At 38.6% G+C, this 72089-nt stretch overlaps 2 protein-coding genes across 5 annotated transcripts; one reads left to right on the forward strand and one right to left on the reverse strand.

The window, feature by feature from the left end:
* Positions 1-4738: 4738 nt before the first annotated feature.
* LOC127232297 (UDP-glucuronosyltransferase 2B31) lies at positions 4739-16312 on the forward strand. The gene is made up of 6 exons (XM_051198338.1): positions 4739-5495; positions 8016-8164; positions 9554-9685; positions 12040-12127; positions 12868-13087; positions 14920-16312. Exons 1-6 carry the CDS (start codon positions 4772-4774, stop codon positions 15197-15199), a joined length of 1593 nt encoding a protein of 530 aa, XP_051054295.1. The 5' UTR covers positions 4739-4771; the 3' UTR covers positions 15200-16312.
* Positions 16313-23949: 7637 nt separating this feature from the next.
* Ythdc1 (YTH N6-methyladenosine RNA binding protein C1) lies at positions 23950-49892 on the reverse strand. Of its 4 annotated transcripts, none has more exons than XM_051198419.1 (17): positions 49517-49892; positions 43177-43278; positions 42072-42400; positions 41534-41957; positions 38406-38495; positions 37885-37938; positions 37222-37316; positions 36087-36195; positions 35881-35998; positions 33405-33489; positions 32107-32273; positions 29583-29665; positions 28518-28554; positions 28382-28421; positions 28215-28277; positions 26781-26915; positions 23950-24915 (listed from the first exon to the last, which is right to left on the reverse strand). In XM_051198419.1, the coding sequence occupies exons 1-17, from the start codon at positions 49542-49544 to the stop codon at positions 24697-24699; spliced, it is 2178 nt and encodes a 725-aa protein (XP_051054376.1). In that variant the 5' UTR covers positions 49545-49892; the 3' UTR covers positions 23950-24696. The 4 variants fall into 4 exon arrangements, with proteins under 4 accessions (XP_051054376.1, XP_051054375.1, XP_051054378.1 ...); XM_051198418.1 differs by having other exon boundaries at positions 28382-28445; XM_051198421.1 differs by lacking the exon at positions 37885-37938.
* Between the last annotated feature and the right edge of the window lie 22197 nt (positions 49893-72089).

The following is a 72089-nucleotide window of genomic DNA, read 5'->3' on the forward strand; positions in this document are numbered from 1 at the left end:
GTAGAATGGTGAAGAGATAACTTAGGAATAAAAATAAGAAATCTGGAAGGTCAAGAAAAGCATGCACAAGCTTTGGCAAGGAACTGAAAGGAAAAGACAAAGGGCAGAAAACAGAAAAGCTACACTTTTCTCAGTAAGGACCTGAGGAGGCCAGCAGGCATAGGACATGGTTGCTGCTGGACTGCACAAACAGCATGAAATCTGGGAAGGAAATGTTTACATTAAAGGGATAATTACTCCTCCCAACACTTGAACTTGGTTTATGATGAACTGGCCTTCCTAAGGGGTAGGTTCTTAGCCAGGTGACTGAGCAACCCAACTGGATCAATTCTTAAGGGAGGAGATGATGGCCTGTCCATACTCAGAGGTAGATTCCACTCTTTAAACCAGAGGGAAATAACTTGCCCTTAATGGGATTCCATCCCCCTCTGACACCCAACACTGAGGGTTCAGGCACATGGGCACACTCCCAGAATTCCTATGGGTGTTGAAGATCAAATTCCAGACCCAAGTGTTTTCTTTCTTAACAAACACTCAGCCTTTGAGTTTTGCTAGCTCCAAGATCCATAAATTTTGTTTCTCTGGATTGCAAAGTAATGTAGTGGCACTTCCCTATATATTGTTTGTATTTTATCAAAATGAAAAAAATGCTCTAATTTGGAATGTACTCATTTGCAAATAATAAACACTTCTGACTCCCTCCATTTACCTTAGCAAAAATGAAGTATCATTTCATAAAACACATAACTTTATTTCAGAATGTTTTTCAAATATAAAGAAATAAAGACTGTCTAGCATTTGTCTTTTTAACATTTATCAACAGCTTTTTTTATTAATGGGTGAGTCTTTTTATTATTTCTTATGCTTTATTATGTTTTGTGTGAAATTGCTAAAATTATAGAGAATTTTTTCTTTAATTTGGTTGCTATTTGACAAAGTTCACAAAACTGTCCATGGAAAAGTTGCAGGATTTGTCTTTATTTGTTTGTTTTGGTTTTTTGAAAAGACGTGATATTTTAATTTGTGACTTCTTTTTAAAACCAACATAAACATTATTTCAACATTTAGAAACATATCAGGTAGAATATTGGATATCATTCGAAATTTTTAATATCTAATTACAAAAATATTGAGGAAACATAAACAATGAAAGAAATGTTAGTTATGTGGGAACTCCAGTACTAGAGGTATTAGAGATGATTGTCACCCAGCAGTTTGGAAGTCTACATAAATATGCTCTCAGAGAAATCAAAGAGATAATTCCTGTTAGGAATGAGCTACAAGTACCTGGATACAGCCCTGATCTTCTGATGTAATGTCTATTTAAAATTTATTTTGCTTATGTGCCAAAATTATTTTTGGCATATACAATTAAAATGAATATGCAGGTTCAAATTTAAGTATTGTAATTATATATAGTACTAAGTCCATACTATTTTATCAGTTAGGGTATTCTAAATATCGTAAAACCAACTAAAATGATGACATCTTTGGGAATATTAAATGCTACATAAACCTTGAAAATCCTATACATAGATTTTGTTAAAGATTTCCTTTCTAAGCAGTTTCCAAAACATATATAAATTATTATCTTGATATATAATGGGTAACATAAAATTCATGTGGCATTTTCAAAATGTTTGTTTTGTTTTAATCAAGTGCTGCTAAGAACACTATTGGCATGAAAAATTAAAAATGAACTCAAACTCTTACCACTTACAAATAAACTTTTAAAATGCTCTAAGAAGTAAATGTAACAATTATAAATATGTTGATAAAAGTGTGCAAATATATTTTTAAATGAACATGAAATCTGTTTATCCTCAAAAGCAGAAAGAAGTAGCTAAGCTGAACTTCATTAATTGGAATCATAAAAATGAAATCTTCCCTGCATTAAATAAAAAAAAAAATCATTGGACAGGCATGGTGTCGCACACATTTAATCCCAGCACTTGGGAGGAAGTGGCAGCCAGAGCTCCGTGAGTTCGAGGCCTGCCTAGTCTACAGAGTAAGTTCCAGGACAGGCTCCAAAGCCACAGAGAAACCCTGTCTTGGAAACAAACAAACAAAACAAAAAACATCATTGATAGTACCGGAAAAAAAAAAAAAAAAAAAAAAACTCACAAACCTGGAGAAAGCATTTGAAAACATACACACACACACACACACACACACACACACACACACACACCGACTTAAGCACTGTATACAGAAAAGTTGTAACTCCATAATGTGTAAGGGAAAACAGATGACATGACTCCATATTAAAAACAAAACAAACCTGACCTGAGGCCACAATGTATTCAGACATAAAATATGGACAGAGGATCTGAATGGACATTTCTTTCCATGAAAGAGTTACAGCATCCAAGCTCAGCTCAAAACAGTTGAAAACCACAGTGAGACAGGGCTTCCTCCTCTTACCTGGTTATAACCTAGACAGACAGACACAATAGAGAACAAGAAGAGACCTCAGGACACTGCTGTACCCTGCTGTGTATAGCAGCCTGAGCAGCTCCTTGGAAACAGTCTGTCACTTCCTCAGACTATAAAAATCCTGATCAGTAGGACATGTAGATACACATCAGACACACAAGAACCGCTCACAGGGAAGTGGGACAAGGACTCAGGAGCAGGAAGGGTGGGTCCCTATCTCCCCAGGTTCCGCCCAAAGCCAGTTAAACTCCCGGGCCTCCAGCGCGAAGTCTCCGCCCACTCTTCCTGCCGGCCCAGCTCCTGGGATCCCTGCTGCACCCCACTTCCGTGCTCTCCCCAAGGACTGGCCAGGAATTCCACCGGATGTATGTGTCTATCTTCGCTGCCCACCAGGAACAGTTCTGCCCTCATGCTATGTAGGATTCCCATTCCGGACACAGGTCAGGATAAACTCACTTCTACCCAAGAGCATGATGGTCTTTCCATCCGATTTCCTCTTTTCCTCTCCCAGCTTGCACAGTCCTCTTACCTTGTGGGACTTACACAGAACTTATGGATTGCTTGGTGCTGTGTGTAGGACACCACAGGAACTTAAGCAGGGAGGCACCCTGATCTTTTTTCTAATCATATTTTGCCTCAACCAGGGAATAATGAAAATAAGGAATTATTTCTTGGTGATGTCTGCCAAAAATACATGGACATAGGAAAGGGTTGAGACCAAAAAGTAGAACAGGACAAAAATATGGCACATGAATATTAATAAAAAATAATAGTAGTCAAAAATTGGGGAAAACTAATGTGAAATTAGAAATGAGAAATTTCTGTTACAAAATAGATTTAACATAGAACAAAACTGTCTATGTCCTGTAATATGACAGTACTTTAAAACCTTATACACATCAAAGCTAGTCACATAGCACCACCCATTTTATACCACCCTCACAAAAAAGTCCACAATAAGGAAACAAGGGTGTTTCATGACTAAGGGGTCACATAGCCTGTGTCCCAGTAAGCCAGGTTACACACACACACACACACACACACACACACACACACACACACACACAAATAAGCCAATCAAAGGAGCCAAATTAATTGTGAAATGCAGAAAAAAAAAGGAGCAAATGTATTCATTGTGATCACTTTAGGAAGAGAACCAGAGAAAGCCAGTAGCCAGTAGTCACCCCCTCAACTCCATCTTTGGGATTCTGACAAGCCATGTGCATAGCTAAGCAGTCCACCATAGTGTAGTCCCTTGCCCATCATTATTGTAGCTCCTAGGCTCTTTAGAAAACTTTATCTACAATAGCTTGCAAATGGCCCTCTGACCGATTCCTCCTGGGTGCCCCCAAGCATCAGACATTTCTTCTAATTTCTTGGGGTCCATTCTTTCAATAGTCTGGTAGTCAAGGAGGGGAGAAGGGTCACATTAGAATATACTCACTCCTGCAGGCTGACTAGTGACAGGAAAGCAGAGTCCTGGTTGTACAGAGCTGGACCCAGTGGAAAGGCTAAGGGAACAGGGCTTCTATCTAGGATAAAACGGCTGACCCAGACCCCCTGAATGTGGGTCTCAGTTAGAAGGCCTGGGCAGTCTAAGGGACCTCTGACAGTAGAACCAGGATGTATCCCTGGTGCATGAAAGGACTTTGGGAGCACATTCCCCATGGAGGGATACTCCCTTAACCTAGAGACAGGAGGGAGGGCCTAGGCCCTACTCCAAATGACTTAACAGATTTTGATGATCCCTCCTGGAAGGTACCACCCTCCCTGTGGAGTGGGTGGAGATTGGGATGGCAGAGGGGGTCTGGAGAATGGGAGGATGGGAGAGAAAGGGAACTTGGATTGGTATGTAAAATAAGAAAAAATAATTTTAAAAATGGGCTCTAAATTTAATTGCAGTGTTTAGAATTCTGAGGTTGTACTGTTAACCTCTGAGTCATATATCTAAAATCATTAAATGGATGGTAAATTATCACTATTGCCAGGATTCATATGAAGACACACTGAACTGTGATATATATATATAAAGACGTGACTCAAGATATGTCTTTCTTTAAAAGAAGCTACATTAGAAGGTGGGGGAAGGAGAAAGAGATCTTTCCACTACTCCCCAAGCACATTATACATTCAAGGTCATTTCACTGAGAATCAGGAATCATTTCACAAGTTCACATCTGCCTTCTGATTTTTGCACTTGGAACCCAGAGGCTGTGGCTATCTCATGTATGTTTGCTTTTGTGGGTAGAAGTTACACTTTAACTAATTACTACTCTTTTCTAGCTGCAAGAGTAGAGCGATCACCATTTGAAACGCAGCTCTGAATTTAACCAAGATGTCTGTAAAAATGACAGCAGCCCTGCTCCTGCTACAGCTGAGTGGATTCTTTGGATCTGGGAGTTGTGGGAAGGTGCTGGTGTGGCCAGTGGAGTTCAGCCATTGGCTCAACTTGAAGACAATCCTAGATGAGCTTGTGAAGAAGGGTCATGAAGTGACTGTTCTGAAACCTTCAGTTTCCTTTTCTTATGAGGTTGAGGACACATCTGCTATTGAATTTGAAACATACCCTACATCATATTCCATGGCTGATATAGAGGAAATTTTCTTAGAATCCATCAATAAACACGTTTATGAGCTGCCAAAGCTATCATTTTGGAGATACTTTTTAATGCTGCAAGAACTGTTTTGGTTAGACTCAGAATTTGGTGAGAGTCTCTGCAAGGACGTCGTTTTCAACAAGGAACTCATGGCAAACCTACAAAATTCAAGCTTTGATGTCATCCTGGCAGATCCCTTCATACCCTGTGGTGACCTGCTGGCTGAGATTCTCCAGACACCACTTGTGTTCAGTCTTCGCTTCTTTCCTGGCTCTACATATGAAAAGTACAGTGGAGGACTGCCACTACCTCCTTCCTACGTGCCACCTGCTTTGTCAGAATTGAGTGATCGGATGACATTCATGGAGAGAGTGCAAAGTGTAATCTATAGGCTTTGTTTTGACTTTTGGTTCCAAACATTTAATGAGAAGAAGTGGAATCAGTTTTACAGTGAAGTGTTAGGTAAGTTCCTGTTCAGTCGGGATTGTTGCCTTCTCAATTTGCTGGGTCACTGAAAGTGAACTCAAAACAGCAGCATGGGTAGCAGAAGGATTTATCTCTCCTAAGCAAAGTGGTGAAAAGTATGTAAAATTATCTGCCAAATTCAAAGCATTGTGGAAAAGCCTCTGTGCCAGTGGCAAATTGAAAAGCCTTGGCTATGAGTTGCAGAGGACACTTCAGTATGGTACATATTCACCAAGCAATGCTTTGTGAGTTTCTCTAAGCAAGTACATAGTCATTTACTATTTTATCTCACCTTTTAGAACAGTTTTACCTGAGTGGTATTTGTCATTATCATCATCACCATCACCAACCTTGTTATTATTATGTATTTGTGCACTGATTGAGAGGCTGAGTGTTGTGATAATACACGTGGAATTCCAAGAACAATCTGTCTATCCTATTCTCTCTTTACAGTTTTACATATTCTGAGGATGGGAGTGTGTTTGACACCTTGCATGGCAAGCATTTTACCCATTGGCCCATTTGCATGACCTCTAAAATAGTTATTTTAAACTCATTCAATGTTTTCTAGAGTAACAGATACCAAGATTAAGGACTGACACGAATTTCTACCACAGTTATCTATACAGCATGGAGAACTTATCATGCTGTATAGATAACTTAAAGTTTGAATATTTTCTGGCTTCACATAATTAATTTTTTCACATACACCATCTCTGTCTTAGACACAGCAAGTTTATGAATGCAGGATTTTAGAGAATCCATATTCAGTCACTAGGTGTTTAAAATTCTTCACTTTTAAACCTTATTTAATAGTGCCTGCAAGATAAAGGCACATGCTACCAAAAACCAGAAAACTGTATGCCCATTCACAGGATGTAAGTAGTGAGAAGACAAAAATGCCTTCCTACAAATGTCCTCTGACCTGTGACCTCTACACACACACACACACACACACACACACACACACACACACACACACACAATTAAATAAATAGGTTTTAAAATCCTACAAAGCTCAAGTGTCAACATGGAAATTAATAGTTTTAGAGTTTTAAATGGTGTCTTTTTAAGGGAAAAATGTAGTAAATAAGTGTCTCTATATTCTAGAACTTATTGTCACTTATTATTTGCAAACATATTTATACATATATTCATTCATAATTTAAGAGCAGTACCAGGACAATGAGCTTAGGCATAATCAAGATTATCGGAGATCAGCCGGGAGGATATAGTGAGACCCTGTCTGAAAATGAAATCCTGAAACAGAATCCCCTCAAATGTTTACACTGGGCATGGTAGCACACACCTGTAATTCCAGCAGTTGAGATGTTTTGGAAGAGGATCTGTAGTTCAAGGTCAATTTTGACTACATAGTGGCATAGGGACCACTCTGGGATCCATCAGAAAAAAATCTCAAAACAAAACAAAGTAGTATAAAATTCTCAGTTCCCTTAGAGAAACACACATCAAGGTTCGAGCAGGGCAAACTAGATGGAGAGTTCCAAGGAAGGTGTTTCCTTTAGTGTGACAAACTCGATTTTATATAATGCCATTTCATTATACTTTAGTGGCATATCAGTATTTGTTAATAATGAATTTCCAAGGTGTGTAAGGAGTAGGGTTTTTCCGCCCGCCACCAGTCTTGTCCCGCCGCCGCGCCAGCCCCAATTAACACACGGAGACACTGTATTTGATATAATTCTGTTGGCCAGTTACTTGTTTTTTATTGGCTAGCTCTGTCTTAAGTATTAACCCATTTCTATTAATCTCCACACAGTCTTACGTAGTCTTCTTACTGGGGAAAGGGGCCAGCGTCTCGTCTGCCCAGTCTCTCCATCTTGACCCCTCCTTTCGCTTTCTCTCTTATTTATCTCCTAGTCCCTCCAATCTTTCTTTCCTATTGGCCAACAGTGCTCTATTCATTAACCAGTATGAGAAACATATTTACAGAATGACATCTCCCATCATCTCCTTTTTTCTTTCTAAAATAAAAAGAAGGGTTTTAACCTTAACATAGTAATATATATATAACACAACAGTTTTCAAGTAAGAATCTAACAATATTTAGTCCATTAACATTTAGCAAGATTAAAAGAAACTATTCTATCATCTATCCTATATTTGTATGTCTACCGAGAGTGGAGGAACAGAAGTTCTGTTCTCCCCAGTCTTTCCATCTTCACTCCTCCTTACTACTTCCTCTTACCTGCTTGTCTCCAGGTACCGCCTATCTTGCTTTCCTATTGGTCAACAGTGCTTTATTCATTAACCAGTATGAGAAACATATATACATGACATCTCCTATCAAAGGTGTGTTAAAGATATGTTGTCTTCTCACAAGTCTCTCTCTCTCTCACACATACACACACACACACACACACACACACACACAATCCCAGCCCCACAATTCTGGCTTCATTATGACAAGTGCTTTCAGAAGACTGCCTGGCATATTCATGTTCATCTGATGTTTTTCTCAACTGCTGTACCTTCACTGTCCTGATTCCTCTTCAGGAAGACCCACGACACTCCTGGAGATGATGGGGAAGGCAGATGTATGGCTCATTCGAACTTACTGGGATTTGGAATTTCCTCACCCTGTCTTACCAAATTTTGATTTTGTTGGAGGACTGCACTGCAGGCCTGCCAAGTCTCTGCCTAAGGTAGATATATTCCTGTTTCCTTGCTTCTCTTACCCTTGCATATTTGGCAGGAGTGATAAATTTCATTCCCTCGGAATGTTTGTGTCAATCTCGAGAGTGTCACAATAAATTAGATAAAGAAACTGACCAGTAGAAACAACTGTACCTATTCTATCACAAGAGTCTGAATTTCCTTTATGGAGCTCTGAGGTACATGTGAGCACAAGTCAGTTAGAGCACTACTCAGCACGTAGAAATTCTCAGTGATTCATGCAGAACATACAGACAAGTGACAGGCACCCCACAGGAAATTGCTGAGTATACAGAGAAACAAAGTGTGGACAGGCTTGCCCCAGAACACCAGCAATTCTACTTCGAAGACACACTGTGAGCAAGCAACCAAACTATGGAAACATTACAGTGAGGAATGGCCAGGAGGCCTGGCAGTGAAAGTGAAGAAGAGGGATGGAGCACAGATAGGAAGCAGGCCTGCTCAGTGAAGAAAACTCAGTGTCTCTGTGATCACTAAAAGCTGCCCTTAGTTAATGATTGCAAGTGAATTGTGTAAGCTCATAGGATGATAGCCTTCTGAAGGTTCAGAGGAATGCTTTGCGATTTTAACTATCATAACATTTCATGATGCAAGAAAAGTGAAAGTTTTTCTGCTCTAGAAAAAAAGTCTCTGGAGATTCCCCTCTTAGTTCTGCAAGGACAGCCACATACAATCTGATCTTAACCAAAAGATACTGTGCCTTTTTACAAAGCTAAGCAAGGTACATATAGTAATTAAAAAATCTAAAAGCAAAGAGATTGCTAAGTTCTGTGCAAGATAACCCTTATACAAGAGATACTTTCTTTACATTAAGGGAATGGCAATGTCAGCAGGAGAGATAGGAGGGAGTGAGACCGAAGACTTAAAGGATGTGCTGAGCCTGAGGATAAGTCTTTAAAACCTACAGTATCAGTATAGAGACGTATTGTGTGACTTTTAATGACAGTGCACAAAGTAAACTCAGCACTGAACAAGACAGAAATGAAATAAGAAGAAATTCCTATGCAAACTATCGAGACTGGTCAAAATTATAGAAACAGAAAACAGGTGCATGGTAACCAAAGGGAAGGGAGAAAGAACTTTTGTTGATAGTAAATTCAAAGTTCTAAAACTTTTTGTATGAATGTGAATATGTGTAACACACAGTGGTAACCTTCCCGATGGTTACAACTGTACATCTTATGTGTGGATGAGAATAGTTTTTTGTTTGTTTGTTTTGTTTTGAGAATAGTTTTAAAGGCCCACTCCTGTAACATTTCTAATATTGCTAGGCTTCTTCCTGGGGATGGTGGTGTCACTTTTGATGCAGGAGATTCGATGTTGCTTCTCTTTGTGATAGGTTGATATTTCATTAACAGGAAATAGAAGACTTCGTCCAGTCTTCAGGAGACCATGGCGTTGTAGTGTTTTCCCTGGGGTCCATGGTGGGTAACCTAACAGAAGAAAGGGCCAATGTGATTGCAGCAGGCCTCGCCCAGATTCCACAGAAGGTGAGATACAGAAGATGGTCACATGCTGTTCGGGTGTGACTGCAGAGACCACCTGTGTGACACTGAAGCTGTCCTGATGGCTCTAGCTCATCTCTGAAGTCAGCAGTGACACAAATACACAGGGAAGGTGCCAAATCGTGGGTGGTGATTTTGATTAATAACTTTGTTATTAACATTGTGTTTAGAAAGAAAAGCATTTAACGAGTGTTGTGCACTTGTTGTTGGGAAGGTGTTATATGCACAGAATGTACCTTGTTACTTCCTCCATTTTATTACAGGGTATTTGAGGACTTTGCACACATTACAGTATAACCACACAGCATTTAAATTATTATAAGCTGTAAGTGCACTGGCCCTGTAACAATAAGGAAGCACTCCAAATTTGGCAGTTGTGGGACTGGAAAAGTGACTCATCCTTGAAGAGCATGTGTTGCTCACCCAGAGGACCTAAACTTACTTCTGAGACCCCATGTTTATCAACTCACAACTGTCTAAAACTGCGTCTCCATGGGATCCATTGTCCTCAAACAGCCTGGCATAATTCCCACACACATGTTCCATACATATGTACAAACATACAGCAACTCTTGTAAGGGAAAACGTTTAATTGGGGCTGGATTACCATTTCAGAGATTAGTCCATTATCATCATAGGGAGTGCCATGCAGGTAGATATGGTTCTGCAGAAGGAACAGAGTTCCACATACTTATCCACAGCTAGCAGAAGGAGACTGTGTGCCACACTGGGTATAGCTTGAGCACATGAGACCTCAAAGCCTGCCCCACAGTGACATACTTCCCCTGGCAGGACCACCCTTCCAAGTAGTGCCATTCCCTATAGGCCCAGCACTGAAACACATGAGTCCATGGAGGCCATACCTATTCAAACCACCACACGTGGACACTAACATATGAAGAACACTTCCTTACACATAAATGAAAATAAATCCTTATTTTAAAAGTGGAATTTGTGATATTCTGGTTTATATTTTTATCATTTATTTTAAAACAATCTTTTCTCATTTTTTACATGCCAATCCCAGTTCCCACTCCCTCCCCTCCCCCTGCTCCCCCCACCTCCTTCCCATACCATCCCTCATCCACTACTCAGAGAGGATAAGTCTTCCCATGGGGAATCAGTGAAGTTTGACACATTAATTTGAGGCAGGTCCAAGGGTATCCCCCCTATATCTAATCTGCAAGAGAATGAGCTCCAAAAAGCCAGTACAAGCACTAGGGATAAATCCTGGTCCCAGTGCCAGAGGCCCCATTTGTTCATCCTTTATCTGATTTTATTATTACTATTTAGATACCATTTGTTTTCTGAGAAAGAGAGAAAGAGTATGGATTTCGGTGGAAATGGAGGAACTGAAAAAATATATAAACCTAAAATATTGCATGAAAAAACTCTACTCTCCATAAAGCAAAAATAAGAAAAGTAGAAAATGTAAATTTTTAAATATATGGTTTGCATAATAGTATAATATTCCTTTGTAATATTGGCCAAATGTGACCACTTACATATTAAAATGGGCATATACATGGCCATGTTTTACTTGCTATTTAAAGCAATAGGTAGGATGGACTTACCAACCCCAATCCCACCTGGGGGACTGAGCCTTTTAATGCTGAAATAAGAGGTAACACAGAGACTTTCTCTTTAACTGACCATGTCCTTAGACAGCGTTGTGCTACAAGGACCTAATCTGATAAAATGCCTATGACAGTAGCAATGATAAGTGTACTAAATCAAACATCATTGACAAAGATTTATAATGAATTTGGGAGGTAAAAACTGCTATAAATAGATAATGTAAAGAATTAAGATATATATTACTAATATTTAGTGAATGTTGAACTGGAATTATAATTATACATTTTTTATCCTTTAATGGGAATTGGCATTTGGCCTGAATGTATGATTCTGTGAAAAGGGTCAGACCCCCTGGAACAGGAATTACAGGCAGACAGTCATGAGCTGCCATGTGGGTGCTAGGAATTGAACCTGGGTCCTCTGAAAGAGTAGTCAGGGCTCTTAACCACTGAGCAATCTCTCCAGGCCTGACACACTTCTTAACTCCTGCTGACATCACTGGACCTGATGTTTGCCTAAGTTCTGTGAGTAATTGTGAAGCTGGCATGCTGAAACTTAGATGAACATGAGAACAAGCGCAGGAGAGTGGAGAGCACTTGCATCTTGCTATAGCATTCTTCATGGTTTCCACCATCCATCCATACTGCCTGGCTCTTAGAGACTGCGTATTTATCTCCATTGTTTCTTAATCTATCCAGAATTCTAGCAGGAGTAACTTGACATTTGACCAAAGGAATAAGAGGCCAGCTTCATCTTAACAGGTTCTTTGGAGATTTGAAGGCAAGAAGCCAGATACCTTGGGCTCCAACACTCGGCTGTACAAATGGATCCCCCAGAATGACCTTCTGGGTAAGCATCAGGAGAACCTGAGACATGAGGAGGATGACTGTCAACACTAATGCATTTATGGCAACTGTGATCTAGTCCTGGATAAAATGAATGAAGAACTGATAAGAATATGCTGTACATTGACAGTAGAGATGGGAGAATCTGTATCTCTGCTGTAATTATTTTCCAGATACATTTAAGCCACTTGTTCATGTTCTTGTTCACCCTTATATCTACATTTCCCCAAGGGTAGACAATTTCAGATGCCATTGAAAATGAGAATCTCACATTGATGACTCTTCATTTACTATCCTCTGCAAAACACATCATAAGGCAGTCCTATATTTGATGAAGTATTGCTTGTCCTAAGTCTCATTCCATCCATATGAGCAACCATCTCCCTACTACGTGGAGGCAACCTATCACAAGCAGTGGCTTCACTTTCTTTGGGAGAACACACTCTGCTGAATCACTGCCTGGGCTTGCACACACTGTTTGCTCCACTATGGAGGAGCTCTTCCCTTTTGTCCATTTCAGAAAATCACTCTACTTCCACACCCCACCTCCCCTATGTGGCCTTCAATAGTCCTCACAGACTTACAGGTATTCTTCCTCTGAGACAATAGAAGGATTCAGTGCACTGCCATGCTTATGATAATATTGTCAGACAATATCTGCCCTTTCTGAGCCTTTTCCCCTGACTCTCATTTTCTTTCTCAGACTTATGATTAACAGTGGCCCTTAATTTCTCCCCTTGCTAGGTCATCCTAAAACCAGAGCGTTTATAACTCATGGTGGCACCAATGGCATCTACGAGGCCATCTACCATGGGGTCCCAGTGGTTGGCATCCCTTTGTTTGGAGACCAATTTGATAACATTGTTCACATGAAGACTAAAGGAGCGGGCGTTAGACTGGACTTTCTCACAATGTCCAGTGCAGATTTGCTCAGTGCAGTGAAGACAGTCACCACTGACCCTTCGTGAGTACAGTGATTTTCAATTTGTAGTGTTCAAGGTAAATTTCCTCAACAATAACTGTTGATTTTACCCAATATTTATTCTAATTTGAAGAAATATACTGTTAACCACTGTTGAATGAAGTTTTACTGTCAAAGACTACAAACTACCCCATGCATTTACTGTACAAGAACTTTTATTTTAGTATTAGTTGACACTGGAAACCTTTTTCTCTTGCTAAATGAAAGGACACAATTTCCACAAAGATAATAAAATCAACAAATAGAATAGGGAATCTGAAAGACGGAAGCTGTATCAACTCAATGCCTGAGGTTTCTGAAACTCCTGTTGTTAAACAATTCACTTTTATTGAATATATAATATTCAATAAATTTAATTCAATAAATTCAATAAATATAATTTACAGTATGTAAAGCAAAATCAGGATACTCACATTTCCAACTCTTTAAACTTTATTATTTCATTTGTTACACTGTTGCTCTTCCACTTCTTATTAGGCATGGACATTGTGACTCATAGTCACTGCCTCTATTGTAGTGCACTGTCCTGCTATCCATGGCAGGATGTATCTGTCAGCTCACCTCTCTCTAGCCCCTTCCCTCCTTTCCTTCCCAGACTCCAGTTACCACTGTTCTACCCTCTACTTCTATGAAATCAGCTCTGGTAGTTTCCACACAGTCATGAGAACATGCAGTATTTTCCTTCAGGGTCTGGTTTGTATGACTTAATAAAATATTCTCCAATTACTTCTTGTTACTGCACATTTCCTTCTTTGCAATGGCTGAATATTATGTATTATTACATTTTATTATTTTTATAATATAATAATAAAGACTGTATTCAGTGTTTTAATACCTCTTTTTCATCCATCATCTGACGATGGCTACCTCAATCAATCCACTTAGCTGTTATGGCTGTAATGGCCATGGCTTGCAGGTGTCTATTTGATATATTACTGTTTCTTTAAATAGACTCCTAGTGGTAGTAAAGTTCAACCTGGGGCATTTCTTGTTTTCAGTATATTCAGGAATCTGTTTTTTCATAGTATCCATACAATATTACACTCTAACCAATCTCAGTAAGATTTCCACTTTCTAGCATCAACAGATGGGTGAGTGGGTAAAGTTTCTTTCCACCAGTCCTAACAGCTTGAGTTTCATCCCTGGAATTCACGTGGTGGAGGAAGTGAACACCCTTACAAGCTGTCTTCTCACTTCCACACATGTACTGTGTACATGTATGCACATGTGGACACACACACACATACCACATACAAATGTATTTTTTTAATTATAATTTTTCTGCATGCCTAGCAGGCAATGTTTGGGTTTTGTATTTGTGTGTTTCTTTGTTTGCAGTGCCAGGGGTTAAATTCACACTGTTGGGTATTTTAGGCAAGCTATCTTCGAGCTACACCCCAGTACTTATATCATCCTTTAAAAAACATGTATCTTTCTCACCATTTATCTGTTTTTAATCAGTAGTATTTTTTTTCATAGCAGTCAGTCCTCAAAAACATCAACATGATTGATCACACTGCATTTGACTATCTCACCGTAGTTAGATTGGCTTAATAACAACCATATCCTGAAAAGATTTACTTCTCAAAATAATTTCCATTGAATTTTTTAAAAGGACTTCTCAGAGAATACCAGTTTACAGGCTAACTTTCAAACATGCCCCACCCCAAACCATACCCCTCCCACTGGTCTTCTATGACATGATTTGGTCTCATTATGCTTTCTCTGACCTTTCATAGGCCTGATGCTCTTCAGTAAATTGGTTGACATTTAATGTTGATGTTTTCATGCTTTTCCTTTACATCTATCTTTAGCTATAAGGAGAATGCCATGCGGCTGTCAAGAATTCACCATGATCAGCCAGTGAAGCCCCTGGACAGAGCTGTCTTCTGGGTTGAGTATGTCATGCGCAACAAAGGGGCCAAGCACCTCCGTGTTGCAGCACACGACCTCACCTGGTTCCAGTACCACTCTCTGGACGTGCTTGGATTCCTGCTTGCCTGTGTGGTGACTGTGATCTTCCTAGTCACGAAGTGCTGTCTCTTTTGTTGCCAGAAGTTTGCTAAAGCTGGAAAGAAGAAAAAAAGGGAGTAACTGAAGTGGGGAGGACAGACACACAGACCTCCTCCAGTATGCCACAGCAAGGAGGCTGTGATGGAACACTCCTCCATCCTGTGACAAGACAATTTTTCTCTCCTTGACTCATCAAATCATAATATTATTCATAAAGTTTTAATATCTGAATATATGTTAGGAATACTTTTGGCCAAAATGGAAGCCAGTAGGAAAAAGTAACCATCAAACTATATTAGTGCCTCTTAAAATGTATTTCAGTGGTGTTGGAGAGATGGTTCCACGATGTTAAGAGCATTTCTTGTTCTTGTAGCATATCTGAGTTTATCTCTAATACTCATAGATGGCTCACAACCATCAGTAACTCCACAATATCTGATATGCTCTTCTGACTCCTTCAACCATTGCACGCACATGCAGGCAAAAAACACTCACACACATAAAATAAAAATAAACAGTCTTTAAAGAACTGCTGTAAGTTACAAGTTACACTGTCTTAATTTACCAGACATAATTCTAGTTCTTAAGTTAATGACAGACAAAAGAAAATCAACAAAATAGACAAACTCTTATCCAAATTAACCAAAGGACAGAGAGAGAATATCCAAATTAACAAAAACAGAAGCAAAAAGGGGAACATAAGACACTTAGGGAAATTCAGAGAATCATAAGGACATGCTTTAAAAAACATGTACTCCACAAAATTTGGAAAATCTAAAAGAAATGGATAATTTTCTCAACAGGTATCACTTACCAAAGTTAAATCAAGGATAAGATAATTTATGAGGACCTATAACACCTAGTGAAACAGAAGCAGTCACTAAGCCTGCCAACCAAAAAAATCCTCTAATTCATTACTTTGAGATTTTTTTATCATTTTAAAAATATTACTTAAATTAAAAAAGATCATAGACATGTCAATGGGTTTAACTTCAGTAAACATTTTACTATATACATACACACCTTAAATAATATGCAAATTTAACTACTGAGTCAGTAAAGAAATGTAATGTTAAAAAATCTGAAATTCACAATTGTAACAGTATCCACAAATAAAAAGAATGAAAAACATAAATCACATAGAAAAACAAGTTAATCAGATAGATTTACTTAAGAATAAAAAGACATTAAAAACTGGAAACATATATAATTTACCTGGGTGACTGTCTATTCATTGTTCTACTGCTGTGAAGAGACACATGACCAAGGCAACAATTATGAGCAAACATAATTGGGGCTGGCTTACAGTTTCAGAGGTTTAGTCCATTACCATCATGGTAGGGACCAAGGTAGCATGTAGGTAGGTGCTCGAGCAGTGGCTGAGAGCTATGACCTGATACAGAGGCAGAGACAGTGAACCTCGAAGCCCACCCCCAGTGACATAGGTCCTTCAACAAGGCCACATCTATCCTGACAAGTCCTCTTCTCCTAAGCCTTCTAATCCTTTCAAGTAGTGCTACCCTGGTGATGAAGCATTGAACTATACAAGCCTATAGGGGACATTCTTATTCAAACCACCACAGTGACCAATCTTGATGTTATTTTCTACAAGGTTAAGAGATGGGAAATGGTGGATTAGACACACACATAGCATATTCCTGCAGCTTCACAAAACAAAGTAACTGAGTTAACTATTGATATCCATTTAGAATTCAGAAGTCGTCAACAGGATAGCAACTTATTGCTATTCAACATTCATCAATGTACATAATGATTCTAGACCAAATGTGAGATGGAATAACCATTTTGCTAATGCTACTGTATAGAAACATGAAATCATTCTCTCCTTGGCTATGGAAAGGGTACTACTTGAGACAGAATGGGATCAAACCAGTAGCTTGTACTTCCTAACCTCCCCATGCATAGCCCAAAAATGCAGACAAGACCCAGCATGGAAGTATTTTATATGAAGAAATGACTTTAAATCCACTTCAATACTTGTTTGTGCTGTAAGATGTTGTATCTTTCAAATTTAGGAGATTGGATAAATTTTTAAAATTAAAGTGTGACATCACTTTCTCCCAATTTCTTCTTCCAATCCTTCTCATTTATCCCCACTCCCCACTCCCTCTAAAAATCATAGCCTCTTTTGTCTTTTGTTATGGTCTCTCTCACACACACACACTTAAATATATAAATAGAATTTTCTCAGTCTGTTTAGTATTACTTGTATGTATGATTTCAGGCCATTGGATAACCAGCTGGGGCTTGATCACTAGGAATGTGGTGATATATTATTTATGATTTATTAAAACTTGTCTGAAGGTACAAAAAAGCAAAGCTAGCCACAATAGTAATACATACCTTTAATCCAAGCAGCCATACTAGCTAGACATAGAGCCAGGCAGTAGTGGCACACACCTTTAATCCCAGGCCTCAAGAGACAAGCAGATGGATCTGTTAGTTCAAGGTCACACTGAGCTAAAGAGAAATAGCTCACAAAAATGTGATATCAGAACTTGGTATCACACACTTTTAATTCCAGCACTAAGGAGGGATAAAGGGAAGAATCAAATGGTCTCATGAGAGAATTACTCTCCTATCACACTGAGGACAGGACAACCCTTTCATCTGAGGTAAGAGCTCTTTGGTGGCTGGCTGCTTTGTTTCTCTGGTCTTCAGTTTGGACCCCAATATCTATCTCTGGGTTTTTATTTTTCATGTTACAGGGAGAACTGTTTTTCCCTCTCTCAACATTCCTTGCAGTCTTGCAGTCTATGGGCAGACCTCTGTGAGGTTTCTGCCTTTCAACGTTGTTAGCATGTCTATTGGTGTTATATTTGGTCAGGTCTTGTTTTAAGAGAAATATTGTTGAGGTGTCATAAGTGAAGGTTCCCAACAGGAACCTTTCTAGGATAGTCTAGGATAGTCTCATGGCAACTTGTCTTCTGTTTCTTGAGTGATATTTATATTTTTTAAAACCCCAGTGAACATGTTATGGATTTAAATTTATCAAAATTTATCAAAAAAAAAAAAGACCATGTTATTTGTAAAAATTTTCAGAAGTTATTCTCTGGTTGAAGGCTGGACTGGATTGGAGATGTTCCATGGGTGCTGATGATGGGATGTGAGCATTTTTGTCCCTTAACAAGCCAGGATCATGTCAGGCTTTCAAAAACAGCCACAGACTGGCAAACAGGGCCAGGGATGAGGTGTACTCTGGGAACTGGCACTTACCATACACCCTGTATATGTCTACACAGAAAGTTCCAGGCTAGTCAAGGTCATGTAGTGAGACTTTACCTCACACACACAAAAGGCAACCCATACAGTTTAGAAAACACTGACAACATATATCACAACCCAAGCATTTTAATATGTATATTCATATAATAAAAGAATGAAATGATCAAATAGAATAGAAAATTAACAGAAAAAATAAACATGGTTAATACTTTTAAGTTGGGCAGATAGGTCAGCAGTTCAGAGAAATTGATACTGTTGCAGGGAATCTGGGTTCACTTCGCAGCACCCACTTGCTGGCTCATGACCATCTCCATGAATGATTTATGATACCCTGACCAATTCCAGATCCAGGGTACATGTATCCTCTTCTGCCTCTACTAGCACCAGCATGCACACAGTCTATTGTTGAAAATTAAAGCACATGAAAATCTCCCATTTTAATAACTTATGAATTAATGAATAAAAAATGTTATGTAAATCCAGACAAATACCTGGAAGAAACTGCTGAATTAAGGCCAGTCATGGCTCAGTGTGTAACACCTCTTGCTGCCAAGCCTGATAACCCAAGTTTGATTCCCCAGAAGCCATATGGTGGTAGGAGGTAACAGACTCCTGTAGGCTGTCCTCATACTCACACTGACACACATTGCACATCTTACACAAACAGCATTAATTAATGCAGAAAAAATCACTGAATTAGCTACCTGTGGAAATTAAATTGGAAAGACTACTACATTATATGGTTTGCTTCTGAGGTTTAAAATATTGTACCTTTTATATCTTTAATGTGTAATTATAAATTTTCCAATGTTATCACTTTACAGAAAAAGAAAGAAAATTTCAGCAAAAATCCAATTTGGGCTCACATGGCTTTTTAAAAAAAATCTGATAAAAGTTGCATATAGTTGAAGCTGGCCTCACAAATATTATGTACAGAGAAGGCTGGTGGTCTTCAATTCCTAACCCTGCCTCCATCTGCTAAGGTTTCCGGTACTCACCATCACTCCTGGCTTTTACAAAACATACTTTTTCAACAGACACTTTGCATGTCATCCACTACCAAAATTTAAACCTCATGCATTTCCCTCATCAACCCTTCCTCAGTACCTGGCCATGCTTGCATTCTTCTTGATTGCATGCTGCCATGTAAGCCATACTCTTTGAAGGAAAATTCTCTTATATTTATCTCCCTATGGTGGTGAAGGAAGAAATAAATGTCCCCCATAGATATTTGAATACTTGATCCCTACTTGTTTCTGGGACAGCTTTGGAAGGTAGTGTTACCTTGTTGGAATATCTCATTAGGGTACAGCTCTGTTGAATTTAGAGCCTCACCCTACTGCCAGCTCATTCTGCTTCTTGCCTGCAGTCAAGAATGTGATCTTTTACTGAGTGGAGAGACAGCTCAGCTGTTAAGAGCACTGGCTGCTCTCTCACAGGTCCTGAGTTCAATTCCCAGCAATAACATGGTGGCTCACAACCATCTGCAATGAGACCTGGTGCCCTCTTCTGGCCTGCAGGCATACATGCAGGCAGAGCACTATAATAAAAAAAAAAAAAAAAAAAGAAAAAAAAAATGTGATCTTTCAGCTTCTTGCCACTTCTTGCCACTGCTGCCATACTTGTAGCTTGCTCCCATGATCACCCACCATTGTGGACTCAGTCCTCTGGATCTCTAAACTCTTCCACAAACCACTTTTGGACACTGTTTAACCATACCAACAGTAAAGTAACAAATATATTCTAACATCCCACTGGAAGCACTTAACCATCATCTGAACCTATTTAAATTCTTCATAGACTGTTATTTTACCTCTTCCAAATTCCCAACTAGCTAGTGTTTCTGCTTTCCTTTTAACTGGAGCTCTAAGACAGTCTCAGTAGAACTAGTGTAACAATGCTGTTGTTTCTATCCTTCCTTACCAATATCCCATCTGTATTTGTTTTTCCACATCACACCAGAAATGTTCTAAAAATAAAGTCCTTCTTTCCTCCTTAGAAGATAGAAGGCCAGTTCCATACATGCTATTAGAACATGATGTGAGCTAGGTGGCACACTTTAATCTGGGAGGCAGATAAGAGATCTCCGACTTTGAAGTCAGCCTCATCTCCTGGAGTTCAGGACAGGTGGGGCTTATTGAAAAGCCTTGTCTCAAAACAAAAACAACCACCACCAATAAAAAGAAAGAACACAATGTGGATAGCATGTATGACATTAAGGCCGCCTTCTGCTGCCTGATTTCTCCTTTGGTAACAAAGAACTCTGGGGACTATCCTCCAAGTTAATATTTGCAGGCCAGATGAGCAAACTCATTGTCAGTGTTATCCCTGGTTCATGGGAGAGCACACTATCCAGATGCTTGCTGATGCTACAGTTTAAACAACCCTTACCAAATTTAACCTGTTTCTGTGTATTACTGTCTGTACTTACAAACTCTTTGAACCCAATGAATTACAAAAATCCCTCCATGTTTACAAAAAGATCTACTCTGCTCCATTTTGTAGTGACCTTTTGCCTTTTCTCTTTCCTTAGCAATAAATTACATGAATGTGAAGCCTAAGTGTAACACGAAAACTAAGACCCAGAGATTGATAATAGGGCTCAAGCTTCAAGCTGAAGATCAGAAAAGCAAAGCAGACAAGCTACCAGACTCTTGCCTTTCTCTGCCTCAGGTTGAAAGGGCTGATCCTGTCTCCACAAGCTCTCACCAAGCCTCGGACTGCTGCCTATCCTCAATGTGACTGGAGAATGAACCACAGATGAGTCCCTGTTCCTGTCCTAAATACCTGTCTTGAGACCTGGGATTAAAGGCATGAGCTCTATTACTCTTTTAGACTGATTCAATCTCATGTATCCCTGGGTGGCCTTGAACTCAGAGAGATCCATCTGCCTTTGTCTTGGATTAAAGTTGTGTGCCATCACTGCCTGGCTTCTATGGCTAACTAGTATGACTGCTTTACTATTTTGATCTTCAGTGGCTTTAATGAATCCTAAGTGTCACCAGAGCTAAGGACAAAGTGTATCTTCTACTATACCCTGAGAGAAAATAAACTGTTCCTGGCAATTCTGATTTTCCAGCATCCCATTTGCCTAAGGACGAGACACTGTCTAGTCCTCAATCAAGCTCTAACAAAGAAAACCCTGAGTTCCCAAGGGAATGGGATCACCGTAATTTTTAGTCCAGAAGCTAGGGCAGACATTCCTGAGTGACAAAGTTGAGTGGGGTGACTTATTCAAAAGAAACAAGCTTGGAAAAATAAATGGGTAACTGTATTGTAATCAGTAAATTTAAGGTGCTATTAGAAAGTTGGTGGAATCTCTTCAAAAACACCACCTTCAAATTAAGTCTTTGTAGCCATAACAAAACCTGAAGGTTTTTCTAAATGTGCCTTTAGTATGAGAATCAGTCCTTTAATGAACATTTTAGCAGAAGATATGATTTGTGCAAAAAACATAAACTTAGTTTGTAGTTGTGACTTAATACATTTAAATGGTGACTAAAACAATCATTTAAAATGTTAAGTCCCTAATTTTTCACAAGTTATAGAAAAAAATTACTTGTCGTAATGAAATATAGAATTTAACACAATATCATAGAAACCATTTTTCTACCAGAATTTTCAACTTCTAACCCCTTCCACAGTCAATAGAAATTAGGTACTTTCTCATACCAGCTTCTTGCCAATATATAAATATTTCCATTCATAGCAGGTAAATAACTAAATTCAGCTCAGATTGCTAAACTTAACATTAAAAGCCTCCTAGAAAACTATCACTAACTGAAGCATCTTGTATTCCTAATTTAAAGAGGACAAAATACCACATGATCTCAATTTGTCAATTCTAAAAGAAAATTGACCTCCATGACTGGGGTGAGGAGGGTGATAATAGATTCACATTTATAGTTAGACCAAGCAAAGTTTGATAGATTCGATGCACAACAGTGACAATGATGTGTAATGTATGCTTGAGCAATAGACTGCTTTTAAATGCATATTATGTTCTCCCCTAAAGACAGCAATTAGGGGGTAGTACTAACTAGATGGATCAAACCATTGTATGATGGATATATAATAAAACATAAGCCAAATTTTTAAGGCAGGCAGGCACTACCTTTCATCTCCAAACCTGAGACAGAGGCAAGTGGATCTCAGATTTTATAGTCACCCTGATCTACAGAACAAGTTAGGATAGCCAGGGCTACCTAATTAGAACAAGTGTCAAATATAATGCAAACCTTTAGAATACTCAATGTATTGTGTGAGTCTAGACATACTCTCAATTCATACTCCTGACTCTGAATTACTGGAGATTTACTGCCTCTGGACTATTGTGTTGGGATTATAAACTTGAGCCACCAAAAGCTAACACCCAAATGACAGGAGCATAATTGATGGACTTTTAAGGAAAGCAATGACTAATAAAGCCTGAAGAAAATTAATGCTTAAATGATCATCTTAGAAAATGCCCAAATTCTACTTTTGATTAGCAATGACTTAACTTCTGTGGGAACATAAATTAGGTAATCTTACCTCTGAACCTGATATCCAATTCTAGTCAGAGATGAGAGTTCTGTGTACATGTAGTCAGTGTAGAGCAGCAAAAAAGTGCATGGTGCAGTATGTTTTAAGGTGATTTACAATGCATTTTTAGGAAATAACTTTAATGCTGCCTACTGTACAGTTCTGTACAACTAATTTTAAAAAAATCACTTCTGGTGACTGCTTTCTAATGTAAATAGTTGGTGGTATGGATTTGGAAAAAATAAACTTTAGAACAACGCATAACTGTATAACTTACAGATGGAATTAAAAAAAAAAAAAAAAACCTGAGTGGGGTCACCAAGCAAAAACAAAAAGATATGAAAGAGATGGAGACTGTGAGGAAGATGGGCAGGTAGACAATATAAAATTATTTAAGAATTAGTAATTAAAATATGAATAGCATGACTTAACATCACCAACTAGTTAAGTTTGATTAAACACAATGCCAGACTTGGAACAGTAGTTTCCTGAGAGTTAAATATTATTGCAAGTCTATCACCCATGTATATATTTAATGAATCCACAGGCTGAATTCTGACATTGGTTAAATCAAATTGTGACTGTGTAGGAAGATATGCTAAAGGTGATAAAGTTAAAGTTATACTTTTAAATACTGAAGTTCCTGTGTTCTCTGCAGACCTACAAGCACAGACAAAACACAAAACCATGTGTTTTGTCTAGTCAATTTCATACACACCAAACTTCAGGTTCAAATCAAGAAATTAAAATGCAAAAAAAAAAAATTTACTTTACCAACTTTTTATGTGGCTTACCATGTTAGAAAACTGTTACAAGGATCAACAAGCAATATATGAAAATGTGAAATAAACCAAAGACTAAGAAAACAGAAAACTGTAAAAAGCAATTCAACCACAAAAGATGAAAGCAGGAAGCCTAAAATATGGTTTCAAAATTTCATCAGCTATGTAAGCAGCAAACTAAATTACCAACACAATCCCATTCCTTGGGATTTTATATACTAGAGAACATATTGTTATGCACTATAAAACAGGCAATCAGACAAGGAATACAACAATAAGTGTCAATCTTTTACCAATTTATTTCATACAAAAACAGTAGCAATGTAGAATGTGGGGTTATCTTCTGCTGTCACACACGCAAATTGTGAACATTCCAAGCCGATGTACAGTTTAGAAAGAAGGCTAAACAATAGCATCAACCATGCTACTGAACATGGGAACTTTTTATTTAAAAAGATTAAAAATTAGATAGCAATGTCTTCTTAATATTGCTCTCATCATTGAAGACTTAAAAAAAAATAAGTGACTTTATAGGTTTAAAAAAAAGAGGGAAGAGGAGAAACAGGCTGCTACAACACTGCCATATAGTCAAACCATCATACTTCAATATTTGCATACTTGATAGCAGCATTATTTTTACTGAACCGTGTGCAGCTACATGTAGAAAGACAAAGCAAAATACTATGGCAGTTATTGATCAAGATCCAAAAGAAAGAAAACAAACAATAGTAACTAGGATGAATATACTGTAAAAAGAACATTTATAGAGAATGAATCAATATCTACATTCTTGGACTGTTCCATTCTGCCCCAGTAAAAGTGTCAACTCAAACTGTCAACTGTGCATTTTTGGCGGATCTGAGATTTCCAGTTCTTATTCTACTGCATGCTTGGAACAAAGATGATAAATCCTTCTACACAATGAGCTTTAAGTAGACAGCTGAAAATAAATTTACTACTTGTAAACACACAAAAAAAATACAATATTTTTTTTTTTTATCTTCAATCAGTGCCTCCAAAAGCACATTATCTTCGATAACGACCTCTCTCCCCTCGGTCTCTGTCCCGATCACATATTCTTTCTCTTTCTCGATCACGACCTCTGTCTCGCTCTCTGTCTCTTCTGTTATCTCTAGGACGGTCTCGCTCTCGCTCCCGCTCTCTTTCACGGGGTCTACTTCTCCGACCACTGACAACAGCTTGTGTGCGGCGAAGGAAATCATCCACCCTCATATCATAATCATGCTAGGAGAAAAGGAGAAAATTGGTCAACGAAGTAAAACTGCATGGGATTTATGAGTTCTCACAGTTGCCCAATAAAGAAGAAATTAAAAAAATGGAAAAATGATTTCCAAGAACTTAATTTTGACACTCATAGCACTAATTGGAATCCATTCTCTCTTCCTGTAATTTCCTGTTCAACTTGAAGATTTAGGCTAAACTTCTTTTAACTTAAATTTAAGAGATTTGATAAAATAAGATTTTGGGAATCTGATTAACTACAAAATTTACTTCTGAACTATAAATTTATTTCAGTAAGACTGGGAACCTATCACACATAAAGCCAACAATACACTTTGAAGGGTGAAGAGGACTAAAAGGGGTAAAGCTCAGGCATAAAGGAGATGCAAAACAAAGTAGAAGCCAAGTAAGTCTAAGCTTGGTGCCTGCTCTACCTTAATATCTCTACTTAAAGCTGGGCACTGGTGCAGGGAGCATGCCTTTAATCCCAGCACTCGGGAGGCAGAGGCAGGTGGATTTCTGTAAGTTCAAGGACAGCCTTGTCTACAGAGCAAGTTCCAGGACAGGCTCCAAAGCAATACAGAGAACAAAAAAAAAAAAAAAAACAAAACCCCAATCTTCTCCACTCATTTTTTTTTTTTTCTGGGTGTGGTGCATTTTCAGGTTTAGAACATAATTCCACACTACCCTGCATATGTTAAGTAAAATGTGAATGTACTATAAATATGGATTATATTTTTTAATTAATCCAAGTATTGTAATGAAGCTCCACAAAAATGAAGCTAGTTAATTTCAATAATCTTAGATTGACTTCCTATTTCAAAGAGTGTTAGTATAAAGTGCATCATTAGCATTTATATAGCAATTTCCGAAAAAACTTCAGATTTCACTGTATATAGTCCAGATACTGTTGACAGAAAATAAAGCTTGGCACTCCACCCTAGCAGCAATATTTGTCAGAATCATTAAACTCTTTTACAGAATGTTAAAAAAAAAAAAAAAAAAAAAAAACCTTAATGGACTCCTCTTTTGAAATGAAGAATAAGCCATAATCTCAAAGATAGGATATGAATGGAGTGTTCTGACCATCTCTCTCTAATTACATATTTATTATTTTGGTTTTTTGAGACAGGGTTTCTCTATGTACCCCTGGCTGTCCTGGAACTCAGTCTGTAGACCAGACTGGCCTCAAACTCACAGAGATCACCTGCCTCTGCCTCCCAAGTGAGTCACCACTACCTGGCATATTCTTCATCTTTGAAATTAAACTACCAAAGTCACCAAAATTAAATGTATATGAAAACATACTTCTACTACCAGAAAACATTTTCATTAAAAAAAAAAAGACCTTTTTGTTTAAAAAAAAAAAAAAAACTTCATTATCAGAAAGTTGGTTTTTAATAATCAAAACAGTCCTACTAGTATGAGAGAACTACTTAGAATTTGTGTCACTTGGTTATTAGTTTTAAGTAAAACTTGGTTTAAAAAAAAAGATTTAGAAACTACCTTAAAATTTACCATCTTACATGTGAAATTGAGAAAAAAATACTAGCAGTTTTGAATTACATAGCTAATAATTACGAATATCATATGTACACTGTTACAATGCTTACACATTTATACACATATGCACTGGAGATCAACTCATGAAAAATGAAATACAAGCCTATCTGAATAACCCATAAGGACATGATCAGCTATTTTTAAATGAAAACAAGTTGTGCATTAACATTCAGAATCTGCAGCAAGAATACAAATGGTTTATCTATCATTCACCCATATGTAAATTACCTACAGAAATTCATATGTAAATTACCTACAAAAATTCTAAGTACTTCCCTCACATCTTTGCCTTTTTGTGCACTTACTACTCGTTTATCTCTGTATCTTGCTTCATGTGGTACAGGATGGTGTCCTGAGTAAGGGGGGTGGGCTTGAGGAGGTGGAGCATGGTGCTGGTAGTAAGGATGGTGTGGAGGCTGTTCCATTCCCGGGTACGGAGGCTACAAAAGAAAGATCATTAAAAAAATCTATCAGACAGACCATTCTTAGAACTCCTATTCCCAAATCACACAAATCCCGAACAAATGATCTCATCATTTACTATTCATATACATATACTAAGGATCCCTGAAAATAGCCTGTCTGTTATAATAAACATACTTTAAAGTCTAACCTATTTCTACCTTGCTATTGTATTATTTAAATTCTAATAGACATAAAAAAAAAAGTACACGGCACTTGCTAAAACCAAAGCACTATCCCTAAGAACTTTATACTTATTTGGCAATTAATGAAGCAAATTTATATTATTACTAGGTTAAGCAACTAGACTACAGTCCCACTACAATAAAGGCCACAAGCGAAGTGTACACACAGCTGAGCTAGCTACAATTGTAGTACCCTGGGCTTTGGAATAATTTATCCACAAATTTTCTCCAAAATAAAAGTCCAGGAGCTAACAAAACTTTAAAAATGCCAATACAGGGACTGATGAGATGGCTCACTGGGTAAAGAAACCTATTGTCAAGCATGATGATCAGAGTTCAATCCCTAGGACCCATATGTCCGTGTATTACATGCACATGCACACAGACACATCAATAATTAAATATAAGATGCCATTATAAAATTAATAAAAGACACATAATAGATTTTTGAGTCAAGTTCATCTTAATATTTAGACTCAAAGAATTTTCAGTAAATCTTTATGTTTAAGATAGTAGGAAACTGCTTGAAGTACAACCAAAGAAAGGTAAGTCACCTAACAGCATTCAAAAAAAGGAAGAAACACAGGAGTACTTCAGCCACAAGGTTTTAATTCTTGGAAACTGTTTCCATGTTAGAATAATATAAAATTTTCGTTGAAAAAGAAAATTAAAACTCAGGATTTAATTCAGTCTTATTTTAAATGGAGCTGCATTTATTTATTATCCCAACAGTTATAATTAAGAGGCAAAGCAAGTATACTTATGTGCACAAACTAATAAATATCTGTCCAATGAGCAAAAGAATGAATGGCCAGTAAATTTTATGCATGAAGTAAACAGACATTACCATGGAACTTGGTCAAAGTGTTAAAAAGATGAGTGGGTAAATCACCCAGGTTAAGAGCTTATCTATAATAAACCCATATTATTAAGCTCATACATAAACAAACAAATTTAAGTCTTTCATTTTAACCCATTATCAAAAAATTTGTACTTTAAGGCTCTTAATAGGTATCATGTTCTGAGCAAACACTGACACTGCAAAATGAGGTTAAAATAATAAGAGTTAAAATAATGTAGAGTAATACAAACCATTCCTTGCCAAGGAGGCGGTGGTCCCATGTTATGAAATTCCCTCACATAATCATTGTAGGACTAAAATAAAAGAGGATATTGTCAATAATAAGTTAAAATTGAGGGTTAAATCAATAAAGTTAAAATCAGACCCTAGCTTTAAGTATGTAAAATTTAATGCTTACCCCATTTAAAAACACATCTCGGCGAACTCCTGAAAATCGTCTGTTGGGAATAAGATTTGTGAAACTAAATTCAGGTAATTCATAAACTAGTTCCAAGAATGTAATTCAAAGCTAAGCAAGAGTGAACCCAACTTACCTGTCAACTTCCTGGTATCGGGGATCCTTTAAATACCCTGTTCAAACATCAAGCATTTTAGTAAATCAAACTTTATGCTTTTACTATGGTATAAAAATTAAACCTTCCTTGTTCCAATTCTTCCCATGAAAAATATACTTTAAAGGATGTTATCAATCAAATACTAGATTTTCACATGTTTAAGGGCAGAGGACTAATTTGAGTGTGCAGTCTGAACTGGCTTGAGGACACTAAAGCAGAATCCTTTTAAAGAATATTTACCTTTCACCCCGAGAACTTATAGCTAAGCTTTAAAACATGAAGCTTCAAAAAAGGACACAAAATTGCAAGAGCTGCAAAAATCAACATATATATTCCAAGAACCAAGTAACAAAACAAAATGTACACTATTCCCCACTTCTGTTAAGTAATTTCAAATTTCAACAAACTAATATGTAAAAATATCTGACTCTCCCCTGTTACTGGGGAAATATTTGTCTTAAGGGCATACAATTAATTCCTTTAAGAAAAAAAAAAATGATTCTATATAGCCATTTGTTCCAAAACACTAGCATTATAATGTTACCCAAAATGAGTTTTACCGATGTGTCAGAGACCGAAATTGGAGCATAGCTCTTCTTTAATCCCAATGAACACACTAACTGAAAACTGATACTTGGATGGCAAGTCAGGTGTTTCCCATCACTCAAAAATGATGAGGATTTTTAGTTTTTTTAAAAAAAAGGCATAATTTCTATTTTTGATTTCTGTATACTATAGGAAACACTGCACATCTCAGGAACAGAAAACATAACAAAATGTGTCAGTTTTTTTTACTGCCTCTCACACATGTACACATCAATTTCCACTTTTGAAAAGTCAGCAACTTCAGGTAATAAATTATGACTCACTGTAATAGAACAATCTAAATATGGTAGGGAAGAACTGCTAATTAGAACCAGTAATGATTTCCTAAGGTGTAAAGTAGCCATACCCTAAATGTCCTTTACTTTTAAACCTATTGGAAATTTTTTGTTGTTTCAATAATTTAAAGTCAAATAATCTTCAGGATTATAAAATATTAACCTGGTCTCTGGTGAAACTCAGGGGGATAGTCAATCCTTGGTTTCTTTCTGCTGTTATGAATATCATAATCTTCTGGTCGACGCCTACACAAATTAGACACATTAGAAATTAAACCAAAAACAGCTGGGAAAACAAACAGCAAAGCAAGAGTTTGACAGAGATGAGTACAAAGAATAGCCCAGGGTCTCCTAAAAAATCTCCAGTAATTTTTGGAAAACAATTTCAAGTTCTTAGATTTTAATTACTCAAAGGTATACCTTATACACTGGAGTAGATACCTCTGTAATCTCACACTATGAGACACCCCAAGGACTACCCAATTCAAGCCAGTAAACCACATTTTAGTAGTTTAAACATATAAGCAGTTCTTTAACAAGTCAGTTTCCCAAATGTTACCATTCAGGTGAAAACAGGAGGAAATGATACCAGCAATTATGAAATAGCTTAGGCTAAAATTTATATAAGATACTGTAATTTTAGATTCAATCTAAACAAAATTAAGAATGTCTTAAATGATGCCTCTGCTTTACACAAAACTATACTTTTCATGATTATACAGAAAGTTTTAAATTTAATAAAGCTGTGTAACAGGAAAGTTTTGAAATGTTATTTGAAAAACTAGTATCTCAGTAACATTTACTTTCTTTTAACACTAGTAATTAAGATATTTCCCCAGAGACAAATGCTTTATAATAAAATGGCTCTCACTGTCATGTAGTAAGTTTTAACAGAGTTCATAAAACTAGGTCAAAGTTTAATTTTAGAAGATGCTATTAATTTGCAGAGGGGCTGTTCTTCACTGTCTTTCATAAACCTTTATAAACATCATAAACATTATAAATTACACTTAGCTTTAATAAGACCTAAACAAAAATAAAAACAAAAGGTCCAAACATTTAGGAAATAAACATATACTTTTACTATTAGTTTCAAATAGTTTAAAATAACCCAGCATCAATAGTTTTTTTCCCCAGCTATTTCTCTAAGTATTGAATGCTTTCATTAACTTTTGTAACAAGTCACTCAAACTGCAAAGTTAAATAAAATCCAACAAACCCAAGCATCCCCCAACAGAATAAAAACAGTTGCATCTACAATAAATAGTACTAAGAAAATTAAAAGCTGGTTTATAAAATAAACATACCGCTTTCTTGTAGTTTTGGGAGTGCATTTACGACCGGTATAAAACATGATAGTAACAGTTCATATAGTAGTCCAACTACTGACTTTAAGCTGTAAGCCACATACAATAAATGGAGGCCCTGGCAGGCTTGAGAGAAGGTGTAGTGGTGTTTTAAGTATAGTTTGCAGTCCATTGCAAAACTGAGGAAAAACTTCACTTGTATATACTGTATTGCACTGGAAACCTCTTAGTGTAAAACTTCAAAAGACATCTTGGTGATCAGTCCTTTTAGGCCATAAGTAAGGGGCTCTGCCAGGTTTCCTCCTACCTACTTGACAAAGTCCTTTTTAAGCTCAAAGAAATGGGACTCTTGTTGGATTATCTGTACCTACCACAGGTTGTTTCCACCAAAAAGGAAACTTAACCAAAGGTTTCATCCCATCAACCACACATCCAATAGTCTTTAGCGGAATATTTTAGATTTAGCTGTATGCAAATCTATACAGGGGAAGGTGTTGGGTAGAAGGGCTTAAATCAGTTCTTTTCAAAGACTTCTCTCCAATTCTGTAACAAGTTAAACCCCCTTTTCCTGGAAAATGCTGTTTAGTTCATAAGGTAGTGATCAATAACCATGGCGATCCTCTAATAATCAATATAAGTCCACAGGTACTGCCAGCATCTGGAAAAGTTGTAAACAGACACAGCAACAGCCCTTCGTTTTGGTTTGTTGCCGGGTCTCCCAGGGCCACTTGATCCCCTTTGGAAAGAACCTATTGTTTTCAGAAGCTCAGCAGGATGTGTGAATTCACTGGGCACATGTTACAGAATATGTGGCAATGGGTTAACACATCACGGTGAAAAAATTGGAAACAGTCCCAATAATGCTCCTCTTGAATATGAAATAAATTATAACATTTTATCCTCTAAGTGAGGCGTCATCTTCTCAAAAAATATTAGTGATCCTTTATAAAAGTCCCATATGTGATAAGGCTTATCCAGAGACACACCTGAAAGAAAAGGCTTTTTATAAAATATTAACAATTTTTGCAAATAAAGATTTCCTTCTCTTCCTTTCTAACCTGTTCTTAGAAACAAAAATGCCTACCTCATTTCACTTGTGTACTGCTTTATCTGAGTACTAGCTAAGCTAAAGTGGTCATCACTCGTTAGTAAATTATTTTTTCTGCATTAGGAAAGATCCCCATTTTCCTCTTGAAAAAAATGACTGAGACCAAGGTGACCATGTGAAATCCTCAATGAAGCCACAAACTAGTCCATGCAGCTTGATTTGAGGATTTTCTCTTTCTTCTTTACCGCAGGACAAACTTTTGACGAATCACATTCCTCCATCATGTTATCCCGATACATGTGCCTATTATCAGTCCAAAGAACGTTTCTAACCTTCCCACATCCCGGACTGGTTCTCGACGGGATGGACGTCCTCTTGATCGAGGCTGAGAATGCATTCTTCTCTTGTGACGCATTTTATGAATGAGCTGATACAAGTCAATACTTTCATCAGGGGGAAACAGAAGACAAAGCTGGGTTCCACATTCAAGTTCAATTTCCTGGAATGTTAAAGTCACAATTAACAGCAAAATAGAAATCTCAAAAGACTTAGTTTCCTTGTGTAGAAAAACGAGCACTTGACTTCAAAGACTTCTTCCCCTAGGGACTACACACTAGATGCTAATAAACTTAAGGTTTATAAAAACCCTTCCAAACTGTTTAACATATTTGAGGAATATAAACTGCAGCAGACTCTCATCCACAAGAGCAGCTGCTTAAAACTCATATTGCCCTCTATCCTATTTCATTTTATCCAAGAAATATTTGCATAAAACAGAAATGTAAGGCATCCATTCATCTTAGAACAATTAAGAAAGGTCATGTCTGAGAAATACCCAGAGAGGCAGACTAACCTACAAATTACACAAAATTGTTACTTTTGAGCCTGGCAGTGGTGGTGCATGCCTTTAATCCCAGCACTCAGGAGGCAGAGACAGGCAGATCTCTGAGTTGGAGACCAGCATGGTCTACAAAGCAAGTTCCAGGGCAGTCTCCAAAACAACTACACAGAGAGAAACCCTGTCTCCAAAAACAAAAAAAGGAGGGAAAAAAAAAAAAAAAAACAAAAACAAAAACAAAAAAACCTGTTACTTCTAATTACCATCACTTTTACTTACAAGCAGTAGGAATAAATCATGTAAGGGAACTATCATAAAAGGCTTTGATTTATTTTAAATCACTATAGATGTTTAATGTGCAGATATGGGTGTGCATATGTGTATATACCTGTTTTTAGTGGTAATTTTTCTACTAAAAAACAGACACGCTAATGGCAATATTAAAACTATAAATTACCAAATTTTTTTCAAGAATTTACAATGAATGTTTTTTATTAGCACATATGCTAAAATCAGAATGATACCATTGCAAAAAGGACAATGCAGATCCAGGACAGTTCTACATTTTACAAAATACAAAACCATGACCACGTTCCCTCCAGTTTTATTAGTAAAAGTATCATGTACCTGAGTACCAACTTTAATATAGATATCTTAATAGTAGTCATAATCACAGGAATCAGGAATTCCTCAATACTGTTTTCACAGTTCATATTTTCAGACATGGTTTTCAAGTGTCATTTGATAAAGATCTACAAATGGCTGAATAATTTAACTTAAAATTAAACAAACCTGTCCATCACGCCCAATCTTGACTGGCTTATGTTCATTCCAAGGATTGGTAAGATGAGCTGATTTAGTAAAGGGTAATTCACGCCTAAATGTAAAATAGTGTTAAGTTACATTCTTTTGCAGAATCTTTTAAGGATGTTGTACTACTTCAGCTGTCAATCAATATATTAACTGTGAATTAAATGTGTCAAAAATATAAAGAATCACTTACACTGGTAGCATATATAACCCTCTATCTACCAAGAGCCCCTTCAAAACCTAGGGTCTTCAAAAAACCTTATAACTTAAGAAGAATAATGTCCTCTGTGAAATCCAAAGTTGAAAATACATTAAGTCAAAATACATTTAACCTGATAAGCAAAGCTTATAACAAGGTACAATGTGGACCATGGGTTACTTATAAAATGGAACAAGCATGTATCACATCTACAAAGGAAAAATAAAAATGGAAAACAATGAAAAGTCTTCAATCTATAATGAGTAGTATCAAATTAATGAACTTACAACACAAACCAAATTCACAGGGTACCCAAGCCTGGTAAGATATATGACACACTACTATATGCCCAACCTTTTTTTTTTTTCAGATGTAGGTGGCTCCATTAATATCTGGCTTTGTTCAGCCAGGTAGTGGTGGTGCACACCTCTAATCGCAGCACGTGGGAGGCAAAGGCAGATGGATATCTGAGAGTTAGAGGTCAGCCTGGTATACAAAAATTGAGTTCCAGGACAGCCAGAGCTGATACACAGAGAAACCCTGTCTTGAAAAACAAACAAAAAAACCCCAAAACACAAAAACAAAAATCTGGCTTTGTTTAATGGATAGATAGGTAGGTAGATAGGATAGATAGGTAGACAGATATTTCTTTTTCTTGTAAGTTACTACCAGCTTAAAACATTGGGGGGTTGGAGGGGAAGAAAGGACTGGAGAGATGGCTGGCAGTAAAGAGCACTGGCTGTTTTTCAGTGCTCTTTACCTGAGTTCAATTCCTAGGATCTACATGGCAGCTCACAACTCTCTGTAACTCCAGTTCCAGGGGATCTGATACCAATGTACATAAATTTTTAAAAAAAAAAAAAATTACATAAGTGTAAACCTACAGCTAATAAAATAGATTATTTTTATGCCTGCAAGTATAACAGCACAATACCCAACATCTAAAATAAGGTCTCTGATAAACCAGACACATTTAGGGCTATGCTTTTTTGGTACCATCAGTCATAATTAGAAGGAAGAGACTAGACATTGCTGGGTTAATCTCAGACAGAATGTGACAGACAACTGACAGCAGAGAAAAAAACAAAATTTAGCATGTTAGAAATAACAGCATTCTTGATCCATCTACCACACTACCTGCTCACATCACTCACTTACAAATTAGGGATCTAGTCATCTTTTGAGCAAATAAACCACAAAGAGTGCAGATATGACACTGACAATATTAAGTACACCAAAAAATACGGGAAACCAAGACTTAAGTCACTTTGTGGGGGGACAAATTTAAATGCCTTTTAATTTTTGCTACCGAATGTGATAAAATATGGTTTGTAGGTTGTACAGATAGCTCGGTACAGTAGGTTGTCAGTATAAAGAGACATTCTGAGTTCAAGTTCCCAGCACTCACAGTTGTAAACTCACAGCTACCTGTAATTCCAGCTCCAGAAGAAATGATGCTTCTCTAGACTCTGTGGGCACCTTTACTCACATGTACATAGACACACATGTACACATAAAATGTTAAGTAATAGACAAGTGTTGTGGGGCATGCCTTTAGTCCCAGCACTTGTAATGTAGAGGCAGGAGGACCTCTGCCCAGAATAGCCAGGGCTACATAAAAAGGCCCAATCTGAAAATAACAAAAAGCAAACAAAAGGGGGGGGGGGGGAATCTTTGAAACAAAACTAAAGTCCTTCAAGAATTTGATTCACAGTGTTCAGGCTTTCTATTCAAAACAACCTAATACAGCATTTCCACTTAGTTTCATTAAGTCCTGGCTGGACCATATCATTATTTTTCACCTTTTGGCTCTTCACATCCCTATTTGATTTTCTTATACAACCTCATGGGTTATTTCCATGCTCCTTTGTTTGCAGGTCTACTTTCATGAACAAAAACAGCATCGTCCCTCCTCATTTGGTTTTTTGAGTCTTAATATGAAGTTTAGCCTGACTTTTAACTCAGTGTCCCTCCTGCCTCTGCTCACACACGTGTTGGTGTTACATTAGTATGCCACCATGCTTCATTTCTTTGTAACAAGCAGTTCTAATTCCTTTAGATTCCAACAGAGTCAACTTGTAAAAATCAGAATTCATATAGTCCATTTCAGATATTTAATGCTGTATGTAATAGATATGAACATGCCATGAAAAAACTCCCTTAAACTAGCTTACTGAGAATCTTAACATTGTTTTCAACCAGTTGCCCATTCAGTACATGCCAACTTTCTCTGTTCTGGTGTGTGTGTATGTAGTTTACCTGCAAATCCAGTCAATTTTAAAGACACCTCCAAGCATTTTAGCACTCATTCCTGCTGGAAGCACCCAGTGTATAGGAGATCCACCATGATGTGATTCTGAAGACAGTCTGGCAAAACCTAAGGGAACAACAGTATCACAAAATAATTTTAGTGTTGCTGCAATTATTACTGTTTTATGTTCCAAAAAAACAACTTTTATTCTTACCTTGAAATTTTCCACTTTCTCTGACAGAAAATATTAAGATAACACTCCTTGCAGATCTGAATGCAAGATTTAATTTCTTCTCATTTACAGGCAATGTGGACCATACACCCTACAGAAATAATGGAAAGATCACAAATTCAATTAAATATAAGTCCATTAACTAAAATGATAGAAGAGTAAAAGTTACTATATTGGTGTTTGAAATTTAAGAAAGCTGTAAAAGAAAAGTCTTATTTGTTACATGTTAAAGTATTTGGAAGCTACTTATCTGATAAAATATGAAGAAATTAAATCGTAACAAAGGAAATTGTCAGGCAAGTCTTATGAACTAGAATTCTGTATTACCAATCACCACAATTATTCTAATTTAAAAAATTTATTCTGGTAGGTATATATTACTGAAAGGTGACTAACCACATAATTTAAAATGGCTCATCAGCAGTAAAACTATACTCAAAAACAAAAGACAAATTCTAGTTTTTCCTAAGTTCAAAAACTAAGTTGAAGAGGTCTGTTTTTAACTAGAGCTGGAACATAGTTATTTTTAAACAAAGAGGACAAAGAAGCTCTAACTCTCCAGCAATCTGTGGTCTTTTTTATTCACACTGCTGCATGTCATTACCTCAGCTTAAAACTAGCAGGGCCACCTGCTTTCACCCTCTCTTTGTAAAGTGTAATCATTGACCCAAGTTACAAACACTATTAATACTCACTGAAATACTATTAGAAACGTGAACATTCTGATAATTAGCAGAACATGAATATACTGAATTTCTTCAGTATCCTCCAGAAAATGATAATCCTTTTGGTAGTATCTTAGGTGGGCCTTTAAGGCTCCCTTCTTTCTAAAGCCAAGTGACACTTAAATATATTAATGCTGGATATAAAGAAATATGAACAGAAACACATCTATTACAGTATAAATGATATAATCTTCAACACTGTATTACAGTTTCTAGAATAGAAAAAGGTAAATTCATACCACTACTGACTGTCCTTACTCACTACAAACCAGATCTAGAGTGGCAGTTGGCAAATTCAAAGCATCTTATGCTAAGTGGAGGTAGTTTTCATTGATCACTGCACCTCAACATTTCAGGATAGGGATTTGTTTCAACAAAGCTGAAGCTAATACCTTAGCTTTGGCAAGAGACACATTCTCATGGTTGTTACTCTTTATGAGGAAAAACCTTGCATCCTGAAGGACGTATTTGAGTTTACTGGTTTGATCTGAAAAAAAGAAAATCAGTTTCATTAACCACAGACATTATAACACATAGACATGTCAACTGTACTAAACTAGCCCTCCAAACCCAGTTAAACTGCAAAACCTCCAGTAACCCAATCAGCCTAGAAAGCTCAGGCACAACAGAATAATGCAAAGGTAAGTAGAAAGAACCAGCACTGTGCAGGGCAGCCTCACCCAGCGATGTTCCGGTATATCAGAACCATGCTTAAGTATGACAAAGGCTTCAAGTTCTATAAACTTTTTTCATCAGATTCATCTAAAAGTTGATCAGACCATTACACTGTTAGACGTATGTCCAAATGTGTGAGTACAGCACACACTGTCTAGAGACTAAAATAACCCAAGCTGTCTAAAATTATTGGGAAAGATAGGCAATAAAAAGCAAACACAAAACACAGAATGTTTTGTTTAAGTTTATAATGCTTTTTTCCTTGACATGATATATCGGAACATGACCACATCAAAACCAACCATTGATGGAGAACCAATAAGGTAAAATAATGCCTTTATGGAGCATGCAATGAAAACAATTTCAAATTTAAATGATACCTTTTCGGACAGCACGAACGGAAGATGATAATTTCTCATGCTTCTTTTCTGAACCTGTATTTAGCCAAAGTACATTTGTTCAGATTGAGCTTTAATAGATGAAGACAAAATTTCTACAGTCTTGTCACATAAAATTCTCATTCAAGACAAATTAATTCTTCCTAACGCACCCACACACACAAAAAAAATTTCTCAATGTGTACGAGTGTTTTGTTTTTTGGGTTGCTCAATTTTTTTTCTTTTTTTTTTTTTGTATGTTTGAACAATTTCCCACTCAGAAAACTAGTCACTGAATCATCATCTTCCAAGAGAAAAAAAAAAAAAAAGTGAAAATTCCACTGAAGCAGTAACAGAACAGGATTAAAATAAGAAAAAGCTTAGTTTCCTCTAAAATTATTACACTGAACATGCCAAAATTCAGTACTAATGGACATCAACAATTCACACTAAAACTACAATCTCCACACTTTCTAAAGTAGGTCACAATCAGTCATCTATGATCCTAAATTAAATGGGATTACCTGCATATGACTCTGATGCAGAGCTGCCACTTCTATCAAAAACAATAGGGGATATGCCTCGAGCTCTCTTCCTTTCCTTCTTTTTCTCATCTAAAACAAAAAAATCCAGACAGGCTGTTAAAATATCACAATATAAAAGAAGCTCTAGTAGGCATTTCAAATGAGAACTTGTCCTGGATCCACTTTTGTTATCCAGCCCTTAAACATTATTAATCATGTTTCTTCATCTTCTCATTATTTAACTTCTTCACTGCCTCATTAAAAAACAAAAAACAAACCTGCTAAATAGTATGTTTGACCCTGCCACCCAAGCAATACAAACACATGAATACAAAAGAAGTCAGGTACTTACTTACTCAACTGCTTATGGAAAAAGTTTTCCACAAGAGAAGAAAATATATAAAGCAAATTTTCTACAATAAAAATTTGTGTGTATTTTACATGTACCATGGAGTGCTGTACTAAGCCTGTTGCTTGTTTAAACTACACTACCATCTTCCTCAGAAGTCTTATTGTAATGTATGCAAACATCAGAACCCAAAGCATTCTGATAAGAAAACAAAAACTGATGCCCCTGCCTGCCACTATATCAAACTTAATTTGGAACTTAATTAATATATGATGTCTTGTGCGTCTTGCCATTATAATCATACAACAATAAGTCCCTTTAACTGGGATATGGAATATGAGAATATCTTATCTTAGAAAAACAAAAACAAACCAACAAACAAGAAAACCCCAAAAACTCAACAATGGAAATGCAGATCTGCAGATCACATATACAACACCCTACTAGATAGTGTCAGTTCACTATTTAAAAACTAAATTCTCTTCTCTCTTAAATTCTTAAGAGCACACTCATTTGAGATTTACAGATATGAAACCTTGACCCCCCCCCCAAAAAAAAATCCCAGCACCAAGCAATGCTGAGAACTTAAGTTCCTTAGTTGCAAGACACAATTTGAAAGACAGGCCTTCAAGGTAAAGAGTATAATACTCTATTCTTCCTGAGCAATGAAAAAGATTTTTTTACAAGTACTACAGACTGCCCATGATGCTCTTAATGTATAAAGGAAGGACATTCTCGCAGTTCTTGAGCATGGAAGCAAACAACTCGAAAACAAGGCGATCACTCTAGAACTGGCTAATGTTTTGGTGGATTTTCTTTAAAAACTATTAAATTTTTTCCAAGCTCTGATATTTTTCTTCCCTGAACATTTCAAGAGTAAAAATATTACAAATTCCTTAGCCTAAAAAAGACATCTCTTGAATTTAAAGCATAGCAAACATGGCATTAAAACAGCAAAGGGATTTTCAGGGCATTATATAAATAACTTCCACTACTTGTAAGTACATCGAAGTTATTACTCACTGGTCAAAAGCATAATAAAACTGACCTAGCAACACCCCCAAACCTTTCTAAGCCCCCAGTAAGTTATTTTAAAAATTACTAAAAACTCTAAGAAAAGGTAATCTAGAGAAATTAAAATGGAATCTAGAAAACTAGTGATACTGAACTTAAACATGGTCCCTAATATTTAAAAATTGGCATACCCAAATCAAAATATTCCATAGTGACCCTATGTTTCTTTTGAAAATGTATTTAAAAATTACCTAAGAAAGATTACCTATGTACAGTATCTTAAGTAGATTCCACATAAGGAATTTTCAGTTATAAGTATCTCTTTTATAAGAATCTAATAAGGAAAATTATGGATCTGTTATTAAAGTATAGGCTACGCTTTCAATTTGAAACATATTCTTCACAAAAATACAATATGAAACACTCTACCACAGTTACCACAGTAACAGATTCATATAAGAAGTTACTAAAAATAGAAAATGTTTTAGGTCCTAATCATTTCAGTAAACCCCTTTATTTCATTCAATACCCAAACATACAATCCTGTATGAAAATTTCTTCTAGTCCTGTGGTTTCAGATGTCTCCAGAATGACTGAAGATTCTCCACATAAGCAACACTTTTGACAGTCTTACACATAGACCAGGCTGGCCTCAAATCCACAATATGCCTACCTTTCCTTCCCAAAGTACCTAAGATAACATGCTTACTGTACCACACCTACTTTGTCAATCAATTTATATTTCTTATCTATCCCAGAGCATAAAAACTACAACCCTTTAGTTTGTAAAAAGGATGGAACTTTCTGTAACTTTTTACATCAAATCCAACTGTCATTTATTATTTATTCGGTTAAATGCTTCTTTTAAAAGATTTCTCTCAAAAGTCGTCTAAACACAGTAACCCACTACCTCCAGTGAAAACAAGGTTAAAAACACTTCAGCTGTCAATCACTACAAAGCAGGTGGTCAATTAATTACTGTCCTTTATACTACATCAATACTATTTACTTCCATGGCCTACTACTGGTAAATTCCATAACATAAGTTATTTCAATTAGGGAGCACATCTGATCCAATAGCAGCATCCTGATTAGAAATGCCCATGAAACTCTAAGTATCTTTTTGCTGTAACCTCTGAATCCTCCTTCAACGAAGGGCACCTTGGCCTTGTAAGTGGGCTCATATTTTATTTCATAGATTAACTAAGCAAGCATAAAAAAAAAGGTGGTATTAACGAGAACCTAATATGGCTCTGACCCAATCTTTCTCAAGATATTTATACTCTTTTTCATCATACCTCAGCCCTGTACAGGCTATCTCAGTCAACTTCTATATGTGGAATAAAAAGAAAATCTTGTGTTTCAGAAAAAAGAATGTAGTGGCTCTATTGCCACATGATAGAAATGCAGGGGCATTCTACCATGAAAATATCCTAATAATTAATGGAAAGAGTCCATGTGAATATATACCAAATGCATATGTATCTGAACAAGCTGTTGTCAATGATGAAAATATTAAGAACCTATAAAATTAAAGCCTGAAATACACTTTCATATAAACAAACATGGACTCACAAAATTTATACTAAAATCATAGCCAGGAAACATCTTAAAATTTGTAAATGTTACTCTAATTTATTAAAATGTGTTACCTGATATTCAGGGAAAGGTAATTAGCTATAAAAATGACAAAACAACCCCTTCACCCCTATCACCCCCCAAAGGGGAAGACAAAGTATCTCATATTTAAAAAACAAAACAGTACCTGATCCATCCGTCCCTGAACCAGATCTGACAGATCCATCTGTGAAAGAAACAGACTCAGAGCCAGAATCACTGGCTTCACTCCGGGTGTCATAGTCATTTCCCTCTTCCTTCTGATCTCTCTCATCCTGTTCATATTCTTCCTCTTCCTCTTCTTCCTCCTCTTCTTCCTCTTCATCCTCCTCTTCCTCCTCCTCTGCATCTTCATCCACTTCCTCATCATCTTCTGCATCTTCATCTACCTCTTCATCTTCCTCCACATCTTCTTCCACGCCTTCCTCCTCATTGTCAGTGTTGTTGCCCTGTTCATCAGAAGAACCACTGCTCCCTGTCTCGTGATCAGAGCCATATTCTTCAGAGTTTACTTCTTCCTTTGAAGACTGGCTGGATCTGCTTGCACGTCTATCAACTTCAAGCCCAATTCTCTGATGTTTAAAGAAAAAGGGAATCAGCAGTCATTAACAGACCAAGTCAAGACGAATAAATAGTTCTAAAGCCTCAAAAAGAACTGCTTTATTATCTGCAATAACATTTACTACCTCAGAACCATCTGGTGTAGGAGACTTGGCCCTTCGTTCAGAATCCCTTTTCCGCAGACAAGCTTTTTCTGGTTGAGTCTTGTAAGGTTCTCTAGAAGAACTACTTGACAGACGAATTTTTCGATCAGCATCTAGACGCTTGTTCCTTTCAGATCTTTGATATTCCTCATTTTTATATTCTGTAATCGACTTTCCTTTTGTACTAACTATTCTTTTGTTATTACTAACAGATGAGCTTGGTGGCTTAGAAATCAGCTGCCTTGAATGGATGGAAGGCTTCTGTCGCTTGCTGTCAGTAGATTCCATTCGTTCACTTTTTCTTTTTGATCCTTTAAAATACAATTTAAAGACATGTAAAAGTATTAGTATTACTTCATTAATTTCACCAAGATTTACAAATAATGTACATCAATCAGGGATAGGAAAAAAAAAATTTACAAAAAGACAGAAAACCCAATCTCTTTAAAATATCTAAAATATTTTGACTCCAGAACAAATTTAGCTTTCCAAATGTAGACCAAAAAGCTTGAATACTTGAAAGGTTTTAACTATTATTTTTATTGTTTTATGTATTTTTTTGCCTGCATGTATGTGTGCCTCAGAGTGTGCCTGCCATTTGCAGAGATCAGAAGCAGGTGCTAGAGCTCCTAGAATTGTCAACTGCCATAATAAGAGTGTTAAAAACAAAACCCTGGTCCACTGCAAAAACAAGTGCTCTTAAATGCCAAACTATCTTTCCAGCCTCTAAATTCTTTTAAAAGTATTTGTATTCATACTGATTGGGCATGCAAAAGTTTATTATGGGCTTTTGGTACTAAATGCCAAGGCACAAGTACAAAAGCAGAGATTTTTCTTAAGAAATTAAATATTCTGCCAGGCGTCAGAGGCCCACGCCTTTAATCCCAGCACTCCAGAGGCAGAGACAGGAGGATCTCTGAGAGTTGCAAGACAACCTAGTCTACAGAGTGAGTTCCAGGACAGGCTCCAAAGCTACACAAAGTCCTGTCTCGAAAAACAAGACAAAACAATTTTTTAAAAAAGGAAAAAGAAATTGAATACCCTTTATTTAAGCTATGAATTTTAACAAAAATAACAGAACTCTTACCTTTTTTCTCATTTTTATCCTGTTCACTCTCTGGATTGTACAGTTCATCATCTTGTTCTGGCACTTCAGTTAAAATATCATCTAAAACATTAAGTTCCCCATCTGCAAACATTTAAAAATTAGAACAAAAAAATCAGTATTAATTACTGTTTAGTACTTATTAAAAATCACTTATTTTGAATAATTCAGTCTCCATAACTCTCAAGGAGGTTTTATTTAAGGATCAAGTCCATTAAACAATAAAATATACATATAGTTCCCATTCATCAAACCAGAAGTATACCATAAAGTATGAAAGGATGGTACACACCAGTTGAATCAAGTAATCAAATTTAGTATCGCCAAGAGGACACAAATCACCATCATAAAAAGTCCAAACATGGCTCACTTAGATCAGAGTAATAGTAGTTTTGTGACATCCATATCCAAAATTGCAAAATCTAAATGTCTATTATAAAACACAAAAAACTATTTAATGATACATTTCACAATAATCATATCCAAGGTGTAAGTAGGGAAATTAAGTCTTAATTTTGTGATTTTGATAATATACTTAAGGAAATTTCAGTACTTAGGGGCAAAAGATGTATCACACTCACAGCAAATAAACAGCTGAAGAAAAAAAAAATATAGGCCAGCAAGCATATTCAATACAGACAGATCAACTTGAAAGGTGGCTGAATGCCAAAGAAAAAATGAGAATGCCACAAACACAGAATGACAAATGGTGAAACTTCTCTGGCGTACTTCTACAACTACTTTATCTGGACTGTCATTAATTTTAAGAATAAAGACTACTGAGACTGAGCAAGGGGATTCTCAAACTCCAGACCAGCCTGGGCTACACAGCAAAATAAATGCTATGCTACAAAACCCTAAATATTTGCAGGTTGCTAATAAAAGAGATTCAGTTGTTCAGGAAGGCAACTCTATCTAAACTGGCATATTTCACAATCCTCAAAACACAGAACAATTTTGTCTCCCTATCCTCAACCCAATAGGAAACACAAATCTTAGAATAGAAATACCAATTTAAATTAAGTATGAAGTATCACTGTAACTCACAGGATAGAAGTAAACCTTCCAGCATAAAAGTGTTTGCTGCCCCTCACCTGGGCAGCACATTAGCAAGGGAGAGATGACCCTCCCTTACCCTTACCAGGTGAAATCCAGAGAGGCCCCTACACCTGGCCTGGGCAAAGCAGTAGAGGTGGCTCTGAAGGTGTGGGTGTGGGAGAGCCAACCCTGAGGACATGAAAGCAGAACTGGACCCATCCTTGCTCATCACTATAAGGGGTGAACTAACTGGGTCAATGCTAGAGAACACACTGTTGGTGAGGATGGGCTGACAGACCCTGCCAACTACCCAGGCCCACCTCAACACCCAACCCATCTGTGATCTGCTGGATGTAACACATGAAGGATATGGTCCTGCAGACCCAAAGCTTCAGGGCTCCCATTAACACACAAGGCAACAACAACAGGATATCCAAGAGGAGCCCAGTGAGGGCCCCACATCGACAGTACAGCAGAAATCAGAGGCCTCAAACCAGACCAATGATTCTTTGCAATGAATACTTACACATAAAGATCTACGGATAAAAGGGTTATCCACAATCTCTGCCTTATTGTGTCACACTACAGTTTCCATGACGAGATATTTCCTTTTTTTCTCTATAAATTTTATTTTATTGTGTGTGGGGGGTGGCAAGGGTAGAGGGCAAATATGAAGGGACAGGAAATGATGGGATCAAGAGTCATGATGTGAAAAAGAATAAAAGGAAAGTTAAAAATACTTTGCAAATTTACAATGGTTAAGTCATAAAACCTGATGAAACAATTACAGTAATCAAACTAATAAAGCACACTGAAAGCACAGTGAGGTTAATAGTAAGAGAAAAAAAAAATCAGGACTAAAGATACCTGTAACAGCACAAGCAACATACAAGGAAGCAAAGTTACACAGAAAACAAAAATTCTTCTTTCCATTCATAAAAGATTAGAAAATTAAATCTGCTACTGGCATGATGGTTGACTTCTCTGGGTGCTATGAATATTTATCTGTAATTCACCACTTTTCTAAAGTGAAGAAATTAGTCTATTTCTTCCCTTTTAGTGTTAGTGAAAAATCAAAGTAGGTTGAATAAAAAGGAACATATCATGTATGTGTTTTCACGTAAAGATCCTTCAAGATTGGAGTGATGCCATGTACCTACCATTTTAGACTCTAAATTAGTTTTAAAAATAAATAAATAGGTCAGGGGCTGGGGCCATGATTCAGTAGGTAAGAGCAGGTGTTTTTCTTGCAGAACACCTGGGTTTGGTTTCCAGAACCGACAATGTGGATCACAATCATCCTTGGTTTCAGTTCCAGGTGATACAACACTCTTTTCTGGCCTTTGGTGTTTAGACATACAAAACACCCATACATATACATTAATCTAAGACAAAATTAATAGTTTGACAGAAACAATCCAAATTTGGAAGACATTTAATAATTACCCGCTCAAACTCTTAAATCAAAAAAAAAAAAAAAAAAGTGGCCAACCAGTTTCAAAAGGATGAAATAATGAAATACATGCATAGAAAAAACTGGAAACCAGTGATGATTGTGAAAGCCTTTTAATCCCAGCACTTGGGAGGCAGAGGCAAGCAGTTCTCTGTGAGTTGGAGGCCAGCCTGGCATACAGAGCTAGTTCCAGGACAGGATCCAAAGCAAAGCTACTGAGAGAAACCCTGAAAAAAAAAAAAAAAAAAAAAAAAAAAAAAAAAAAAAAAAAAGAAGAAAAAGAAAACAGGATTTTCAAAACAGTATATATGTTTTATAATAAGAATTCTGAAATAAAATGCAAAGAATTTAAGACTTAACTAAAATCTCAATTCTACATAAAAAAAGGTCATAAACCCACACAATTTGACCACATTAGACAGTAGGTCAAGCAACACACAATACTATTTGTTTCAGGGTTCATCATCAGATCAAGACTAAAGAAAACTGAGATGTTAAATACACATGTTGAAACCCAGGCAAGGAAATTCACTACTCTCATTGTTTAACTCACTTAACAGTTTCAGTGAGGTAAAACGGATGTCCTGCAATTTCAACTTTTGATATCATGAAAAATCCATTTACATCAGATACTCCCTCAAATTTATTTTAGTTGTTAAAAACCACCATCCTAAATGTGTCAAAGTGTTTTGCCCGTGAATCTTTATCCGTGCACCCATGAGGCCTGATGGTAGCGGTCAGACATCAGATCCTGGACTTAAGGATAGCTGTAAGCTGCTATGTGGGTTCTTGGAACCAAACTAGAGTCCTCCCAAGAGCTACCAAGTGTACTTAACTGCTGAGCCATCCTTCCAGCCTGCAAATTATAATTCTTCTAAATGATGTCCAGAGACCTAACATCTTCCCATCAATACTTTCCACCCTCCATACCATCAATCAACACCTAAAGATCATATTTTTCACTTACGTGTACAAGTAAACCAAAACAAGACCTAAAATGGGGAAGAGGGATGTGTACCAATCCCATACTGTTTACAGAGTAATTAGTTCACAATACTGTTGACCACAACATGTACACAAGTGTATGTATACCAATGTGTGTTCACAGTAGCTTGTGTGTATGTACGTAACTAAAACTAAGCTCTGAACTTTACATTGCTCATGCTCAATTATTCATAAAGTTCAACAATGTAAAAATTTAAGGCATAAAGGACAGTTATTTTCAAAGATATTTAACAGCAAGACAAATATACCCCTTACCCTCCCAAAGCTTGCAGTGTGGAAATGTAGAAAGTTACTTGCAAAAATGAAAACTCATACAGATTTTGGGTTAACTATTCTTTGTAGACTACACTGTAGGAGCTCAAAATTCATGCAAAATGTTACTTTAACAGAAAAGATGTACATTTCTTCACCCTACAGAAAAAACAAGAGCTGGGGATTTGGTTCAATAGTAGGGTACTTGTCTGATACACACAGGGCACTCTGTTTCTCAGCACCAACTCCACAGAACAGTCAACTTTGATGTTTCAAATTGACTGTTTGGACAAACTGTCAACCTGGTAATTTGTCCAGGGACATAGGATTCATTGATGAAATATAGAAATGAATGTGTTTATTACAAATCCAATAAACTAAGAATTCCCAAAACTGTCTTTAAAATTTACTCTATGATTAACACACAGGAGTTGCAATTTTCTGCCAACCCAAGACTTGCATTTTTATCAAGAGCTTCCAAAACTTAGGGATTTATTAAAAGCTTAAGTTTTAGCATGGCTAAGGTTCTTAAAGAGGGCATAGCTTTTTTTTTTATAATTTCCTGTTAAATATATAACATATTTAATATTCTCAATTTTCCTTGTCCAAGTGTTACTTATTGATTCAAATTCTGTCTAAATCCATAGGGTATCTGACAATGATCACATGAAACTAGGCACTTCCAGTAGTAGACTACTAGCTGTTTGCATAGAAGAGATAATCTTGATTTAAATTGTAAAAAGAATCACTTGAAGCCAGGCAGTGGTGGCACACACCTTTGATACCAGCATTGGGGAGGCAGAGGCAGGCAGATCTCTGTGAGTTCAAGGTAAGCCTGGTTTACAGAGCAAGTTCCATGACAAGCTCCAAGGCTACAGAGAAACCCTGTCTCGAGGGGGGAAAAATTGACTTGAATCGAAAAATTTAAAGAAAGCATAGTTTAAAAAATTGTTTTAAAAAACTATTTCCAATAATTCTAAGCATTGGTGACAAATGATAACACTACTTCTCAATAATGAAGTCTATGTGCTTGGACTGCATCCTCACTATAAGTCCATTTCTAAAACCAAATGATCATTACTTTTCTTCATTTTGCATTACTGTATATTATTCATTTCTAAGTTATGTTCACCTTAAGAGAGAAATACACTGACAATTTTTTTTTTTTTTTTTTTGATTTTGTGTTTAGTTCACCTTGCCTACCATGGCAACCACTGGAACCCCATACTTCAAAGTCATAAATCTTATCCTGATAATCAAGGTTTGAATGAATCTTAAATTGTTAATAAAATATCCTTAAGATCTTTTTAAAACTGATTTTACTATAATAAAAGTGGCTTCCTTTATTCCCTAACAGAGTTGTTTGTTCACATTTCTTCAGGATGTCTCAGCAGCAATTCTGGAGTGCTAGTTTAAGGATAGAAAATAAAACTGCAATTAATAGATGAATTGCTTTAAGTCAGGAAGAATTGGCACAAGCCTTTAATCCTAGCACTCTGGGGGCAGAGGCAGGCAGATCTCTGAGTTCAAGACCAGGCTGGTCTACAAAGTGAGTTCCAAAACAGCCAGGCACAACACAGAAATACTGTCTCAAAAAACAATCACTGCTTATGACAAAGGCATTATCTTAAATATATTCTCACTCATTTCTCTTCTTCCAAAGGCTGTCTTTATCCTAAAGCAATTCACTGAAAAAAGGAAAAAGCTTAATCTAATTGAACAAATCTCCATATGAAATTAATGACACAGAGACTTGGGAAATATAGGACAGCAATCGTGCCGTATTTTCATCACACTATTCCAAGACTGCCATGGTCACCCAAGAGCTGAGAAATATCTCAAGGCAGCATCCAATCTAGACCACTCTCCAGAAAAGCACTGATCTGGACACTACACCGGCATCTGTGGTCTCTGCAAAAGTCAGTATTTCACAAGAAATGACAGTTTATAAACTTAAGTACTTTCATTTTATCTCTCCAAGTGTCTCATTACGTGCACCTATGTACTCTAACTTTTGGAGGCTATGCAATGTATTTCTGGGAGGGAGATGAGTTGGCAGGACTTGGGGTGCGTGGGGGGGGGCGCATATTATTTTTCCCTAGTACCTTCCTTTCTCAAGTGCCCGAGGAATAGAACAGAGAAGTCTTTGCTTATCTGAGAGAACAGTTAGAAGTTACTTACAGGCTATTTCACAAAACTAATACTTAGTTCGTAACATTTAAAACGACATAATCACTGTCTACTAACGCTAACTATGACACTATTTTCGACGAAAAAAAAAGTTTAGAAAACATCCGCATAATTAGGAAACAAGGCCGGGGGCAGAAACTCAGAGCAGTCCCTCTTCCCAACCGCTCCCGGGACAGCCACAAGCTAAGTCCGAAGTGAAGCCCCGGCCGAAGCAAGGCCCTAGCCAAGGGGTTCGGGTCGCGGAGACGAGGACGCTAGGCCGGGGCGGGCCGCGATCGCCCGCTCGACGCGAGGCCGTCACCTCCAGCCCCGCCCGCAGGCCGCGGCTCCTCGGTCCCCTCGCCGCCCGGCCGCCCGCCCGGGGTCCCCGTCCTCCACACTCACCTTTCTCCTCCCGGCTGTCGGCCGCCATGGCTGCCCTCCGGCTTCCGCCGCCGCCGCCACCGCCGGGACGCGAGTCGCGCGGGCGCCGCAGCCGCGGCCGCAGGCGCACGAGCCCGTCCGTCAGTCCGTCCGGCGGGCCGCGCGCTTCGACCTGACCTGCGCCACTCAGCTCCTACGCTCACCCGGCCTCCCGGCCTCCCTCCTCCTTCCCGCCTTCCGCGTTGGCCTCGGGCGGCCCGGGCTTCAGCCTTCCTGTTGGGACGCGGCCGCCACAGGGACAAGGGGGAGGGAGGAGAAACAGATGGCGACGGCGGGCGGCGCTAAAATGGAGCCTGCTTCCTGCGTGAAACAATCCCGCTCCCGAAATGCCTTGCGCTGTTTACGCTCCGTGCCTAGCGCGGGACGTCACAGCGCTGAGGAGGACGGAGGAAGCGAGACGCGAAGGGGCGTGGCCTCGGCACCTCGTCCCGCCCCGCGTAGCCGTGTGCACGTTCATGGAGCCTCCCTCCTTCCGGGGGCTGCAGGGCGCGGGATCTCTGGGTTTTGCTGCGGTGCTTCCTGCACCCGGGTGTGCCTGTTTCCCACGTGGAGCGTTTGGTAGGCTTTAGTTGATTGTGAAACAGAATCCGAGGCCGTTACGTAATGTCCTTTGCATTTATTTATTTATTTAGTAGTGTTTGCTGTTTCTCCTTAATTGTTGTTCTGGGCCCAGGGATTGAAAATATGTTTAGGGTCTGTTCTCTGCCTTCAAGGAAGTCTGGTTTTTATCTTCTGGCTCAGGCAGCCAAGGCTTGAGTAAACTTGAAAGTTGTGATGAAGCCGGCTGGTGGTGTCTTGCGCCTTTAATCACAGCACTCTGGAGGCAGAGGCAGGCTGACTTGAAGACCACCCTGATGTATAGAGTTCCAGGACAGCTAGGGGTATACAAAGAAACCCTGTCTCGTTAAAAAGAAAAAAAAAAAAAAAATGTGGTGAACTTTGAAACAGAAGACTGTATAGTGATGACACAGTTTTTTATGGAAAAGCTAGCACAGGGGTCTTCCTGTTGAAATGAGGACTGATAGTTGAGATAGATAAGGAGAATCTAATAATAGGCATAATTGTCTTCCAGACAGCAAGTGCAAAGGCTTTAAGATCCAAGGAGCACTCCAGTAAGCAGTAATGGAGAAGTATTGAAACAATGTTTGAGAAACAAGGCGCACCTTAGAAGTAACAGTAGCACAGCCTGGCAGCAGTGGCGCATGCTTTTAAAAAAAATCCCAGTATTCCGGAGGCAGAGGCAGGTGGATCCCTGAGTTCAAGACCAGACTGGTGTTGAATGAGTTACAGGACAGCCAGGGAGAGAAACCCTGTCTAGAAAAACAAAATTACAACAACAAAAAGGAAAAGCAGAAGTAAAGGTAATACAAGATCTTCAGGGAACATAATTGGTGTGGGCCTACTGGAGTGTAGGAAGTGAAAATACCTTGGGCATTCCAAACAGCCACTCCTATAAAATGTAAAAACAATTCTACTCAAGTTTAAGGAGAGTCACATTTGGAAGAGGACAATCCCTGGTTTCTGAAACATTATTCATGATATTCATTCTTGGTAACCTTTAACCCTTTACCTATTCCCAACGTGTGTGTGTGTGTGTGTGTGTATGAGAGAGAGAGAGAGAGAGAGAGAGAGAGAGAGAGAGAGAGAGAGAGAGAGAGAAAGTGTATGTGGGAAAGTGTGTGTAAGAGAGAGAGAGTGTGTTTACTGGGATCTTTCAAAGAAGTCTTCCATCAGATGAAAGTGTGCCCTTCTCTGTAAAGTTTGTCTTCTACCACTCCTCACTTGGCTTAGCCCTGGCCAATATCACTGGTCCTCAACACACCTATCAAATATGTGGAAAAAAGTTATAGTTGGTTTGTATTGCTCTAAGTCTTAAAGTATTTAAAGGAAAGGCAAATGTATAGTAGCATACATAGAACATTCAGTCATTCAGTCATACAGAAAGCTAAGGACTTGAGTTGAAGTGGCTATTGCCAATTCTGAATGTTTTGAGCAGCTATAAAGATAAAGTTACATTAATTGAAAGATATAAAATACGCTTCAAGCCATAAAAATCATTGTAGTTAAGCAGTTTATAAAACCCTTTGGATGGTAATAGAAAAATAACCAGTCATTTTTACCACTTTTTGTTTTGTTTCTTGAGAAAGTACCTTTCTCAAAAAGTGTATGCTTGAGTGTCCTGAATCCCATAGTCCTCCTGCCTCTATCCCACAAGTGCTGGATGTGTGCTAGCATGCTGTGGTTCATAACCCTTTAATGGAAATGATCATTTATCTGGCCTTTCCAAATCAGATTGTACCTCAGAGATACCAAATGAGTAATTGGTAAAGCAAATGTCCCATAGTCAAAGAACCAGCCGCTAAGACATCACTATTTTACAGCCCCTAATGAATTGAATATATAATGCAACTAGTAACATGTAATAATACAGTAATTAAGATAAGCTGGTTGTGGCAGTACACATCTTTAATCCCAGAACTCAGGAGGCAGAGGCAGGCAGATCTCTGAGGCCAGCCTGGTTTACCTATGAGTTACAGGATATCAAGGGCTACAACAGGGAAACCCTGTCTTAAAGGAAAAAAAAAAAAGTGTGAATACTTGTAATATGTAGAAAGACAACCAGATGCCAGGTGCCTCCTGGTATAACTACATCAATCTGTAGCTGAGTGCATTGTCAGTTTGACTATCCTCAGAATTATCTAGATTAGTGAGGTGTGTCTTTGAGATGTTGTATAGCAGTTTCCTGTGAGATTGAAACATGCCATTCTGCAGGGACAGTCTTTAAGCAGGAAAGTAAACAACTCAAAATAGCTTCATGAAGTCCCTGAGACAAAGGAGACTCTCATCCCTCTCCTTGTCAGAGTAAGCAATAACAGCTGAGAACCACTCTCAAGACATATGCACCACATACATAGTCATACAGATAAATTAGCTTTCACGGGCCAGAGACAAAAGGCTATGATTTATTTGGATGTGAAATGTTCTCTATAGGTACCTCTTTTGAACATTTGTTCCCTGCTGTGCTCTTAGTTCTTTTTTGTGGGTCCCACCATGCAGCTCCCAAATAATCACCCACAGAGGCTTATTCTTAGTTGTGAGTTCCCCGGCCTTACCTTGGCTTGTTTCTAACCAGCTTTTATCATCTTAAATTATCCCATCTACCTTTTTCCTCTGGGCTTTTATCTTTCTTAATTCTGTATGTCTTACTTTCCTTTTTACTCCATGGCTGGCTGGGTGACTGGATGGGTGGCCCCTGACACCCTCCTTTCCTTGTTCCCTTGTTTCTCTCCTCTTGCTCCTCCTCGTTTCTCTTCTTATTTATACTCTCTGCCTGCCAGCCCCACCTATCCTTGCTCTTGCCTTGCTATAGACCACTCAGCTCTTCATTAGGACCACCAGGTGTTTTAGACAGGCACAGCAGCACAGCTTCACAGAGTTAAACAAATTCAGCATAAACGAAAGTGACACATACATCTTAAAGTAATATTCCACCAAGCAAGGTGGTGGTGGTGCATGCCTTTGATCCTAGCACTGTAGAGGCAGAGGCAGGCAGATCTCAGTGAGTTTGAGGTCAGCCTGGTCTGCAAAGGCAGTTCCAGGACAGCCACGGCAGTTACACAGAAAAACCCTGCCTCAAAATAATAAGGAAAACAATAGTAGTAGAAGTAGTAATGATAATAATAATGATAATATTCTATCTCAGTTCCCCAGCCATGGAGGCTTTAAAGCATGCTGTCCAGCGGATGGAAATTGATTACTAAGAGCAGGCCTCTACTTCCAGTCTAGCTTTCTGTTTCTTGTGAAAAACTGCCATCATACATCCCTGCTTCTGTGCAGTTGCTCCTGTCCCATTCCTTCTGCATCACAATGGGCTGAAATTGCACCAAAACAATGAGCCAAACAGAACTTTCCTTCTGCTGTTTCAAATATTTTGTTGGTTCATAGCAATCCATCCTTCATCCACCATTCATGTTGGTAACCTCCCACCTAACTCCTTTAAGCTGGACCCATTTTGTCATGCTCAAAACCACCAGAAAAGTCTTCCTAAAATGCCGTAATCACTTACTTTCCTCTCTAGTATACAGGTAGCTCCTTGGTTTTCAAGAAATAATAAAACCTTGAACAGAATTTGCACATTTTACTACTATTTAACTTTTTACTCTTATCTCCTACTTAAGTTGTCTAGGTGAATTAAATTTGCCACCTCGTTCTCTGGTCAGCACACCTTATTGTTCTATATTTACAATTTGCTCACAGATTTCTCCATAGAGTCCTGTTTATCCCCTTGTTATCAACTGCCATCTCCACTAGCTAGCCTTTTCCCTCCTACTCACAGGTTTCTTTAAGATTGTGGTTATTAAACCAGGAATGGTGGCACATGCTTTTCATACTAGTACTTAAAGGGCAGAGGCAGGAGGATCTCTATGACTTGGAGGCCTGCCTGGTTTATAGAGTGAGTTCCAGGCCAGCCAGGAGAGAAAGAAAAAGGCTGTCTCAACCTCAACGCCCCCCTCCACCCACCACAATGTAATGTGAGTCTACATGTCTGCATCTCTCTCTTTCCCTCTCGCTCTCTCTCACTGTGTGTGTGTGTGTGTGTGTTTCCAGATTTCTATTACATGATACACACACACACACACTGGCTAGAGTTGATTAGATTAGGGTAAAGCTCCTATCTACAGGAAAATCTTTTATCAGCAGGAACACCTAGTATTGTGTGAGTCAATCACCGCTTTTAAGGTGTGTTTCAATAACAATACAGTAAATAGATATGAGAAAAATGGCAAAGCCAAGTGCCAGGGGCCACGTTGAAGGAACATCAGCTGGTGATTGGTCCACCAGGAAGCAAGGCACTGATAGGTGAATCTCAGACAAGGCCCTGAGGGCCTCAGCCCCAGAATGCCTCTTGTTACTGCTGTGGCTTTACATGTTTGCCACTGCCAACTTTTTCTGGTAATCTGGCATTGTGTGAGTGGGTGTGGGGGATCCCCACTGCCTGTAACGTAGTGTGATTATCTCATGGAAATATCCCATTCTACTGGGCATTTTCACCTGTGGATTATTTGAAGCTGATTTCCTTTTAAGCTGTGCTGTTTAACTGAAGTGAAGATTTCATGCAATAATAGTGTTCATTTAGATACAATTTTGATGATTAAGGGTTTCTAACACATATAGTGATTATGATAGAGGTTAGTTTAGTAGGAAAATCAATATAAGAAAAGGTAGGATACAGTGTTGCTCCTGTCCTTGATGAAGCTGCAGAGAATAGAAAATAAGAACAATGAAGTGTCACACAGTTAGGACTTACATGTTTCTCTTGAGGAGCTGCATAAGCTATTATGTAGGTTAAAGATTAAGGTAAACAGTCAAATTCCAGGAGTTAATGCAAGTTCTTTTTGATATGGGGAGATGTGTTCATGGGATTAAGTGTGCATCATAGCTAAAGCAAAGCTTTAAATAATGACTTCTTGTGGCTAGAAAACAAAGAATTGGATAATTAAGGTAATTGGACTGGACTCTGAAATATGAAAAGTGAAACTAGTAACCTGGTTTTCTGGCAATTATAAAATCCACTGCCTGTGTAAACAGTTATTGCTGAATTCCTGATCTATGAGAAGCATAAAGGAAAAATGTTTAACTGTGTGTGGGTTCCTGAGGGATAATTTGTTCTTTACCTGCAATACATAAAATGCTTAATTGTGTGTGTATGTATGTGTGTTTTCCCTTTTTCTTCCAGCCCAGAGAATTAAGTTTTGCCCTGCTCACTGGCCCTAGAGAATTAAGTTTTACTCCCTCAGACAGAAAAGTCAAGTTTAGTGATTATTCTGCCAACTCTGTGGCTCCCCCTCAACTCCTGAGGTGCTGAAGGCTGATCCTTACAGCAGCGTGGAAGCTATGAATAGAAAAAAGGAATGCACAAAACAGCTGGACAAAGCAGCCTTGCAGACTACAGCCAGGATTTCTGCATCTTCTTAGAATCCCCCATGACAGCACCCCTTACCAGCAGGAAGTAGTTTGGAAAGAATGCCGCCCAAATTCCCAAATATTGTCTATAAATGTTTGTTTTCATTTAAATGGACTTAGTTATAAAAAAAGAAAAAGAAAAAAGGAATGCAGCCTGGGCATGGTGGTGCACACCTTTGACCTCAGCACTCAGGAGGCAGAGGCAGGCAGATCTCTGTGAGTTCAGGGCCAGCCTGATCTACAAAATGAGTTCTAGGACTGTTAAACAGAGAAACTTTTTCTAAAACAAACAAACTAACAAACAACAGCAACAACAACAAAAACATCCAAACAAAAAACAAAACCACCACCAACAAAACAAAAAAGAGTAAAGTGCTGTTACTGACAAAAGGCATGGCAGAGGTAAATAAAATCTAATGTCAGGCAGAGTGGCACACGTCTTTAATTCTAGTATTCAAAAGGCAGACACACCCATCACTGAATTCAACACCAACATGGTATTTGTACTGACTACCAGGACACATAGCACTACATAATGAGACCATAGGAAAAAAAAAAGGCTAATGTTGCAGTGATAGGTTAATTTTTCCACATTCCTTTCATTTTCAAGATTATATTACATTATTTCTCCCTTTGTTTCCTCCCTCCAAACCCCTCTTTGTTCTTTCAGATTCATGTCTTTTTTCATTAATACTCGTTATATGCATCTATGTATATGCATATGTTTCTAAATATAACCTCCATCTGTATAATGTTACTCGTATGTGTATTTCCCGAACTGACTATTTAGTATCGGACAAGCTGCTCTCCTCAGAAGACAATTTCTTCTGCTTGGAGTACTCCTCAGTTGCCTATAGTTCTCTGTGAAGAGTTGGGACCTCATGGACTTTACCTGTCCACTTTGGCATCTCTATTTTGTTGTTGTTGTTGTTATGGATTTTCTTTTTTGTTTTAATTTTTTAGTTAAAAACAACCATATTTTACATACCAATCACAGTTACCTCTCCCTCATATCCTCCCACTCCCTCCACCATCTCCCCATCCCACCTCCGACCCCTTTTGCAGCAGGACCAAGTCCTTCCCCCCCTTTATATATGCTAAGAGAGTAAACCTCCATAGGGAATGGGCTCCCAAAGTATTTTCGTACACTACAGGTAAATACTGGTTTCACTGCCAGAGGCCCCATAGACTGCCCAGCTCCCTAACTGATAACCACATTCAGGGGGCCTGGTTCAGTCTTATGCTGGTTCCCCAGGGGTCATTCTGGAGTCAGTGAGCTCCCACTTGATCAGGTTAGCTGTTTCTGTGGGTTTCTCCAGGTTGGTCTTGACCCCTTTGCTCATGACTCCTCCCTCTTTGCAACTGGATTCCAGAGTTCAGCTCAGTGCTTAGCTATGGATCTTTGTTTCTGTTTCCCTCTTTGCAACTGGATTCCAGAGTTCAGCTCAGTGCTTAGCTATGGATCTTTGTTTCTGTTTCCATCAGCTACTGGATAAAAGCTCTAGGTTAGGGGAAGGGCATTGTTGGTGCCCATAAAGATGGCTGCACTCCATCTTGGCACAAGGATAGAGAGTTCAAAAGTGTCCTCAGCAAGTCATAACACCTAAAGATCAAAGGTGTGCCTATGATAGGATGTTTGACTGTCTTACTCTATAACAACTGACCCTCAAGGCTAGGGAATGAGAAGTTGAACCTGAGGTGTGACCACTCCTGATCCTCAAGGCTAGAGAAGGAGAAGTTGAATCTCAGGTGTGGTTACTCCTGACCTCAATGCTAGGAAACAAGAAGTTGAATCTGTGGTTACTGAACTCTTAACAATGAGTAAGAAGAAAAGTCTGTTTGTTCTGTATGCATGATTCTATGTTCCCCGTTTTGGATAAGGTATATAAGAGTTTTGAAAAGTAAACTCATGGTATTTTGGTATTGACTGATCTGTCCTCCTGACTTTTATTCTGTGTCTCTATCTTTTCTTATCATCTATAGCTAGCCTTTCCCTCATCTACACACCCCCATTCGGGTACAAACTTGGGGCTTCTTGGCTGGTTCCAATTGCAGCCCCACAAAGACAGCTCCCAACAGAGACTAAAAGGTGGCTTTTGCACTATTGCTTAGATTCTTAGTTGGGGTCATCCTCATGGATTCCTGGGAATTTCCCTAGTGTCAGGTTTCTCATTAAGCGCATAATGCCTCCCTCTATCAAGGTATCTCTTTCCTTGCTCTCTCTGTTCTTCCCCCAACTCGACCTTCCTGATCCCTCATGTTCTCCTCCCACTTCCCTTCTCCCCCCTTTTCTCCCTCCCTCTGCCCTCCCCTCCACCATGCTCACAATTTACTCAGGAGATCTTGTTCCTGTCCTCTTCTGGGTGGGGGAAGGGGGTCCATGTATTTCTCTTTTATGGTTCTCCTTGCTTCCTAACTTCTCTGGGGTTGTGGGTTGTAGGATAGTAATCCTTTGCTCTATGTCTAAAATCCATATATGAGTTGGTACATACCTTGTTTGTCTTTCTGTAACTGGGTTACCTCACCCAGGATGGTTTCTTCTAGTTCCATCCATTTGTTTGGCATGTCTATTATTGTTGTCCTTTTTCAGCTCATGCTTAGGCAGTGAGAGTCTCTGGATGTAGCTTCTGATATTACTAGAAGATACAATCTTACAACAAACTCCCTGTTCCTCTGGCTCTTAGAGTCTTCCCACCCCATCTTCTCCCACCATGTTCCCTGAGCCTATTGTCATGTAGCTGTGGATTTACCTGCCCCTCATTATAAACAAGGGAACCCGGGAATCAGATTATCTACTACATAGAATCATTGTGCAAATATAGTGTGTGTGTGTGTGTATCCAGTCATCTGGCAAGAAATAGTAGAAAATGACCAAAACATGTTGTCTGTGACAATAGTAACTAGACTTACTTGTGTTCTTAATATTATTCACCCAATTTCTATATACAAGAAGGTAAGTAATGTGGTTCAAATGAGAGTTGTTCCCATAAGCTCATAGGTTTGAATACTTGGTCCCTAGGTATTTGGTTTGGGAAAGATTAGGAGGTGTGGCCTAGTTAGAGGAGGTATGCCACTGGAAGTGGGCTTTGAGGTTTCAAAAAGCTTATGCCATCCCCAGTATGCCACTCTCTGCTGCCTGTGTTACAGGATATTTGATTACACTGTGTGAAGGATGTCTCTGTCCTTCCTTGCTTGCCTAAGGCACCTTCTGATTGGATTACTAAAGGCTGAATAGCAAATAGCTGGCCAGAGATAGGAACTCTGGAGAAGAATCTGGCTTTAGAAATTTGCTAGTGAGACATACAGTATGAAGAAGTGGTAAGGAGCCTTGTGGCAGAACATAGATTAACATAAATGGGTTAATTTAAGTATAAGAGGGAACAAGCCTAAGCTTACTTACATTGTCATTTCTGGGGTCCCACAGCCACCCATGTGGCCATCAGCATTCAGGCAAAATGCCTAGTCATTCCAGGACCTTATGTACATGGGCAGCATGACCATGTAATCCATTCATATGCATGGCATGGCTATGTAAGTTTCACATTCATGCACTAAGTGACCTTTAAACGCAGATATGCCCAAACCACTTCCTCTCTCCACATTTCTTCCAGGCAGGCCTGTTCATACCCCATCTCCCTATCCTTTACTAATAAAACTCTTAAGTGAGTTTTGTTGTATATCTTGTGGTCTGTTCTCGAGCATGGAAAATAACAGCCTACCCCAGGGTTTTCCTTTTAAACTTTATTAAAGTATCCTTCAACTTTTTGAGTTGGTTCTTAAATTATTTTATTAATGAGCCCAAGAACTCCAACAGGGAACTCTAATTTCACTTGTAACATGAGGTTCCCCAAGTGTGACTCCACAAATTTTCTGATAACAGTCCTTTCTCAGGATGACTGACCTTGGCTTAAAAAAAATGTTCTTTATTTGAATAACACATTAACATCTTCTCAACAGTCTCCAATCACTTTTAACAAACTCTCCACTGCATTCACTTGACTAGTTAATAGTGTCTATATTGCTTTACCTGTCAACCTCAAGTACTTAACTAAGACAAAGTACCATGCACACTAACACACAACAGGTACTCTTGAAGCAACAACCATGCTGGCTGTGTTGGTAGATTCCTGAGCGCCATTACATTTCCCTTAAGATTCAGAAGTGTTTCAGTCCTTTTTAAAAGACAGGAGATGAGCAATGGCAGCACACACCTTTGACCTAGCACTTGGGAGGCAGAGGCAGGTGGATCTTTGTGAGTTCGAGGCCAGCCTGGTCTACGATGCTAGTATCAGGACAGCTAGGGCTGTTACACAGAAAAAGCCTGTCAGGGGGTGAGGGTGGGGAGTTGGGGGTTGTTAAGAGTAAGGTCAGCTCCAAATAACACAGAGATGCTGTATTATATACAATGCTGTTAGCCTGCTACTATCATTTCTTATTAGCTAGCGCTGTCATAATTATTAACCCATTTCTGTCACGCCCAACCTTGACCAGCAAGGAAGACGCAACTCAGGGGAGATCTTCTAGCAGTTTAATCAGGATCCTTGAACAAGCTTCTTCTTCTGACCCCAGGGAAACGCCCGCACAGGCTTAAATCCCCTTGCGCTGACCAACCCCAGTGAGCCATGTGGACCCTGCAGATAGGCTGCTCTTATACGGAAGCAAGCAAGCTGAACAGGCTTAGCCAAATAAGGACTTGTTTATGACAGAGAGCGCTCACCATCGGGAAGGTGGAAGCCAGCACCCGGGAAGGCACGGCACTTCGCAGCTCTCTACAATTTCTATTAATCTAAGTATTTCCACGTCGTCTCATCTTACCAGAGAGAGGCCCTGGCAGTCTTCTCTCTCAGTCCTCCATCTTGAATCTCCTCCCTACTTCTTCCTCTCTCCTCCTTGTCTCCTAGCCCCACCTATCTTGCTTTCCTATTGGCCAACAGTACTTTATTCATTAACCAATAAGAGAAACATATTTACAGAATGATATCTCTCATCAAGGAGTGGGGGAGGGGGGGAAAGACAGGAGATTAAGACTAAGGAATCTGAGGAACTTTCAGTTTAGGATATTACTAGTTTATCAGAGTTCCTAGATGAGAAGACAAATAAGTAAAAGGAGGCGAAAGTGGGGCTTGGAAGCAGAGGCAGGAGAGAGATGGAGAAGGCTTTGCTCAGGAGAGGTAAAGTGTGGAACTTGTGAGTTCAGAGAATAAAAAGCAGCAGCCACAAGTCTGGGAGATGGCAGACAAGAAGATAAAGGATGGGATTTTATACCCCCAGGAGGCTCTAAATCCTGCAGTGGCAGTTAACTAAGATTAAGCCATCTCTGTTTTAGCTATTGGAACTCTTGTTTGACAAATTCTAGTGAACACTGAGAATTTTAGAGTGTATGTCATAGAGTTCAGCCATCCCAGCATACTGAACATGTACAGACAATAAAGAAGGGCTGCAAGCTAATTAAGTCTAATAAACAAACCAGACAAGTAATGTTACCATCCAATGAAAAGACTTCAATATTATCCTATGGCTAAATAGTCATTTCCTGAAGCACAACCATTTTGACCAATAATACACATTGCCAAATACTGTACAATTAAACAGGGTGACCATTATCAACATTTCCCCTCCAGCTTTTATTGCCTCTGATCTGGAACACAGCAGGCACCATAGAAGTTATTACTTTCTTTGGGAGCAAGGGGAGCAGCTCTGAAATACTAGCCATATACTTAAGTAAACTATCATTATCAAACTAATCAGCCATTCAGTATCCTTCATACTAAAAAGTCATAACCTTGAGACAAAATAGGATTCTGTCCCTCAGATGTTCTGAGTCTGGGAAGGGCTGGTTTTGACCATCCGGGTCAGTTTTTATTTTGATCTCAGGCAACTGAGCTTAAGACGGCCCTGCCTTGCAGGGAAAGGCTCCAATAAACACATCTCAGGTAGGTTACTTGTATATAATGCCTTAAAGTGTGGTAAGTAAGAATCTGGGAAACGATAGACTGATGGATGTTTATTCGGGGAGAAATCACTTACACCAGAAACAGATGACTGCTGCAGGTTCCCATCCCAAGGATGCCCCTGATGCTCTCTGTTTCTGATCAGGAAGTAAGAGAGCCAGCTAATCCCAGACCTAGTTCCCCCAGGTCACACCCACACCTGTCCCCATGCCCCCAGTGGGCATGATCAGTGCAACAGGTGCAGGGATGGAGGGGGCAGATATCTCACTACAATGTCTGTCCATTCTCAAGATTCCATTGTCTTCTTCATTCTGGTATGCCTGCACCAGTCTTTTTTAATCCTTATTGTCTTTCTCCTTGTTCTTGTCCTGTTCTTCTAAATCTGTTCTTCTGTCTTTATCCTTCTTTTGTCTGGGCCTTTCTTGTGTCTTCTGCTTCTCTTGTATGCTTCTAGAGCTTTCAGTGGGTAATTGGAATGTTCTTCAGTGACCAACAGCACACCACTGGCATTAGGAATTCGTGCTTCCCTTTCCTATAGAACTACACTCTGGAAGAGGTACCAAGGTGGGGTGGGATGGGTCGAGGATTTCTAGGAGAGGTTGACATCGGGAACACTGAGCACTGCCTTGATAATCCTGGGCGTTGGGCAGATTTAGGTCCTCTGGCCTCTTCCCATTGCTTCCACCAGGGGCCAAGCCTCCTCTGCCTTAGGCCTCCTCTTCAGATAGCTCTGACTTTACCTTCCTTTGATATTCATTACATGCTCTTTTTCACAAAGGTATCTGCAAATAGCTGTGATTAATTCTTTAGCCTTGTGTAATTGATAGGAGGAGGAAGAATGGAACACAACACAAAACAAAAGACAGCTTATACTTACTAACCCAGTGTTATAAGTTTGTTGCCTCTTTTGCAATCAATTCTGAATGCTAGAACTCAATTAATTGTTTCAAGAGTCAAGGGTGGGGGGGAAACCTAAAACAACAAAATAAACAAAAAACCAAAGTCACCTATTTCCCTCCCCAAACTAGGTGGAACAACTGAAACCATGAAGAATATAGGACTTAATAGTTATGTGAAAGATTTGAGCCATTATTGGTTGTCTTGGAAAGCACACACACACACACACACACACACACACACACACAAGACAATTGAGGAAAACTGGACAATATAAACATAGAATCATGGTTAAGCCAAGGTGTAAATTATTTTTAATGATTCTGAGCTACTGTTTTTGCACCAGATTTACGCTCCTTGAGAAGAGAATAGTTACAGCATAATTTGTGCCTTATAAGTTACAAATCATTAAATTAATAACTGAGTCAATTAAAACTTGGAATATTACCCCAGTAGTAGTGGTGGTACATGCCTTTAATTTTAGCACTTGGGAGGCAGAGGCCCACAGATTTTTTTAATTCACGGCTAGCCTGGCCTATAGAATGAGTTCCAGCCAGGGCTATAACAGAGAAACCCTGTCTCAAAACAAACTTGGGAGTGTACTCTGTATAATTCACCAATCGTTCTAGAGTGTGACATTTGAACTGATAAGCAAACCATATTATATAGTATAGGTAGTTTTTTGGGTATGTTCCAGTGCAGGCCATTCTTTTAGCAGAAATAGAGATATATTCATGGGTTATTGGATGTCTGATAAATCATTTGGAATTGTTCCAGCTTCTGTGTAATCATCTAGAAAGAATTTTTGCTTCCCAGAATCACAGAGTGGCCCAAGAATCAGAGCCCAAACTGCTCAGGCAAACCATCCAACTAATATACATTAATGTACATAACAAAGCAATCAGAACCTAGCTTCCCAACATCAAACAGTGCAAGCGGAGGCATCTGATTGGTGAAGGCAACCCTGAGTACAACTGGGAAATGTAGTGTTTAACTTTACACTTTCCAAAGCCAGGAAAACAAAGTGGGTTGTATACCAGATGTGGTGGCTCCTTCCTGTAATTCCAGTGTTGAGGAGACTCATCCTGCAGAATTACTGAAAATTCAAGGCAAGCTTGGTTGAAAAAAAAATATCAGACTCTCTTAAATCAATCAATCAATATTAAAATCTGATAAAAGTGGATTGTATTAAAAACAGAGCAAAATATTGTATCATTTAGTCATTGTTTCAATTCTGGAATTTCAGGATTCTATACATTTTTCTGTCACAATAGATCTTAAATGAAATATTTCAAGTTTTTTTTTTATAACAATTGCAAGATTGTCTTCTTGAAAACACCTTTAGGTTTATGCTGCATCCATCCATCCCATTTCAATATTGTCAATCGTGATTAACACAGTTGTTAGGACTTTCAGAAGGCAGAAGGGTATTTTTAAAAACTTGATCAAGCCAGGTGGTGGTGATGCACACCTTTAGTCCCAGCACTCAGAGACAGACGCATGTGGATCTCTGTGATTTCGAGACCAGCCTGGTCTACAGAGTGAGTTTCAGGACAGCCAGGGCTACACAGAGAAACCCTGTCTTGAAAAACCAAAGGAAAAAACAAAACAAAATAAAACAAACAAAAATGAAACAAAAGCTCTGAGAGGCCTGTGAGATGGTTCAACTGTAAAAGGCACTTGCCACCAAGCCTGACCACCTGAGATGGGTCTTTGGAACCCACAGGCAAGAAGGAGAGAACAAGATGGAAGGAGAAGTCAAGTTGCTCTCCGACCTCCACATGCATGGTAACACACAGCCACCCTCTCCCCTAAGAAATAATGTGTACAATAAAATAAAAATTTTGAGTTTCTTTTACTAGTAAGGTGAACATTTTAATTCTCACCACCAGTGATCAATGATTGAATATTAAGCCTGCCCAATTATCTCTCTTTCTCCACTGCCTCCCATTTCTCACCCTGGCTGTCCTGGAACTCACTCTGTAGACCAAGCTGGCCTCCAACTCACAGAGATCCACCTGCCTCTGCTTCCAGAGTATGGGATTCAATGCATGGCACTAGACCCAGATTGTTTACTACTAAAGTTTGTTTTATTTGTTTGTTTGTTTTGGAGACAGTGAAGCCCAGGCTGTTTCCTAGTTTGCTATGCAGCCAGGTATATCCCTCCTGTGAACTCCTGATCCTCCTGCCTCTACCCCAAAATGGGGGTTCTGTCACCACCCCTGACTTATGCAGTTCTGGGAAAGAACTCAGGGATTTGTGAATGCCATCTGAGTCTCTACAAGCTGAGCCACACCTTCTGCTTCTGCCTATTTCTCTGGTATTTCTTAGCAGCTTGTTCATAGGTTGTCTGATATGGTAGAAAACAACAGGTTCATTTCATTCACGTGTATCATTATTAGTGAAGTAGTAAAAGACTTTTGCAGAGCAAAGATGTAGGAAAGGGGCAGGAGAACATTTCTTGCAAGCAGAATGTAGAAAATCACAAAGAATGGACATTGACATGGGTGGAAAGATCAGGAATTATGAGAACAAGAAAGGTTACTATGGTGATGGGGCTAGTGGTTATATGCTAGGCTGATCTTTCTAAATAGGGCTAGTTACTGAGTAATCAAACCTTTGTGGAATAACTGAAGGCTCTAAATGTACATCCAAGAGAAAGCCAGAGTATAAAAGTATGAAAGTTTCTCACAGGTCTTGACCCACAACAAGGAAATAGACTCCAACCCTGAAACAAATGGTTCCAGATTAGCAGCCCTGTCTGGGTCACACCTGGACAACAGACAATCTGGGGACTTCCCAAGGTACATTCTATGGTTTTTCCTTTATCCTTGAAGAAGAACAGGTTGCACCTGGGTGATCTCTCAAACATGAGATCATACTTTGTAATCAATCACCTTGTGCCCCATGCATGTATGCTGATTTGTGGTTCTTCTCTATAAAAAGAGCCTGAACCCTTTGAGGGATGTGCAGCTTTCCCCGAGATTGCTGACACCCGAGTGCACACTCATTCAATAACACCTCTTGCTTGTTGCATCTCCTGGTTTTGGTGTCTGTGTCGTGGGGCTCTCCCATCAGCCCATCAGGACCCTGGAATTAGGTCTTACAGTAGGACAGCTCTAGGATTTAGAGACCCCTTAGTGTAGCCATGAGTTCACAGGTAGTGTTTCTTTTTGGGTTTTTCAAGCAAATGAAAAGGAAATTTTCTACCCTGTAATGTTCCACAAATTAAACTTAAATATGGGAGATTATATATGCTTGCTTATAATGCAACAGTTAAATGGAGGTGCAAATGACTAGCAATATAATTTTATGACACTGAGGGATGTCCTAAATATGGGTCCATGCCATGTCCAGCTCACAGCAAGAGCAGTGGAAGGAGGAACATTGTGTCTGGCCAGCTCTCTCACTCAGGAAAGGACAACAGGTCTAAATACCCAGAGCTGTCATTCCATCTATGGAATCTGCCAGCAGGCTCCATGGCAAACACAGGCTGCCAGTAACATACTTCCCAGATCCGTTTCTCCTAACAGGAAGAACCTAAAACACTCAGCTTGAAGTGATGGGAGCTTTATTATTAACTACTACTGTTTTTGGTGCTAAAAACCTGTCCTTTCCTTCCCAAGTTCATACAAGGAGAGTTAGAGTTGGCGTTGGGACAGGATTATTTTGTTCATTATTCATATTAAATAACTTTAAGGGAAATAAACTTGTTATATATTCACATTTGAAGCTGGAATATTAATATTTTGACAGATTAAGACAAAACTTTGCTCATGAACATTGTGCTTGACCAACTATTTTTCAAGGCTAGGTTCACCACCTAGTGGCAAGAGAGGCTAAATGAAAGTAAACCGTTAAAAAATAGTCTCAGCAGCTGACCTGCTGAGGGAGCTCAGGGACTCTGAACCTAGGGCTAAGGAAGCCTGCACGGAACCACCCTAGGTCCTCTGCATGTGGGTGATAGTTGTGTAGCTTGGTCTGTTTGTGGGATCAGGACCTGTTCATGATGCTTAAGCTGGCTCTTTGGAACCCTTTCCTATGGTAGGTTGCCTTGTCTAGCCTTGATGCAAGGCAGAAGAGCTTGTCTGCCTCAACTTGATGGGCAAGTTGTTGACTTCTATGGGAGGCCTTACTCCTTCTGAATGGAGACTGAGGAGGAGTGGATGGGGGGGGGCTGACAGAGGTAGAAGGGAGGTGGGAGGAGGCCAGGAGGAAAGAAGGGAAGGGGAAACAGTGGTTGGTATGTAAAATAAATTTAAAAATTAGTCTCAGGCTTGGTGGCCCATATATTTAAAAGGAAATCAGCAAATATTATAGAATCAGATAAAGGTCACCAGCTTCCTATGTAAAATAAGGTGTGGATGTAACTTTCCATAAATAATTTCTTAGCTGGCCAGCGAACAAACTGTTGTAGCTGTCTGGTAAGCTCAGTTGCTTAGAGGGTGGTGCAAGCACTGACCTATTAACCCTTTTGTGATCTCAGAAGAATGTGTCTTTAAGCCAGGCATGTTGGTGCACATCTTTAATCCCAGCAGAGGTGGAAGCAGAGGGACCTCTGTGAGTTCAAGACCAGCTTGGTCTACATAGAGAATTCCAGGATAGCCAGGGATAAGTAGGGAGACCTTGTCTCAACAGCCCCCCCTCCACTGTTTCTTTAACTAATAAAAACTGTTGAATTGTATTTTAATAGTTGGATGGAGAAGATTTAGAAAGAAAAAAAAAAAAGCTGGGTGGTGGTGGCAGTGGCATAAGCCTTTAGTCCCAGCCCTCAGGAGGTAGAGGCAGGTGGATCTCTATGAGTTCAAGGGCAGCCTGGTCTGCAGAGTGAGTTCCAGGACAGTCAGGACTACACAGAGAAACACTGTCTCAAAAACCCCAACCCCCCCAACCCCCCCCAACCCCCCCCCAGAAATACATTACAATTTAAAGAATACATCATGATCATTATGAAAGGCCCCATTGTTCCCTTAATGCTTCCCTAATACACCTTCCCACCCCCCTGCATAATCTTGTTTTAGACATAGAGTTCAGCATTTTCACAGGCTTAACTAAATAATCAAGCCAGATACATCCTGCTCTTGTTGAATATTAGCCCACAGCCCAATGTGGGATTGGCTGTCAGCTAACCAAAATCATATTCTGATTGACATCTGGCTACAGAGTTCTTGTACCCAATACTACTTGACTGACCCAGTCAAAAATAGCCAATAATAAAGTTGTTTATATAAATATGTTTGTTTGTTTTGTTTTTGTTTTTTGAGACAGAGTTTCTCATTGCTGGGGAACCTGTTCTGGAACTTGTTCTGTTGACCAGGCTGGCCTGGAATTCACGGAGATCTGCCTGCCTCTACCTCCCCAGTGCAGGGATGAAAGACATGTGCCACCAATGCCAGGGTATTTTTTTTTTATTTTAATGATTTTTATTTTAATGATTCACGTATGTCTACCTGAGGGTGGATCCCCTGAAATTGGAGTTATAGACAGTTGTGAGCTGCCAATTGGACCCAGGTCTTCTGGCAGATAGTTAACAGATGCTGTGCAATGTAGAATGAAGAAAGGAATGGTCAATAATGAGAAAAAAAAGTTCTGGAGTTCTACACCACAGTAGAGCTTAAGAAAATAGCTGCACTCTGCCCCACAAAATTGTTTAAAAGGACTTTGAAAGAAATCCTTCATAACAAAATGATAAAGAAGTTGGGAATCTCATGAGTTTACTTTTATACAACTAAAAATAAAACCCCAACATTAGGTTATGTTTATAATCATGCAAATAGTATGTAAATCAAATATCAATGAAAATGTTCATTACAGCATGATGATTATAAAAGATGCAGCAAACTATATGAAAGGAATGTCCTCAAATGAAGGTTTCATAGTATTCACATATACTTGGGCCAGTAATATTCTCCAATAGCAGGAAACAAAATGTATGTGTCACACATCACACTTGCAGTTATGCTAAAAGGTTAGAAAACATCAAGCAACTTCTAAGATGTCCTCCCTAGGGAAAAAGGGAGGCTTAACCACCCATCCAAAGAAAGGCAGCCTCTCTTTCATCATTGACTTCTTTGTTTATTTCTCACTTTTAATGTCAAAGGCATCCAATTTTTCAGAATTCATTGTTTCCTAGCATTAAGAAGCTTAAACCTGAGGGGCTAGAGAGATGGTTTAATTAGTAAAGTGCTTGCCATGCAAATTTGGGGACCTAAGGTCTAATCCATAGTGCCCATGTAAAAGCCATGTGTGGTTTCTATCTGTAACTCTAATACTTGGAGGGAAGATAGGACAGAAGACAGGCAGACCCTGAGCTCCATGTGTAGCTAGCTGAATCAGTGAGTTCTAGGTCTGGTATGAAAGCCTGTCTCAAAGCAAGTTAGAGAAGCAATTGAGGAGAAAAAAAAAAAAAAAAAAAAAAAGAAAGAAAGAAAGAAAGAAAGGAAGGAAGGAAGAAAAGAAAAGAGAAGCAATTGAGGAAGACATTAAATGTCAACCTCCAGACTCACCCACATGCATGCGTGTGCACACACAGATACACGTACACACACATACCACACACACATACACACACACACACACACACATACACACACACGGCTGTGGCAGAGGAGTTAGAGGAGGTAAAAACTGGAGGAAAACTAAAGAGGAATTCCAGTTTTTAACACTGGCCCCAAGGCTTTGTAAAAGAACACCATCCAACTTCTTCCTTTGGCTTTGTTTAGTTTTGATGAACACATATTTGTGCATATTTTCAGGATACAAACTAATGTCTGGGTCATGTATGCATTGTATAATGTTAGCAGGAAGTTTTGGTGATTTATTACAAAGTAAGATGACTATACCTAATAAAACCTACTTATATTTCCAATGTTAGTACGGAGGATTCTGAATGTTCTCATAATACAGAAACTATGTGTGTAGAATGATGGATATGCTAATTATTGGCTCTTATTTTTTTAGGTGACCCTACCATCTCTCCTCTAGACATTTGTGTCTCTGCTATGTTTGATTGTCAGAAAGTTTTAATATAGAAAAGTTAGAGTTAAAATTCCAAATTTCACATGCCTGCTCATGTGTACACTGACTGCAATTGCTTTTTCCCCCCCTTGAGGCTTAAAAAAATAACTACATACACAGCCCACTGTGATTTCTCAACTACTTCTGTGAGGTTATTTTAAGCAAATTCCTAGAGAATTCATGTGGGTGGCCACAGTTACTAATTGCACATTGACTTTTTGTTTTGATTTTGAGATTGCGTGGAAGCATGCCTGAAAAGTTTTGAAATTCACATTGCCCTACTCTGTTACTCTTCTGCCTGAAGTTACAGCATTGTATGGAACAATGGCTTTTCCAATGTGTCTTCACCTGAGTGACTGTGTTATTCTGCCTGAAGTTACAACATTGTATGAACAATGACTTTTCCAGTGTGTCTTCCCCTGAGTGACTCTGGTTTGAGTACAAGTATCAAGGAAGAATGATGCTTAATTTGGTTTTTGAAGTTAATAGCCACCACCTGCCTGTCATAGACAATAAATCTGGGTCTGGTAAGTAACTCATTCCTGACTGCAATAAATCACTACTCAAGGGCTAATTGATGTGGATTGGAAACATGAACATATCTAAAACATCAGAAAACAAAACCTATCTGTGACTTTATCAAACACACCAACCTAACAAAGCATGTAACACCCTGAATAAATCACATAAAAGGAGTGTCACATGACACTGGGGTGTGGTGGTACCCACAGGCACATGCCTCTCAGGAGCAGCAGGCTGAAAGCTGTCCGTGGGGCTCAGCATGGTCTCCATGACTTAAGACAGCCCCTCCAATCGCCTAGTCCTTCGTGTAGTTGCAGCCTTGAAAACTGCCTGGAGGTACTTCAAACAAGCTTGCCATTTGCTTTGGAGGTTTTCATAAAGAACACAATACAGTAAATTAGAGGAAAAGCAAAGCATTTCCACTTGAAAAACTGAAAGTAAAATTAAAGACTGTTAGGGCTGGAACATGGCTCTCTTCTTTGTTTAATTACACTTTTACCAGCTTTCTGTACTCCACACCTAAGCCAGGCTGTCTTGAAACTTTTTCTGTAGACCAGACTGGCCTCAAACTCAGATCTGTCTGCCAGCCTCTCTGTCTTCCCAGTGTTGGGATTGAAGGTGTACACCACCACAGCTGGCTGTAAGTTGTTCTTCACTTCCCTTTTAAAAGCTAGAAACTCAGCTGGGTGGGATCTTGCCCTGAGGTCACCACTCCCTTTAGTCCATTTCTTAATCTATGTATCTCCTTGAACACAAAATTTAGCCATTCTGCTTCTCGGTGCCCCTTTTCTCAGTCTGTACATTTTGAACTTTTATTTATTTGCTCAGATTGCTCCTTTTCATTATAAATCTTCATTAAAGTTATCACTAATAACCACACAATAGAGACAACAATAGGTTGTTTAGAGATTCCCTCTGCCAATGGAATTAATCTAGAGCTCTTTACTTGAGCCTCAGGTAGATTCTGGAAAAGGGTAAAAAGGAGCCATACATTCTTCACCAATATATCACAAGAACAATGTCTGGGCAACATAACAAAAGCTTTCTCCTCAGAAAGCAGTTGAGCCAGTCCTGGACAGTTTAAATGACCCTTAGCACGACTGTCTTCCATGTTCCAACTAATATGACCCATTAAGCAGTGCTTAAAGCATTCCATTGCTTTCCCAGCCCAAAGTACCAAAGTTCAAATTCTGCCAAACAAAAGCATGACCAGGATTGTCACAGCAATATCCCAGTCGCTGATACCAACTTCTGTCTTAGTTTTTTATTGTTGGGAAAGACTCCACGGCTATGGCAACTCTTATAAAGGAAGACATTTAATTGAGGTGGTACCTACAGTTGCAGAGGTTTAGTACAGTATCACCACATAGTGGTGACACAGGACTGACACATAAGAACTCACAGAGCCTGTGGAAGCATTCACAGCGCTTGTACAAGTTCAAGCCAGATAGGATCTCATTGGTTTGAGAAATGGACATGCTCTCCCATCCTAAGCAAGGAACTGCTTGTCCAATTGACAACCACCCCACCCTGAGTTCTATGATACTTTAGTTATTTTTTCTGTTGCTGCAACAAAATGCCACACAAAAGTAACTGATTGAAGGAAAGTTCATAGTTTTAGGGTATAGTTTATCATAGTGGGGAACTATGTGGCATGAGCCCCAGGGAACTGGTCACATTGCATCCTTCATTAAAGCAGTTAGCAATGACTGCTTGTGTCCAGGCTGTTTTTGTTTTTTAAATTTGGAGCTCTAGACAACAGGATGGTGCAATCCATAGCAGTGAATCCAAGCTAGACAATTCCTCTGTCACAGACACACCCAGAATCTTGTCTCCTATGTGATTCTAAATCTTGTGAAATTTTCAATCAATATTAACCAGCACAGAATCCTGTAGCAAAAATTTCCACACATCATTTGTCAAAATGAAAATGCAAAAATTTATCAAAGAATGTAAAAGAAAACCTATAATTAATTCTGAGATAAGGAAACCAAAAAAGAAGTATATTTCAAATTCTGCTGATTATTTAATTTCTTACTTGGCCAAAGGCCATATTTTATACTTACTGCTACTCAGTCTTTTTTAAAAAAAAATTATGGAAGGATTTCACTTTAAACATCTCAATACCTTCTTTCAGAAAGAGTAATATACAAGCTTCACAGAAAGCAGATATTCCCTTTTCC

Source organism: Phodopus roborovskii, unplaced genomic scaffold, assembly GCF_943737965.1.
Source record: "Phodopus roborovskii unplaced genomic scaffold, PHOROB, whole genome shotgun sequence".
Lineage (NCBI taxonomy): Eukaryota > Metazoa > Chordata > Mammalia > Rodentia > Cricetidae > Phodopus > Phodopus roborovskii.

Excerpts from the sequence above, each read along its gene's own strand:
- Ythdc1 (XM_051198418.1), bottom strand. The coding sequence starts at position 49,544 with ATGGCGGCCGACAGCCGGGAGGAGAAAG. Across the intron at positions 33,490-35,880 it reads AAAATTGACTGGATTTGCAG|GCGTGAATTACCCTTTACTA; the intron begins GTAAACTACATA and ends TTTTACATTTAG. Across the intron at positions 26,916-28,214 it reads CGCCTCCTTGGCAAGGAATG|CCTCCGTACCCGGGAATGGA; the intron begins GTTTGTATTACT and ends TTTCTTTTGTAG.
- LOC127232297 (XM_051198338.1), top strand. The coding sequence starts at position 4,772 with ATGTCTGTAAAAATGACAGCAGCCCTGCTCCTGCTACAGCTGAGTGGA. Across the intron at positions 8,165-9,553 it reads CTGCCAAGTCTCTGCCTAAG|GAAATAGAAGACTTCGTCCA; the intron begins GTAGATATATTC and ends TTTCATTAACAG. Across the intron at positions 9,686-12,039 it reads TCGCCCAGATTCCACAGAAG|GTTCTTTGGAGATTTGAAGG; the intron begins GTGAGATACAGA and ends TCATCTTAACAG.